Raw genomic sequence first — 72,089 nt, 5'->3', positions numbered from 1 at the left:
AGATTTGTTTGATTTTTGCTAGATTGTTCAAGCATAGGCTGTGCTACTGGGTCTTTTTTTTTATACATAGATTTTGTTACTGAAAGGTTTTGTGCCTTATATTTTGTCACCCATCAAAATGTTAGTCCAATGAAATGATAGAATATTTAGGGTGATTCTATATTTGCTTTTGATTAAACTCTCAGGATATTTTTGTGGAAATCAGTAAGTTTCTGTCATCGTACGATTGTTACTTTATGAATCTCTTGCTCTGTTTCAGATAGAAAAAGGCTTCAGTAATGCAGTAGCTTCAGTGTATTGATTTATTTAGCAAAAGCATTTCTTATCCAAGTCATTCAATCAAATTTGTTTATTAGATACCAGGTAATAGTCTTTAAGATAAGGTGAAAGACCTTTTTAGGAAATTTCATACTTAATTAGTAGCCGTAATTTATGCTGTGAACCTTTAGGTTTAAAAAGGATTTGATTATTATGAATATGATATGCTTAAAAGCCTCCTACAGTAAAGAATTTGGTCATTGCTGCAGTGTGGGTTTCTAGTGGTTTATTTATATTATTGTACAATTCAAAAGGTATTGTGACTTTAGTTTTACTTTTTTTAGCCCTTTTACCCCAATGGACGTACTGGTACGTTTCACAAAACTCATCCCTTTACCCCCAAGGATGTACCGGTACGTCCTTGCAAAAAACTGCTATTTACATTTTTTTTTACATATTTTTGATAACTTTATGAGAAACTTCTGGCATTTTCCAAAAGAATGAGACCAACCTGACCTCTCTATGGTGAAAATTAAGGCTGTTAGAGCAATTTAAAAGAAATATATTGCAAAATGTGCTTGAAAAAGAAAATGCCTTGAGGTTAAGGGTTGGAAAGTTCCAAATAGCTTAGGGGTAAAAGGGTTGATGAGAACTTTTATCTAAAGTCACTTAATTATGTTTTGATATCTGACATCTGTAATTTCTTTTGATATAAGACTGGTTTTCCACATTTAGTTTAGATTGAGAATTATTTGTTGTAGGGGAGTCAGCATTATGAAGCTTCATCTGTGGTGGAAATGTGGGAGGTTGGGCTGTGGCACCCTAGCAGTACCAGCTGAACTCGGTTGAGTCCCTGATTAGGCTGAAGGAACATAGAGAGTAGAGGTCCCCTTTTTGTTTTGTTTTATTGTTGGTGTCAGCTACCCCCCAAAATTGGGGGAAGTGCCTTGGTATATGGATGGATGGATATGTCTATGATGGGAAAGAATGAGAAGCAGTAACTAAAATATGAATAGATATGAAAATAGCAGGACTATATAGACTCAAAAGAATATATATTGAGAAAATGGATGAAGACAAATCTTTTCATGAGTAACTACTTAAAGGGGAAATCTGATATAACTTTTTTTTATTCTGTTTTGATATTCCCACAAGTTAGCCAGGAAAATAATATTTCTCAGTTTTGTATTAAATGAAGAAAGTTAATAGTAAAGTCTTAGGTAATTTTTTTTATATGTATTAAAGGGATTTTGACGAAGGAAAAATCTATTTCTGGGGAGAGGAGTGGTGGGTGTCGGTGGAGTAGTCCAACTGTATTCTCTAGGGCCTGTCACGGCCCTCCCCTTTGATGAAGGGATTATCTAAATGGAAGACAGCCTGTGAATAGTGGTTTACACACGCCCTTGTTAAATACACGACACCAACTAGATGTTCGCGCGAGGGTTGTAACCTCTGCATTCCATGCTTTTATCTTTCTCTAGTATATTTAGAAGGTTTATATTAGAAAAGTGTAAAGAAGGACCCTTTTCACCGGCTGTCACAGATCGACCCATACAAATGTGATAGTAATGATGAGTTAGGTGAAGATTATATAGGTAGCTGTACAATATGGCATTTATATTCTTAGTTCAGAGTAAACATGCCTGAAAATATTTCTGACAGTCAAGTTTTATAGCCATGAAGGGAATGTTAGTAAGATGAACGTAGGATGTAAGGTTCTGAATTATAATAATTTTAGGTATAGTGGGATATATGTAACAGATCACTTTTTAATAAGTTCATTTTGAGAATTAATCAAATGTCTTACCATTGGGTTGAGCACGATCCCAGTCTTATGTCAAAAGGAAATCCTTTATGTAACTGACTTTGCCCATTGTATCGAATCTAAAGTTAAAGTTATCTTCCAGATGTAGATATTGAATTGGAAAGAAAAAAATAAAGGCTTCGGCCCACACTTAAGGGGCTGAGCTTACGGAACTAGAACTTCATTGGTGCTACTGAAGACCTCCCTCCCTGCTTGCCAGAGGCCATGCAGTCGTCAAACGGTCCCAGAGTTACTCCCGTGGCAATGGTACGTGTTTTCTCTTGAAAAGGAAATAATTTATTTGACAACTCTTTGGTTACTGGGAGCATTCTTTCACTTTGTCATCTTCCAGTTGGTTTTTATTTGCTGAAATGGGTTATCTCGGTTGAAATTGATAAGAATGTAGAGAAAGTTATAGCTTGAGATTACGCTGCTGATTTTATCCTTTGTATAAAGTTTAACTTAGATGAATTATAGTTCTTAAAGGTGTTTTTTAAATGTCACAACAAAAGGTAATCTTGAACTTGGGAGGACTTGAGGAAAATTAGGTGTCACAATTGTAATTTGCACGACTCATGATTTTCAAGTTCCATTTCACTAATGTAAAGTAAAATTGCATTTTGAAATTATGACTGGTTCAATAAGTGGAAATAGATTTGTGTAACTATTCAGTGATGATAGACCATCTTTGGCAATGCTGTTTTGTATTCCTATCAAGGAAGTTAGATCATTCAAATTAATTGCCTACTTGCATTGTGATGAATGAAAAGAATACAGTAGATTGAAAGTATTTATAACCTATTTGGGTTACTTTATGATAGAATTGAAGGCTTCTTCCTTACCAGATGTCTGCTAAGGTGATTACAGTTTTGCTGTATAACCTGATTCCTATAGTGTATGTATAAAATAGATTGAAAGTCCAGCTTTATGAAAATAGTCTTCAGAAAGCAAAGGAATTAGCCGTAGGTCTTCTACATTACTTTTAGAGTGAAAATGCTTCTATAAGTTTTAAATATTCTGCTATTCAGATGCCAAATTGCCAAGATATAAATTTGTTTTAAATAGGACTTTATTTGTCAGGCAATTAGCCCTGTATGTATAAGTAAATGGTGGATTACAAGGGAATATTTTTCTACTTTTTGTGAGAAATGTCTTTGTTAATTAGATCTGAACATAACACTTGGTGTGTGCTCAATTACATGTAAGAATTTTGGAATGTAGCATTACTTTTAGGTGAAAACATAACAGTTAAATAATCTTTTTATACAATTACATCTGAAGAAATGAAAAGCAAAGAATGTGAATTTAAGAGTTATTAATTCTAGGACTTTTGTTATTTATAGGTGTAACGTTTCCCACGAAGGACATAGAAGAGTTTGGGTACATTTTCCTTTATATTTAGGTCTTTTAAAAACTTCCAAGAAAGGAGTCTGGTATCACCCTGTACATGTCTTATTCTCACCATGTGTGATCTTCCTTTATGGGTAATTGAGTGAGGGAAAGTGAACAAGCATCTTGGTCGTATCATTTCACCCTGAGATGATGCAACAACTTTTTCATTATATGAATTTTCATCTGGACATGTATTGGAATTTCCTGCAAACTGTATAAAAAGTTGAAGCATATTGGCATGTTAATTCTGAGTAGACTCATTGTTTTGAAGGTAATTGGTTTTTGTTCCTGGAAACAATGTAGACATTATCGTCTTGTGAAATACCACGAAAGCTTAAAATACCGACGTCAGTGTCATGTTTTGAGGTATTTTGATAGATGGGGGATGCTTTTGTATTGCTAATGTGTAGTGAGGGAATATTAAAAAGCTAAGCTGTAAACCCTTCAAGAAAATTTTCCCATTCCCTGTAAGTTTGATTTTAGCCAGTTTGCTTTAATCTCAAATCGGTGATTTATTTGCAAATCTACATGCAATGTGGAGAGAATATCATCTTCAATATTGCATTTCTTTGGTAGTCGTCATTGGAGATTTTGTCATGCCCAGTTTACTGAGATTGGCAAATGTGATAGTCGGATGCTTTGAGGGATTGAGTTATTGGATGTTTCTGCCTGTGGATAAAACATACTGTACTTTGGAATCCCGTAAGGCCATACTTTAAGCTGAGGTTATAAAATGGCAACTGTTGAAGCTGTTTATTTTGTTCTTATGCCGTTAGTTTTTATAACACAAGTTGATAATAAACAGAAATCCATTGAAAATAACCGTATTAGACATAAACTCACTCTTAAGATTTTTTGAAGTAGAGGAGTTGGTAAAGAATTTTTTTTTAATAAGATTGAGGTAGATACCAGATTGATAAGGTTATGATGGGGATTGGTTTTATTTGGTAATCATTAGTCAGATCCATTCTGTCACTTTATTGTGCAATTTACAGGGATCCAAATAGCTGAAAAGACAATTGTCTGTTTTATGATTTATAAAGTAGGTTATCAAGATATGTCATTGTACAGTGTTGCTATACTGCACTCATATATGACTTACACAGGGATTTCTCTTAAGAAAATTAGAATTGAATGAGGTAAAGTAAGCAATAAGACAGCTAAGTCAGAAGAGACTGAAGGGAACCAATGACAGGTACAATACAGAAGGATATATATAGTGTTGATTATATTATAGCTAGTATCGAGACAGAACTTTAGGCTATCTGCATATTGAACCATTTGGAAAATTGGTAAATAAGTCCTTCGGCTCCCTGTTCTGGGGCAGGAGTTCCTCCATAAGAGAAGGCCTTGCGGCTCTTTCTTGCCTGAGAGGACGTTGATCCTCTCCGGATGGAGTAATCAGGTTGAGAAGATTTGGACTTCATGAGAAGATTTGAGGCATAGTGGGATAGAAAACTTAGCATGGAAGCAGCAAGATAAAAACCTGTAGGAATGGTAGAGAATGTGAGAAAAAGTTTGTCTAGATAAGGCAAAAATTCAGAGCAAAATTACACTAGACAGGAGACAATAACTCATTCTGAGATGTTGATTGGCAATCAAAATTCAAAATAACCCAAATTATTTGTTAAAAGTTGTTATCTCATCCATTTTATTGAGGCTGTTAGTGTTAGTAACTTGCATACGCTGAAGAGAAAGGTGCCACAATACAAAAAGGAAGAGTACTAAATATTGCAGATTCATTGAGCTTTAGCATTTGTAAAGTGCAGAACTTGGGAAATTTTTCCATGAGGATGTGAAAGTAATTTACCATTTATTCAAGACTCATTTCATTTTATGACACTGTAATGGCTTTAACTTAATAGTAAAGGATTCCAAAGTACACCCATTGTTTTGGTTGAAATAAGTGACACTGAGAGCATGCAGGATTGTTAAGACGAAAGCAGGATTGCGTAAACTTTGCAATGTTCTGTGTATAGTATCTGTTGAGAGGTTTCGTGTGGCAATACTTAACTTACTCTTTTTAGGAGAAGTTCTTGTAGAATTCAATTTCTTGTTGTAGCTTTGGTTACCGCTAAGTATCAGAACTGAGATTACAGTGTATTTTTTTTGGAGACAGTAATAGGAAACGTATCTTCACATTAACCTTGGATACTGTATTTCTACTGTCAGTCTTTGTTCAGGAATTTGGTATTCACTTTTGGCATTCATGAGTTCTTTTGTGTTTTAGAATCCAAAGTTTATAAAGCTATGTGTCGTATCTTTATTTTCAAGAGTATTTTATGCATATCACAACTTATAAAAAACTCCAAGAATGACTAAAAGTTTTCTTGCTTGCATTGCATTCATAAATCTGTTCTCTGTTTCGAAGGATTCAATCTGCCTCTCGTAAATTCACCCAATATTTCTTTCTTACTAGAAGTGGTCATCAGGCTGCTATAGATGGATTTTTGCTTTCTTGGGGTGTTAAAATGCTGTATGGTCTCCAACAAAGATTTTCCTGTTTAAGGCTAGAACAGGGAATCCAATAAGACCTGAACCTTAATTTACTTTGTTTTTTTATTCCAGTTAGGAGATTGTCTTTGTGCTAAATCTATTCTAAACAACTTTCCCATCGATTTGAAAGATTAGTTTGGTTAATTTAATTTCCGCATTTTACCTGGACTTATTCCACTCTGGTCTGGGGGATTTGTTTTTGCTTCAATCATTAAAACTTTCTGTCTTATCTAAAAGTTCAATTTGTGGTAATGAAAGGTTCATATTTCACCATGGGTTTCTTTCTGTTTTCTGAAGGATTTATTTTGTGGTTAATCCTTGTAAATCTATGTTGGATTTGAATTTGTTTTATGTAAAATATCAGGATGCACCTTGCATTGATAAATCCCTGCTGAATTTCTTGCAGATCTAAGGAATTTACCTTAGGGATCCATTATGAAAATGGTCAAAGTTGACTTTAAGGTATTTTTATATACTCATTTATCTTTGCTTTTTCTATATTCCTCTCATGTATATCTGCTCTGATGTGAACCCTTTCTTTGTAAGATTTCTTTCCATTCATGTGTCAGAGCAATGCAGTTAAGATTGTCCCACAGGAATAACATTGCCCTACTCTTATGTGGAACATGGGTAGTTGCATTGTCAGTCAGTATGAAGAGTTACTGTACTTGAAGTTATCAAGAGGTTGCAAGAGCTCTTCATTGTGAATCAGGGATGAAAACGATGTCAAGCGCCATCAAGGGAATGCTTTTTTTCGTGTCCATTTTAAAGCTTCCATTCAAGAGTCTCTCATCTCATCAGTTCCTCCATTTGTCTTTTGAACGGAAGTCAAAACTTGACTCACTGCCCCTCGGTGTCATTTCTTTGGGCATTCCTCTCATTAACTCTAAACCTGTATGCTGGGCCACTTTGGAACCAGTTTTGTATCTTGATTTCTGGTCCCTGTCTACAATAAGGGATACCGATTTTTGTACAGACTTCTAATTTCTTCATCAGGAAGATCTTACTTCCTATGTCTTTAGTGTCCCCTCCGTATTTCTGGTAAGTTCCAGAGCATCTGTTTTATCCAAGAATTCTCTTGACTTTTTTGTACATATCACAAGGTGTTTTCCACTTGTGTTGAATCAAAGCAAAATAGCACTCAATTTTCCTTGTATTTGAAAGGTTTTGATTTGTAAATGACTTGGTATTTTTAGTATTTAATCTATGAAAGGCTGTACTTTGGTTAGTATTTGGAACTGATCGAGTATTGCTATTAGATGAATATTGTCTTTTGATAGCATTGAATTTTGAGCAGCTCATATGCTCTGACTTAGGCATTGCTGTTGGACTGGATGGGTAACTTGTATCTGGATTAGATAGGAGGATAGTTGGTGATGTTTGTAACTCCCTTGTACAGCTTTGAGTCCTAGCTGAAGTTAAATGATCTAAGGTGATTACCATTGATGTTAAATTCTCTATAACTCCATGAGACAGGTGACAACGGAAGATCTTTTTTTCTGGATAATTTGTTAAGAAGTGATGCATGTTCTATGACAGGAAGATAGGTTAATCCGACTTGGTATGGAGGCAGAAAGGAGATAAAACCAAGGTTCTTCCTCTGGTATTTTCAAGATACATTGCTCTTTTTCAGTTACTGGTCATCATTATTATGAGATTTACTGGCGGGCATTGTTCTTGTCATGAAGCTGTAGGATAGTGCACGATGCTATTACTGCTGTTGATTTTCAGTGATTTTTCTCCTGCACTTGCAGGTTTTTTTATGGATTTATTTCATCCTAGTTTTGCAGATTTAATTCATGGCAGGTTACCTTAGACTGAAATCTAAGTTTGTGTTTTTAGTGATGGTTTAAAGGTGAAGATTTTATGCCTCTGTATCTCTTGGGAAATATTGTAACTCTGTCATATTACACTTCCGTCTTTCATAAAGTAGACTTCTCAAATCAGTCTGCAAGAATAAGGTCAACTTTAATGGTATTCCTGTATGTCTGGGAATCCAATCTGCTTTGACTTTTCTGTAATTTTTGCTGTTTGTTTGTGCTCTGAATATGGTGTTTCTATTTTGCTATGAATATGCTATCCATTTTATATTCCCTGGATAACTTATTAATTTTTCTACCCTTAGTATGATATTAATTTTCTGTTCCCTGAAAATGCTATTTGTCGCATCCTGTCTTGGGTTTAGTTTGTGAGTTATTAAATTAAACTTGAGAGTTGTTATAGCTTTCTTCTCATTGATTAAAGATTGCTCTATTATATGGTGATTGCTACCAGATTTGTTTGGGTTAGAGGAATTGTCTGCAGTCACTGTTTCTCATAAATAAAAATGAGACTGCTAAAACAGGGCTCTGATCAGCTGACCTACTATTTCAGCAGGCATTGGTGAATAATGCACCAATGTTAACTTTGCTGCACATTATTTTTACTTAAGTATACTGCATCTTGTTTGTTGAAAGTGTAGTGTTGTTAATTGCTACGCAAAACTATTTTGATGGTCATATGAACTCTGCATATTGAATGAGGTTTTATAAGGGCAGAAATATTATTATACATCTTAATTTTTCCCTGCTGTTGAGTCTTTTGATGGTGCTATTGTCCCTCAAGTTGGTATGTAAAGGCATCAAGCTTTTTTTAGTAACGCATTCCCAAAATTTTTCTTTGATTTGCCAAGGGTTGGCTTCACAACCTTGCTACATTTCTAGCAAATCTGCTCTCATGCTTGTTGTTCAATACCTGTGCTCATTTGTGTTTGCTAGGTCTGCAGAACGCTACAGTAATCTTGCTTGTCAAGTAAAGTGATGCATTACAGAGCAATTGATCCTCGTGGTTTCTTTTCTCTCCATTTTATATTCCTTCATTTTGCCCCAGTGCTGTTTCACCTGAATTCATAAATCCAAATCTCATCTTTACTCCAAGATAGGAGTTAAGGATTTTTTAAGCTGGATTTTGTATTTTCATTGCTTTTATTTTGTTGGTATCAAATTGATTTGGATGGTCTTTGTGCTTTTATCTATTGGAGACAGGGACTTAAGCATTTCCCTACAAAAAGGAAAGACATGGAATACTACCTAGTGGTCAGAATGAATGGGAATCTTTTATTGGATCTTTAGATACATTACCATTTGATTACTGTAGTCTTTGCTCATTGGACTTAGTCTTTTTTTGCTTTGAATGCCTAGGTTAATCAGTTACCATTCTTTGACCTAAACCAGTCGCTGTTCTCTTTGTACTATTGGTAATATTTTGTCCATTTGTTTGTTGCTGTTTGATGAATATGGTAAAAATAATAGATAATTGGGTTCATTCATAGCAAGTTCATTTGCAACGATAGATGAATATGGTAAAAATAATAGATAATTGGGTTCATTCATAGCAAGTTCATTTGCAACGATAGAGGATTTTGTCTCCAATGATGTAGGCCATAGCTATTTGGAATTTGCTGTTGTTTTGGTCTATTGGGGTGAAGATAGGTGAAAGGTATTCAAATTTATACAGTATTAAGAACAACCAATGATTGAAAATGGGCATTTACAGCAAGATGCATAATTCAAAACACATTTAAAGAAATTTTGCCTTTTGGTGTACAGAAATTGCAGGAAATAACTTTATTATGTCCAGAGGTTTTCATATAATGTAAAGGTCAGGTAGCAATTGCCTGCCAAGGAAGGTATTTGACTGCTTGCCTTATGGTATCTAGGATTACCTTAGTGCCATAGGCTCGTCTCTCAAAGCCTTGCCTTGGTAGGTACGCTGCCTGTGCTAACTCGTTGGTGCAGGGGAATGCAACACTAGTTCGATCTGCCGTCTCGCCTGGGGTGAGGTTAGCGGGCGTCAGGGTAGTACCCTGCATTGATGTCATCCCCTTTTCCAAAGTCTTTTGCTCATTCAAGAGGCATCGCATGGAAGGTGTTTCTCGGACGTGTATTTGGTCTTACTGCTTTCTTGGAAGTTTTTAAAACCTGGTATAATGAACTGTGCTCGAAATAATGACTCATGCCTTCGTTCGTTGGTGACTTGTCACATTCAAGTAAATTACAAATGTCTGAACGTTAATGATGATTCATTCACATTCAAGTTGCTTTTCATTATTTCTACTGATGCAAGTGTATAAATAGAATGTTAACTTTTGTGTAATTCACATCAATGAATACTACATTACTTGATTCATACTTTTAACTGAGCACACACTCAGTTGTTCATATTCAGGACAAATTAGACAATTACATTTGCTTGAAAAGTAGTGAAATAATTTCATTTGTAATCAAACATCTGGTTGTACATGCTGGGAAAATGTTTGCTCTGACCTTGAAGTCACATTTAAAATATATTCTTAGTTTGGTAAATTTGTCTTTTATTTAGTTAGAATTTATCCTGCTTATCCAAGTAGTATTAATCTGAAAGGAACGTAAAACTTACGGCTAATGTTAATGCTTCTTGAACATGCTATATTCTGAAACTGGACTTATATTCTATGGTATGCATTGCAGTATGGAATTAGGGATATGCAACAAAAATGAAATTCCAACCCCCTAGTGTCTTTTAAAGAAGATAGCTTTCAATTATATGGTATCAATACCCTGACACTCATCTTATGCAACATACTTTCCATGTACGGTATTCCTTCAGATCATGATGTAAAGTAAGAGTTAGTTTGATGGTCTTCTTCAAAAGGAGTATGAAAATGGTTTTGACTAAGATGGTCTTAGGGAACTGAATAGGTAAAACAATCTAAATTCAATGTCCAGTCATGATTTTAAAATGCAAATTTACTTGTTAGTGAAGTAGAACTTTTGAAAATCAGGCCATTGGGCAAAATGCAAGTGTGACTTAAAGAATTTTCTCAAGTACTGGGTTCAAGATTACCTCTTCCACTGTAACATTTTGATCACCTTTAAGAATCTCATCTAAGTCAGAACTTTTATGTGAAGGATAAAAGATTGGCAGTATTGTCCCAAACTATAATCACATTCTTATCTACTTAAGATAACTCATTTCAGTTAATATTAACCAACATAGGAAGATGACTTAGTGACAGAATGCTTCCAGTTACCAAGCAGTTTTCAAATTAATTTTCCATTCAGGAGAAATACACACACCACAGTTGCCATGGTAGTTATACTCTGGAATTGTTTAGACTACTGTATGAGTTCTCTGGGTTGCAGGGCAACAAGGGAAGGTCTCTTAGCACCAGGAAATCATTCTGTAAGGTCAGCCCCTTTTTTGGGGGGGACACTAATGTATTGTATAAATTTTTTTTTTAAATAAAGTATTTTGTAATATAAGAAATTAAAGTTTTTTCTTGTCTTTGTACACATACACATCAATGAAATGAAACAAAAAAAATATGAGAAATAAAAGTTTTTTTCTTGTCAACTTATGAATTTTATTGGTCCTCTTAAACATACATTTTTATTACACACATTTTTATCTTGCATAGAATTTTTAGTTGGTCAAATTTCATTATATAAATAATTTTTACTCTATATGCAAAAAGCATGATACAATGGTAACAATGATGTCATGATAAAATGAGAAATGATATGATAAAATGAGAAATTAAATTCATAGAAATTGAATATGTAAAAAACTCTAAGTTCCTGGAGTGTCATGGAACTCCCAAATTAATTTTGAAACGTACTGTCCTCATTGTGGCTGAGTGTTAATCACTTTGAAGTGATTTGATTACTTGAAGCTGTGAGAAACGAACTAAAACCCTTGCACTGATTCTGTCAGAGGAACTGCAGTACCTTTTCTATTTATTCTCTCTAAATTATAATAACATATCAGATTTCTGTCCATCACAAGGTTAAGTTAAAAACATTTAAACAAAATATAACAAGTAAATGATAAATCTAAAAGAGTTGAAATAGATTGAAACTTTCTGCTGAAAACATAGTCGTCCTAAGTTTAAATTAGTTTGAAACTATTCTTTCTATTTTCAAGCAATCTGAGCTCGGTCTTGAATCTAGCTTTCCTCATGATACTAAAATCAGCATGACAAAGATTGTCAGAGCCAAGACAATTCTTTCTTAGACACGGAGGTGGCTCACCTAGCGGCAGGAGGATCCGAAAACTAGAACCTCTAGGTTTGAGGATCCACCAAGCACTAAGCAAGCCTTCCGTCCCCTATAAAACACTGTCGTGACTGATGACAATTTTATTCGTGCTTGTTTTAGCATTACAGGGAAAACCTGATTTATGACCAAGCTTCGATTACCATACTATACAATGAATAATTTAAAAACAAACTTATAGACAATTCTGTCCAGCAAAAAATCGTTTCAATCCACATTACCTTGCTTCTTTTAAACTTATCATTTACCTGTTATATTTTGTATACATATATTTTTTAACAACCTGACGATGGAAGATATCTAAACCATTATTATAGTTTAAAGATAATAAAGAGAAAATGTATAGCTTGATACTAGTGCTGCAGTTCCTCTCACAAAATCAGTTCAAGGATTCTTTTTTTGCATTTCTCAAACAACTTAAAGTAAATAAATTTCTTCAAAGTGATTAACAAACTCAGCCACAATGAGGACAGTACATCTCAAAGTGATTTGGGATTTCCTCAACACTCCAGGAACTTTTAAAACTTCATTTACAAAATACAGTTTCATGAAAATAACCATTATTCAAGAATTTGGTAATATATGCAGTTTCATATTAAATTATTGTTACATCATATTTTTGTGAAACCTAAAATAAATGCAAAATTCAAAATTCTATTGAAAAATACATACAAATTACATTTTTAGTGTTAAAGCTAACGAAAAATATATTTTTTTAACATGATTATTTGCACAATAAAAAAATTACTGCTAAAAAATAAGCATTTACCTGAATAAAAATATTTGATATTTAGAATAAAAAATCATATTACACTTTGAAAATCTGCTAAATTATTACGGATATATATTTACAACATTTATTTAACATAACTGACAAAGTTAAAAGTTTTCAACATGAGAAAAATTGAACTATAAGAAATCTGTATTTTTCTTAGCTATAAAAACCCTCAGAAAATTTTAAATATAAGAAATCTGTATTTTTCTTAGCTATAAAAACCCTCAGGAAAATTGAAATATAAGAAATCTGTATTTTTCTTAGCTATAAAAACGCTCACCATGTATATGGGTGTATTCTATTGCTATTTTGCTACAACCAAAATTTGATAAATCCAGAATGGCAGCATTGTATGGTTACCTAATGTTCCCATGTGTGCTGGATAAGCATGTCGGAACCTGAGGGTCAACCCCTACTTGTCTTGGTTAAAACTTGGGGGGTGGATGAGGCAGAAAATATAAATAGATAAGATTTGAAAAACTAGGAAATATACAAATTAAAAAATGTGTAGTTTGTTCCAATGAGAATACAAATCTGTCATTTATTTGGGAGTATTCCTTGTGTGGGAGGAAGTCTCCATGTGCCAATGATCAGGGGCTCTGTGTGACCCTTGACCCAAAAGGAAAAAATAATGTCAACTACGATGACCGGATCAGACGAGAGGCAAGGTCATGATGCAAGTCTCAAAGACTTGATGATAAGTGTTAGAGCCACAACCCAAGTTTGCAGTTTGTGTAAGAATATTTAATAATAAATAAATCAAGAGGTTTTGAACTATCTGCCAGGTAGCTACCCCGGGATCTAAGGAGAACGTGACCAAAGATCTATGGGTACAATCTTTCCAGTAATGGGCAGTGAAGGTGGTTCATCTTCTCCAGACCCCCAGCACTGAGAACCTGTGCCACCTAGTGGTTTTTTTGGGAATGCCAAGGTTGCGGCAACACCATGAATGCCGTTCTCCAAGTGGTTTTTTGGGGGAATGCTAAGGTTGCGGCAACACCATGAATGTCGTTCTACTAGTGGTTTTTGGGGGAATGCTAAGGTTGCGGCAACACCATGAATGTTGTTCTAGTGATTTTTTTGTGAATAAAAGGTTGCGGCAACACCATGAATGTCATGAGCCCTGGGAGAAGCCCCATTCAATGATTCTTTAAAGTTTTGTATGCTCTCATAATTCTCTCTCGGTGTTCTTGGTTACTCCCTTCTTGTTTTGACCTGTACTTGCAAACAAGTTAAGAATGTTTGGAAGGAAGGGTGAATTCCTCTTTATATAAAGGGCAGGCTAAGAGGAACATCATTTTCAGTCAGGTCTCTGATGATTTGTGGAGTCTCGTAGGGTGGTAATTTTAAGGACCTTGAAACCTTCAGCACACTAAAGGTTAGGGGGTTCGAATTCCCGAAGTGGGAAAAACTGCTGAAAGCTTCTGATATAAAGCAAAGGTCCCATGAGGAGAGGTGAATTCCCTTCGGTCTGAAGATATGGCTCAAGGTAAAGCGATAGCTTTTTAACACTGATTGAGACGAGCTTCTACTTCAGCAGAAAAAAACAAAAAGCTTGCTATCAGTTGTATAGTGGCCTTGAGGAAAATAACATTATGTTTACAGCACCAATTACAGAAAAGCGACGACCTTGTCTGATAGACCACTGTGGAGGACATGCAGAGGTATAATGAAATGTGCTTTTCAGTCTTGAAAAACCTTTCGGAGGAGACGCTGGATAACCTGCAGCCATGAAGAGATGAGCAGCAAGCTGCGGCATGAAACTTCTTCACAGGTTGACATAAAAGCTTTGGCCTATCTGAAAGTTTTCTTGGAACTTATATGAGATATAGAAGGTCAAGGTACCACTCCATGAACGGCATTCATTTCTGCCCAGTGATGTATCCCTACTGCCAACTGGCTGAGGTGATGAGATACCGAGCCCAGTGCTTGTTGACATATGTCACTACGGTCACGTTGTTGACCTTTGATAGTATCTGTAAAGTGGAGCAACACGAGATATGTTGCTTTTTGTTCTAAATAGTTTATGAGGAATAACTTGTCCTCCTCTGACCATAGTCCAGAGACTTTTTCCATCCTTAAATGGGTTCCCCATCCTTGGCGAGAAGCATCTGGCAAGAAGTCTGGAGTTGGAATTTGCAGAGGTGATCCTGCTAACAGGTTCTCATCCTTCAACCTTACAGGATCCGATAGCTACGACCATTGGTGTAAATGAAGATGTATCTTCTCAAAGGATACCAGTTTCTCTAGGGAGGTGAGGCGAGGTGAGGCAACCAGGAGTTTCTGCCACAGGTGGGCTGGAAGGTACTCGAGAAAAGGTGTAGTGATCTGTTACAATCACTACTCTGTATATGGAAATAACCTGGCTTGGACTAAATCTTTCCTATAACGTGCGCGTGTCGCACCTCATCTTTGTATGTTTGTGGATACGCAATAAAGATATCCACACGTCTCCTGATAGTTTGAATATGGTAGCAGCAGTGTTAACCTGATTTCAACCGCCTTCGCATTTGTGATGATGTTACTACTGTAAGAATTACACTGTCAAGGTGTTTGGCAAGATTGTGGATGACAAGCTTGCCTTGATACTGTAATTTTCGAATAAATAGTGCTACAGTTATTGACGCCTCACAGGACATTTGAACCAAGGAGTCTACAAAAGCCTGCTGTATCTACGACAATCATAACAGGAATATCAGCTTTCCCTGACAAGAAAATACTCATTTTTACAGTAGTGTAAAGACTTATTTCGCCAAAAAATGTTAAGCTTGAATAAGACTAACACAAGAATTTTGCTGGATGGTTTTGAGGGGAATTTTTTCACTCAAGTACAGCAGACGACACTGAGGGCCGAGTCTCACCTTCTCATAATTTAGCCAAATTCCAGAATCAGCTCTGGTGGATAAGCTGAGATCTTGAATCAGTCAGTAGAAGACAGTTGTCCAGGTAATACAGAGGCCTTATTCCCATGGCATTTGTCAATGGGAAGACTAAGTGAACAAGCAAGTAAACACCTATGAGGCTGTTGACAGGCCAAAGCACAACACCTTGAACTGGAAAGTTAAGTTCTTTCTCTGAAAATAAAATGCATAAACTTTCTTTCTTGATTTGAAACTGGCATCCTGACATCGAAGGTCATTGATGTCGATATCATTTATTATAAATAAAGATTAAAAGAATACTGTATTCAATTAAAACCAGACGTAAATATGTTATAAAAGTTAAATAGCATTAAGACCTGCTTCGGATATAAATCTAAAAATTCCACTAGAAGTTATGATATAAAAGTTGAATAGCATTAAGACGACCTGCTTCCGATATTAATTTAAAAATGCCACTGGCACTGTACGACACATATCCAAAGATCTTGGCAAGGATGAACCTGCCATCTTCACCACGAGCCTCAAACAGACATCTATTTCTTTAAGGGCTATAAGTGGGGCATTCAGTCAACAAATGCATTCTGTCAAGGGTATCAAACAGTTGTCGCAATATGGTTGGTGTTGGCCAGCCAGCAGAAATGCGTGTCATCCGGGTGTGACCAATAAGGAGACAACAAAGAGTTGAATCCCATTTTCGGGGCATCCCATTATACCTCCAAGAGAATATACCAATAGCAATTTCTCTCATCTTATTTTCGCTTAGACTAACCCAATGCTGTAGGATCAGGATATAAATTAACTTCACCATTGTCTGTAAATTCTGTGACCCTCATCTCTAGAGAGAGGCATAACTCCATTAATCAGAACACTAGCCATAGCGAATAGAAAATCATCGAGATAAAATTCGGAAAGACATTGTTTGATCAACAATTTTTGAAGTTAGTTATAAAACACTATCCGATAACCGGGAGACCAGCCTCGGCAGGACTGCTGGCCTCAACCTGGCACAAACTTTCGGAATCGTGGCAAAGAGGATAGGGTCAAAAGCTATGTAAATGGTTCCAGGTAAGGCAGACTTGCATGACGCAATCGTGGAGGATGCTAAATCTGTCGCATGTAATTCAATCAGAAAGCCTAAACAAAAATCCATAGAATTAGAAGGAGGATTTTTATCTTCTACATATCGAACCCAATTCTTCCATGAAGTTTCATACTGATTCAAAGTAGTGGAAGCTCCATAATTTTCCACAAATGCCAATTTGTCCCGTTAAATTTGAAATCTTAATAACCGAATGTCCATCTCATGATTTTTTCGCACTAAGATGAAGCGAAGACAGTTTTCCTCTGTACTTCTTGAGACAGGCCCGGGCTGGGTAGAGGTACCAGCCTGGAGGTCATCATGTCAACATAGGATACCAGTTGCTCATCGGCCAAACAGGAGCAACCAGGGCTGCTGTCCAACTGAACGAACAGAACTTGTCTAACACCTTCAAGAGAAGGAAGATTGAAGGGTAGGCTTACGTTAATTTTCTCCCAACGATTCGAATTCATGAATAACGCATCCATGCCTGTCACCTTTTGATCTGCATATGGTGCCACATATTTGCTAAATGTCTTGTTGAGACTCGTTGCAAATAGGTCCACTTGAAGACCTGGGACTACTTCCTGCATGAAAGGGAATGATTCATCTAGAGACCCTTCTGTCTCTAGTGGATGTGTTCGAGATACAGTCTGCCACCCCATTCCAGATTCTGTGAGGTGAGATGCTTCACCTCCTCTATGCCAATGAAAAATGGCACTCAGTACATGGTTTAATTGTGGAGATCTTGACCCTGGCCTGTCGATGCAATGAAAAATTACTCTGCTGTCTAATACAAGACGGAAATGAATGTTGTTTTGTAAATATAGACTTTGCAGGGATAATAACACTGCCATGGTCCCCAGAATATATAAGTGGAATTGCCTGAAACTCTGGGACCAACGACCTGGCACTTTCTTGAGAGGAGCATGACCCTCCTATCCGTCCAATGAGGCGTCCGTAGGTAGAATCACTGTAGGAGGAAAGTGCAACGGAACTGTCTTGATATACTCCTGGCATGTGACCACTGATTGATTGATTTGAAGTTCTCTGGCATCTTGACATCGAAAGTCATTGACGCCGATATTGTTTATTATAAATAAAGATTAAAAGATTATTCAATTAAAACCAGAGACAACTATGTTATAAAAGTTAATTAGCATTAAGACGACCTGGTTCAGATAAAAATCTAAAAATTCCACTAGAAGTTAATATGGTATAAAAGTTAAATAGTATTAAGAAGACCTGCTTCTGCTATGAATTTAAAAATGCTACTGGCACTATACGACACATGTCCAAGGATCTTGGCAAGGATGAACCTGCCATCTTCACCACGAGCCTCAAACAGATATCTATTTCTTTAAGAGCTATAAGTGGGGCATTCAGTCAACAAATGCATCCTGTCAAGGGTATCAAACAGTTGTCGCACTATGGTTGGTGTTGGCCAGCCAGCAGAAACTTGTGTGTCATCTGGGTGTGACCAATGCGGAGACGACAAATAGTCGTCTCCCATTTTCGGGGCATCCCATTATACCTCCAAGGGGATATACCAATGGCCATTTCTCTCATCTTATTTTCACTTTAACTATCCCAATGCTGTTGCCAATTGTTGTAAATAGAATTCCGAATTGCTGGTAAAAAATCATCACAAAGAATGGGAAACCACCTTGGTAGCAACTAGGCTGCAGCAGTCTTTGCCAGTGAATCTGCCTCTTCATTTCCAGACACACCTACGTGTACCGGAACCCAGCACAATCGAACAATAATTAAAAGCCACTCTAAAATTTTTAAAACTAAAGGGTTACTAGAATTAAAACCTTCTAAACCTTGAAGAACACTTCTTGAATCACTATCAATGGAAAATTGCCCTCCCCTTTTAGCGCTAAATAGCGGTTATTATGCCATATAATTATTATTATAATTATTACTAGCCAAGCTACAACCCTAGTTGGAAAAGCAAGATGCTATAAGCCCAAGGGCTCCAATAGGGAAAAATAGCTCAGTGAGTTAAGGAGATAAGCAAATAAATAAATGATGAGAATAAATTAACAATAAATCATTCCAAAAACAGTAACGTCAAAACAGATACGTCCTATATAAACTATTAACAACGACAAAAACAGATGTCATATATAAACTATAAAAAAACTCAATGTCAGCCTTGTCAACATGAAAACATTTGCTCCTACTTTGAACTTTTGAAGTTTTACTGATTCAACTATCCGATTAGGAAGATCACTCAACAACTTGGTAACAGCTGGAATAAAACTCCTAGAATACTGTGTAGTATTGAGCCTCATGATGGACAAGGCCTGGCTACTAGAATTAACTGCCTGCCTAGTATTACGAACAGGATAGAATTATCCAGGGAGATCTGAATGTAAAGCATGGTCAAAGTTATGAAACATCTCATGCAACATGCATAAGGAACCAATTGAACGACGGTGCCAAAGATTAATATCTAGATCAGGAATAAGAAATTTAATAGACCGTAAGTTTCTGTCCAACAAATTAAGATGAGAATCAGCAGCTGAACACCAGACAGAAGAACAATACTCAAAACAAGGTAGAATGAAAGAATTAAAACACTTCTTCAGAATAGGTTGATCACCGAAAATCTTTTAAGACTTTCTCAATAAGCCAATTTTTTGTGCAATTGAAGAAAACACAGACCTAATGTGTTTCTCAAAAGTAAATTTGCTGTTGAGAATCACACCTAAAATCTAAGTCATACAAATTTAGAAAAACATTATCAATACCGAGATCTGGATGTTGAGGAGCCACCTGACCTTACAATCATACTTTGAGTTTTGTTAGGATTCAACTTCATACCCCATAATTTGCACCATGCACTAATTTTAGCTAAATCTCTATTAAGGGATTCACCAACCCCAGATCTACATTCAGGGGATGGAATTGATGCAAAGAGAGTAGCACCATCTGCATATGCAACAAGCTTGTTTCCAAGCCCAAACCACATGTCGTGTATATAGTATGAAAAGTAATGGGCCTAAAAACCTACCCTGTGGAACACCGGATATCACATTCCTATACTCACCATGGTGCCCATCAACAACTCTCTGAGATCTATTACTTAAAAAATCAGTAATAATGCTAAGAAACGACCCACCAACTCCCAACTGTTTCAGTTTGAAAACAAGGGCCTCATGATTAACACCGTCAATGGCAGCACTAAAATCAAGGCCAATCATACGAATTTCCTGACCACAATCAAGGGATTTCTGTACAGCATTGGAGATTGTAAGAAGGGCATCACATGCTCCAAGGCCTTTACGAAAACCAAATTGCAAACTAGGGAATAGATGATTCCCTATTACGACGTTTTGCCAGAAGACAAAATATTTTAGATAATATGGGTATTATGGAAATTGGGCGGTAATCAGTGGGACTTGAGCTACCACAAACACATTCACATTGAGGAGTAACATTACCAATTCTCCAAAAAGTGCTAAAAGCTGCTCTTCTAGCTAACTTGTGCAAAATAACTACTTTGAAGCTAAGAAATATGCTGTCTTTATAAAAACAAAAGAAAACTATCATTTGGGTCTACACCTCCATAAACATCAAGGTCCATCAACAGGGCTTTAATCTCACGAGATCGAAAAGCTAAACTAGTAAGTTTAGCCTCAGGAAAACAAGAATGAGGGAGTTAAAGTTTTTCACTGCTCTGTTTACTGTCAAAAACATCAGCCAAAAGGGTTGCCTTTTCCTTTGGGCAGCGAGTGACTGAGCCATCTGGTTTAAGTAAAGTAGGAACTGTTTCATCTACACCAGTCTGTGCAGATTTAAGGGTAGACCACTATTTATGTTCCTGAGCTGTACCAGAAAGGGATTCTTTTATGGTTAATTTTTTTTTTTTTTCAGTTGAGGCATAAACTCTCTGAGCAAAAACTTGAAACTGAGTATAGTTGTTCCAGGTCAAATCTGATCGGTTACCATTCCACAGATGATAGGCCTTCTGCTTCTCCAAATAAGCAGGTCTACAATCATCACTGAACCATGGTTTCCTTCACTCCGTACCTTAGCACACAAGAAGGGATACACCTATCAATTACGTTGACTTGATTATCATTCAAAGGGACAACAGGATCTACACTACTATATAATTGTGACCAATTCAAGAACAAAAGATCATGCAAAACCCCATTCCAGTCTGCTTGGGATTTCATATAAATTTTACTAGAGTATGATATATCAGGGACAGGCTGCTCAGTCTTCACTACTAATGAAATCAAGGCATGATAAGATGTCCCGACTGGAGAACCAACCCTACTAGTTATAACGCCAAGGGAGTCGGTGTACACGAGGTCCAAGCAATTCAGCAGTAAATATGGAAGATTTGAAGGAAGTACCCCTCCACAGTTAAAAGAACTACTATATACTCCAAATCCAACGCCAGCATCGGATTTGGAGGCATCGGTATATATAAAAGTTGATTCCCTATGTTCTTCAACATGTTCCATAAAAAGAGACCTAGCTTCTAATTCAGTCCTGTTTATTTTTAACACCAATAAAATATTTACAAAAAGATATCTCTGGTATTTTCCACGGAGGGGTTGATGGTATCTTAAATGGAAATACCTGATTAATAATCGTTTTACTCAAAAGCCATAAGGTTGAGGAGATTTTGGGTATGACTCAAAGTATGTTGAGTTCCTTACAAGGCTTGCACTCTGAAAAGCTAGAGTTGGGGAGTCTTTGTAACCTAAATCAATACCGAATAATGGAAGACATGCGGTAATGGTCTAGAGGTAACTCTCCAGCATCACCAAGGAGACTTGGGATAGGTGAGGTTCTAAATGTTCCTGTGGACAATCTTATACCAGCATGATGTATTGAATTTATATCTTTAATCGACTTGGGGTGGCCGAGGAGTATACTTCACAGCCACAACTAATTTTGGAAAAAATTAAGGCCTTGTATAATTTTAAAACAGTTTTGTGTGGTCTGCCCCATGATGTATTATTATTACTTGCTAAGCTACAACCCTAGTTGGAAAAGCAGGATGCTATAAGCCCTGGGGCCCCAACAGGGAAAATAGCTCAGTGAGGAAAGGAAAAAAGGGAAAATAAAATATTTTAAGAATAGCAACATTAAAATATTTTCTATATAAACTATAAAAACTTCAACAAAACAAGAAAGAGAAATTAGATAGAATAGCGTGCCCGAGTGTACCCTCAAGCAAGAGAACTCTAACCCAAGACAGTGGAAGACCATGGTACAGAGGCTATGGCACTACCCAAGACTAGAGAACACTGGTTTGATTTTGGAGTGTCCTTCTCCTAGAAGAGCTGCTTACCATAGATAAAGTCTCTCTTCTACCCTTACCAAGAGGAAAGTAGCCACTGAACAATTACAGTGCATAGTTAACCCCTTGGGCGAAGAAAAATTGACAAGACAACACTTTTAAAAGATTCAGAGCCTCAAGACATTTAGCTTTTAACGCTTTTACGTGAGAAACCCATGTAAGCCTACAATCAAATATCAGACTAAAAAATTAGCTTCACTTACACATGGGATCCGTTAACCTTTAATGTATATATCCGGGTCTGGATGTAATCCCCGGATACGACAGATATGGACAATTGTAGTTTTACTTGTCGAGAACTTAAATCCATTCATATCGGCTCACTAGATAATTTTGCCAGTTGAGAGTTGAACTTTTCTCTCAACCATTGCCATTCTAGCTCCAACAAATGACATGGAGAGAACATCCACAAATAATGTTGAGAGAACGTCCCAGGGAATGACAGAGGATATCCCATTAATTGCTAGTGCAAAGAGGTTATACTCAGCACACTACCCTGAAGAACTCCTCCTTCCTGACATTTACTCTGATAGAGCTTCCCCTACTCTCACTTGGAAAATTCTGTGAAAGAAATGATTGAATAAATAGTGGTAGCTCTCCTCTTATTCCCAATTCATAAATGGCTTTAAGTATACTGTATCTCCATGTGGTATCATATGCTTTTTCAAGGTAAAAAAAAAAAAAAAAAAGACTGTCACATGGTGCTGTTTGGAAGCAAAGGCTTCACAAATAGAGCAATCAAGTCGTATCAACACATCAGTTGAGTGCATTTTTCTGAATCCACATTGAATCGGTGATAAAATACCCTTCTTTTCAAGGTACCACAGTCTTACATTGACCATCTTCTACATGATTTTACATAAACAAGATGTCATTGCAATAAGTCGATAGTCGCTGCTAAAAAATGTTGTCCGTACCAAGTTTTAAAAAGGCTAAAATAATGGCTAGTTCCCAAACACTTGGATAACTATGATCATGCCATATTCTATTAAAGTGTATTAAAATGTACATGTTTAATCATTGCATATGGAATTCCATCAGGTCTAGGGGCTGTATCGTTACAATTATTAAGAGCGGAATCAAATTCTCTTTCAGTAAAAGGAGAATTATATGACACTTCCCTTCCTGTTAGAAAATTCAAAATTTTCTTTTCTTCGTTGCTCCTATACTGGTAACCAGGAGCCCCTTCATACTTGCATGATACATTTGAAAAATGGTCAGCCAGGGTATTGCTGACATCATTTGCTTGTCACATACTGACCATTCAATTCAACACTAGTGGTGGGTTTGGGGTGAATTTGCCTGCAATTTTTTTTACTTTCCTCCATACAGAAGATGGTGGTGTTCTACTATTAATGGAGGAAACAAAAGCCACCCAAGATTGGCGTCTAGCCTTCTTCATGGCACGGCGGAACTGTGCTCTACACTTTTTGTACGTTATCAAATTTTCCTCCGTACGGCGTCTATGCAATCTAGTCAGATTTTCTGGTGGCTCTGTGCAAGGCTGTTAATTCTGAAGACCATCACGGGACTGGTCGTCTTTTGAATATTCCTGTGGTTTTGGGAATCGAATTGATTCCTGCTGTATGGAGAGTTCCATTCAGTAAGTCAATGGCATCATCAATACTTTCAAACTGATCTGCACTCCCTTCGATTTCCCTTAGCTCACAAAATCTAACCCAGTACGCCTTATCCAGATTCCATCGTGGAGGTCTTTGTAAATGTGGACCATTGTTGGTGTTTATAATGATTGGTGCATGATCACTTGTATGTCAATCATCCATTGTCCTCCAATAGAAATCAAGGAGGCAGTTAGAGCTTGCAATTGAAAAGTCAATGCATGACAAGGTACCTGTCTGAACATGGAAGTGTGTGCGCTCTCCTGAATAGGAGTCCTAGTAGCATCCTCGTTTTCCCACAATTGATGATATAATATTGCCCCTGGTGTTTGCTAAATCACCACACAAAGGATGTCTACCATTCAAATCTCCAAGTAAAAGAAAAGGTTGAGGGAGCTGTTGAATCACCTCTACTCAATCATCATACGATATGTTATCATTTGGAGGCAAGTACAGCGAACATATTGTATATTTTCTCCGTATATCAATCTGTACAACCACTGCCTGCAGAGGTGTACGGACAGATAAAGGTATTTGGGGAACATCTCGACAAACTTACGTGAGACTCCTGCCATGGCTCCCTACTCCGTCATCATAAGGTGTCCTATAACTAATATATTCACGAGGACAAGGGGTATTAGCATCAAGCTTGCTCTCCTATAGACATACAATTATGGGGAAATGCTCGTGAATTAAGAGCTCAAGTTCTTCATATTTGGCCCTTAAACCCTGACAATTCCATTGCAAAATGGAGGAAAAAACTATGGTTTATTTTTTGGAAGAACTTTTAGATGAAGTCTTTCCATTAGAAATTTTTGATCTAACGCTATTTCCCGATGGTTTTATTAGAGGGTCTTGATAAATATGGTTTTGTGTTTGAGCTTTTCTTGTTGTCCTTTTGATCCAATTGTTGAAGGGGATGGTGGACCTCAACTTGAATTTCTGATTTACTTAAAATGTCTTCTGGTTGATCAGAAACATCAACAGACAAAAACATATTTATTTGATGTCATAACTCTAATATTTCCGATAGAAGGGGGTGAGAGAGATAGGGGTCTCTCTCTTTTCCGATTTATAGGTGGCGAGGGCCTACCAGGTTTTTGCACCCTCCCCACCACAGGTGCACCTGGTATCTTGGTTCTGGGTGGAACCTCCATCAAATCAGGCAAGAACATGGCCTGAGAGAGGTTAGTACTATGGCTGGTAATGGGGGATGGAGTTTGTATAGAAGTGGGCTGTGTCGCAGTTTTAATACACTGGCAAAGCCTTGGAAGGCAATATGCTTACTGGGCAATATGCTTACCTTGTCAAGCAAAACTTTACTATCATTAGATGATGTATTTCTTTTCTTGAAATTACTGGCAGCAATACATGGGTTTGATGTCTCCTGTGGTATATTTTCTCTTGATTTCAATGCCTTTGATGTCTCCTGTGGTATATTTTCTCTTGATTTCAATGCCTTTGCATAGCTGTTTGGTTTTTTCAGTAGTCTTTTGGCATGCCTCACACTCGTGTGTTCTACACTGGATTTGTCGAGGGCTGCTTCTTCAAACTAATAAATCTTGCAGCTCCTGTCAGTGGATTTATGGTTTGAATTGCAGTTCAAACAGCTGGCCTCAAGTGTAGTCTCCATGATAGGGTCTGGAACAGATGCTACACATTTTTACAAACTTCAGAAGAATGTCCAAATTTGAAACACTTGAAACATTGTAAGGGCTTTTGTTTGAAAGGTCAAACTTTAATTCTTTCATTTTCAATATCGATGTGGAAAAGCACATCAGCATCCTGGAAAGTAAAGAATAATCATCGACGTCCCAGGAATCTTATGCACTTTCCACGCTGTTAATGGGCACATGGCTAGTATTTCCTCTTCTGTAAATTCATACGGATCTTTATTGAAGACTACTCCCCTTCCTTAACTAAAATTAGGTGGGGTTTGACATCTAACATATCCTCATCACTACTTGTCTTAAGGTTAGACAGTATTACTGATTGCGTGAATGATTTTGCATGGATTAGGAAGCTATTTTTCCCAAAGCGAGATATATCACCTGGTGCAATGGTTCCTACCTTTTTCCGAATTAGTTTGCTAATTTTAAAATAATTCCCATTACTCCCTTTAGGCTCAGCAACAAGTGGCTTGTTGGTTTTGGCTTTCTTTGGGGGAGCATAGTAAAATTGATATCTTTCTCAAACCAGTCAGCAGGTCTATATATATCCAATTAGTTTGGTATCTTATCACATAGGGACCCATGACATTTTAAAGTTATTAATTTTGATATTATTGATGTTACATATTGCATTGAATGCTTCATGATTATTATAAGTTATCCATGAATGCCATTTTTCATTTCTAAGTTTCATTCTAATTTCTTTTATCACTCCATAGCATCTGAATGCTTTATATAGCATATCATAATCAGTATTTATTGGAATTTGGGTAACATGAAGGATTCGAAGTTTCCCTTTATTATCCGACTTAATTGGTTTTAATACATTAGTAGAGGGGTCCTTTTTTGTTCCTAGGTCGTCAACAGAATTTTCCTTAATTGAATTAGCAAGAGGACGTCAACAGTGCTGGGGGGAAAGTCAGCATATCCAGGGGATGGGGGTTCGTTACTTAAAGAATCCATTAGACGAGAGAGAGAAAAGGGTTAGTTTGTTGTACCTGCTCGAGAATATTAGGCCAACACACGTCAGAAAGGAAATTTGCACTCTCCACTATCAGCACAATGTGTACTTCCCAAATGGTCCACTCCATACCCCACCCGAAGGATAGCATCAAAACAGATATAGAGACACATGTGTAAGCTGAACCCACCTGTTAGGACTGGGACCATTTAACTATGGAATCATCCTCCCCATATCTGCAATGACGGGCTTCCGCCCAAAAGCCGAGAGTCCTACGCCAAGCGTTGGATCCCCCTGGATTCTGAAGACCCAACACTTGAGAATAGTTCCGCCAAAAAGGTCCAAACCATCTTCGGGATGGCTGAGATCATCCAATACTCTCACATATAGCTTTGAATGCAAATACCTCCCAACCACTACACCTTCTCCAATTCATCAAAGCAGGGCAGCAATAGCAAATATATAACCATCCGTGCCAGCAGTTATAATGGATGTAGAAACATCCAAGCCAAAGGAAAAAGAAAAATTAATAAATACATATATATATATAATAGGGGAAACCTTTCTCGTGGAGTTGGTAAAGCAACACGAAAAAAAGTTTATAAAATCAGGACAAGGTCGAATTAATATTGAAAGAAAAAGATGATTGATTGATTGATTTAAGGTTTTCAGGCATCCTGACATCTAAGGTCATTGACGCCGAAGAAAAAGATAAGAGAAATTTAGATTCGAACTGGGGGAGCAATTTCCCCAAGTTCAAGAGCCCTCTTGCCCATCAAGTGTGCCGTGCTGAAGCTCAATGACTTTATCAAGGCATTCTCTCATTAAGAGGGCTCCTGGTTTTAGAATAAATAGCACGGCTGAAGCTCAATGACTTCATCAAGGCATTCTCTCATTAAGAGGGCTCCTGGTTTTAGAATAAATAGCACGGCTGAAGCTCAATGACTTCATCAAGGCATTCTCTCATTGAGAGGGCTCCTGGTTTTAGAATAAATAGCAAATGAATTCCAGTAAGTTTCAATAAAATAATGGCACATATAAATCAAGAGATTTTTAGACAAAAACTGGATTTTCTTACAAATAAAATGGTAACAGAATAAATTTTGACAATTAGTATCCCTTTCCAGTAATAAGGGTGAAGACACCCAAGGGTTTGTGAACAGACCAATTATAAATACTCCACATTTAGACACATTATTGATTTGAAACAATCTTTTGTAATGAGTATGAAGTTATACTGTATTTTGTTTTAAAAAAAATACAGTAAAACTTCATACTTGCTGGTCTTAAGACCACACTAAACTTTAAATTGATTGAAGGCAACGAGTTTACATAGAAATTAAAAACAACTGAACACAAAATGCGGTGCTTAAGAAAAAAAAAAAATTATCAAGCCAATGTCTTATTTCAAATTTCTCATTCAGTGATGAGAAAATTTATACCATACATGCTTTTTGGGTAAAAAAAAAGCTTAAATTCTTCTTGATGCTAATGACGTAAGGGTAATCTTGAGATTATGAAATTCACTTCTAATCTTGATAGTCAGATCAACTCGAATTTTTCCTGATGCAAATTTTTTAAACAATCTTGATACTTTGAAATTCATTTTCATTCTTGATTGATTGATAGTCAGATCAACTCGAATAAGACGTACTGCATTGCAGACCGTGAAGAATTACCTGTAGAAATAAATTAAGTATTAAAAACATTGACTTTTTTGTTCATTCAACATCAAATTCACTTATTACTAAGCTAAGCAAAAACCAGATCACAATGAACAAGCTAGCAAAGCAAAGCAAGTTATTTTACTACAACATTTAAATATATGAGAATAAATACTAAAAAAATCCTAGCTATATCTACAAATGAATGAATAATTACATACATACATACACTAAGGCACTTCCCCAAATTTTGGGGGGTTGCCGACATCAAACAAATTCAACAAAAAAGGGGACGTCTCCTCTCTCTGTTCCTCCCAGCCTGACAAGGGACTCAATCGAGTTCGGCTGGTACTGCTAGGGTGGCACAGCCCACCCCACCCTCCCACATTATGAATAATTAGTAATTAAAAATTGAAAAACAATGGTGGTTACAATTTCATTAAACTGAAAGACAAAAAGGCCAAAATGGAAAAAAAAAAACCACATTCAATACTTGACGACTTCCAACAAAACACCTCGACAGGATTTCAATTGGATATAGAGAATCTAGCCCATATGAAGTACAAAGAGGCAAGACAGCAGGGTGGGAGAAAGAAAGCTGGTATAATAAAGTAGAAACACCTAAAAATAATAAAGTAGAAGCGCCTAGAGTCCGACGGCAAAAAAGACAAACTAAATTAGGGCACAGGAGCTTTCAAAAGCAAGTAAAATGAAGGGACTCGATAGTTGATGCTGAAATTTATTAATAAAACTACAGTTTAGGAAATCATTTCTCCAATTCTATTATCTGTCACTATATACTGTGGCCGCGGGGGCATATAAAAATTAGAATAGCGCCAACGTTATCCCTGCGTGTCGTAAGAGGCGACTAAAAGGGACGGGATGAGGGGGCAGGGAACCCCCTCTCCTGTATCTACATCCTGTGAGACAGCAACAAAGAGATGAAGCTGGGGGGGAGAGTGACTGCTCCCCGCACTCTAGTTTTGGGTAGTTTCATTTGTTGATGTCGGCTACCCCCCAAAATTGGGGGAAGTGCCTCGGTATATGTATGTATGTATGTATATACTGGCTGCTGGAAGATGCCCAGTACAGTATCATAAAATACTCTTCACTAAACAATAAAATTGCTTGTTGAATTATCTCATGTTCTTATCTAGCCATCTACGTATTGTGCGCAGCAGTAACAAATGGATGCCTCAAGTAGTCACTTCAAAACAATGCTGTCAAATCTTGCAGTACTTCAGTACTGTTTGTTACCTATGCACTGCAGTAAAGGTTACAGTACTATACAGAGAGTCTGAGTACCTTTAGCCACACTTTGCATTGTTCAAACCTGATGAAAATTAACATGTTCAGCAATTGGCCTTTAGTAAATTCATTAATAACCAACATGAAAACACAAAATGACAGACTAGGTTAGGTTATGAGGAAATGGGTTTGTGTGCACTGAAGGCAGAAATTTCAGAACACGACTGAATTATAACTACGTTTTCACCTCCAAGAACCGCTCGGTTTAACTTCCTTTCTTACAATTACGTTTTACACCATCAATTGCTGTAATTGTGTCATTTGTACCTCTTCCGGTATATCTAGGGTGCCACAATTTTGCCAATTGGCCCCCTGAAAAGCAATAGTCTGACATAAACATTGCCAGACTCAAAACTGTGCCCTTCCCATCACAGGATCGAATGAACTGCGGCTGCATATATTCCCGCACGACTACTGTACGTTAAGCATGTTTTCAGTAATTCTGTCAATTACTTTAACCCTTTTACCCCAAAAGGCCGTACTGGTACATTTCACAATAGCCATCCCTTTACCCCCATGGACGTACCGTACGTCCTTGCAAAAAAATGTTACAAAAATTTATTTTTTCATATTTTTTATATTTATTTGAGAAAATTCAGGCATTTTCCAAGAGAATGAGACCAAGCTGGCCTCTCTATGACAAAAATTAAGGCTGTTAGAGCAATCTAAAAAAAATATACTGCAAAATGTGCTGGGAAAAAAATAACACCCTGGGGGTTAAGGGTTGGAAATTTCCAAATAGCCTGGGGGTAAAAGGGTTAAAGTAGATTTATGCACATCATAATAATCTAATGAAAATTGTACTTTTTTTTTATCTTTCCACAGCAGTCTATTCTAAATTGGTTTGCTACAGTCATTGGGTCCCCTGGTTACATAGTGCTACTCATCCAGTAGTTACTATGACGATACCAACCCTCATTCACAAATATACCAGTCCCCTGGTTACATAGTGCTACTCATCCAGTAGTTACTATGACGATACCAACCCTCATTCACAAATATACCAGTCCCCTGGTTACATAGTGCTACTCATCCAGTAGTTACGATGACAATGCCAACCCTCATTCACAAATACACCAGTCCCCTGGTTACATAGTGCTACTCATCCAGTAGTTACGATGACAATGCCAACCCTCATTCACAAATACACCAGTCCCCTGGTTACATAGTGCTACTCATCCAGTAGTTACGATGACAATGCCAGCCCTCATTCACAAATACACCAGTCCCCTGGTTACATAGTGCTACTCATCCAGTAGTTACGATGACAATACCAGCCCTCATTCACAAATACACCAGTCCCCTGGTTACATAGTGCTACTCATCCAGTAGTTACGATGACAATACCAGCCCTCATTCACAAATATACCAGTCCCCTGGTTACATAGCGCTACTCATCCAGTAGTTACGATGACAATACCAACCCTCATTCACAAATATACCAGTCCCCTGGTTACATAGCGCTACTCATCCAGTAGTTACTATGATAATACCAACCATCATTCACAAATATACCAATCAATTCAAATGGTTTTATATGATAGTACATATTACACTATCACCAGGCTTCAAAATCCTACCTTACAATTTGTAATATACCTAATTAAATGCTTTCAAGTACCTGACAACTCAATTCCTTGAACCACAATGACTAAGAATTATATTCTAATTTTCCTTACCATAAGCAGATATTACAGCTATAAAGGTCAACAGTGGTACCAATTTATGTGAGGAATTTGATGACATAAGCATGTGAATTATAGTACAGTTGGATGTATAAATTTTGGTACGCATCATGACAGGCTAGACATATCCAGTAACATGACAAATTCATAATACAAACCTTTAGTTATTTATATATGAAAGGGATTTTGACGAAGGAAAAATCTATTTCTGGACGAGGAACCTGTGTCGCCCAGTGAAACGCTCCTTATAGCACCATTTCGAAGTCATAAATACTGCTAAATATACCAGAGAAAAAAGATGCATGGAATGCCACGAATAAACCCAGCTCGCTCACTCTAATTGAGCGTCGATACAGTAACTGGGTCTTGTTAGAACCACGACCAAAGGTCCCTCACCAGTTAGTCCTCTCCTTCATCAATATCCCTCGATACACGAGGTGCCGTTCTACATCCGACTACTGCCCGCTACTACGACTACCCTCACCCCATCCCGTACCTTTCCCAAATATATCTTTCGGCAAAGCTGGAAGGAAACCAATTAGACTTTTCAGTGGGAGGTGGCAACCCTAGCCATTACTTGGGTAGGGGGCTACCGGTGATACCAGCCACCTGTACATAACTCACGGAGTGATGAGCTAGTCACTTTTTCTTCTTGGTTTGTAGAGAGCGGACGTCTCCTCTCTCTCCTTCTCAAGGCTCCCACAGACACTGATGAAAATTGTTGTTTTACACTCATTTTACACTAACTTTCTCTTTCTCAAGTGTGATTGTGCTTAGTTGATGATGTGTACATGCCCTGGTTCCGGAGATAGTACTTGCGGGACCTTCACATCGTCGGTAGACACCGACCCACATTCTTTGTGAGTAACCTTGAAATATAGCAATGTAATGCTAAAAAAAATGGTTCTAATTCCCAAACTATAGGTATATACTAATTTCCATTCCACCTGATTATAAATATCTAATGTAACTCCAGAAGGCAAGAGAGGAGTTGGAAGATCCTGGCCTACATGACTGAGGACTGTGAAGCATGAGGTAGAAGATGATGAATGGAGATGTGTCGATTTAAATCCTGAAGATAGAGATGACTGGCAAAATCTAACCAAGGCACTTTGCGTCAATAGGCGTAGTAGGAGATAGTGATAATGATGATTGTATGCTATCTTTTAATAAATATTCCGATACCAAATCATAAAAGATCTTTAGTCAGCGAGATATTGCTTCCTACATTGTTGCAGTGCCCGATATACACCAAGGGGCTCCAACAGGGAAAATAACCCAGTGAGGAACAGAAATTAGTTAATAAATAAACTATATATGAAGTAACAAATACTAAATTAAATAAAATACCTTAAAATTAGTAATAGCTTTAAAATAGATCTTTCATATATGAACTATAGAATTTTGTGAAGTCAAAGAAAGGTCTTTGTTCATTCGCTGTTTATACAAAAGTTGACAAGTGATCGCACACGTCTTAACAATAATTCGCCTTTGGATTAGATTGAACACAGCCCCCTCCAAACAATAAAAAACCATTCCTTCAAAGGGTTACACATTATTATTAAAAATACTATAACCTAGGTCTTGTTTAGTTAAGGGGATTGCTCTAGTTTTAGGTGTGCACTATAAAGAAAAGTTAATGAAAGCAAATCGTGTTACGGACATGTTGATGATCTAGAGCACACTGCAATCCTTTTTTAAACGTCTCTCAAGTTACTTACGAGATGATTTTCCAATGTTCTTCACTTATTCTATGTAATATGAAGGGGATTAACAATGTGATAATGATGACAACCCTGCTTATTTGACACCATTTTGGTAGTCATATAGGTTCTCTCGTTCTTTTTGTATACGAAATCACTACTGTACCGTAATAGCCAGCGGACATGAAGGTGCCGCAATGGCGCCCTTCACGGTCTGGACAAAGTGGCATGGTTGGACCTTGTGGGTAGGAACACCTGAAAGAGAAACAGAGAAAAGAAATTAATTCCAGCTAGCTAAGGTTAACTGGAGAGTGAGACACGTCTACACTATACTGAGCCAAAATAAAAAGTGACGGGTGGGAGCAGTGGGTGAACACAACACCCCCCCAACTAGCAGGTTAGTTAACCCTTTTACCCCCAGGCTCTTTGGAAATTTCCAGACCTTAACCCCCAAGGGGTTATTTTTTCCCCAGCACATTTTGCAGTATATTTTTTTTTAAATTGCTCTAACAGCCTTAATTTTTGTCATACAGAGGTCAGGTTGGTCTCATTCTCTTGGAAAATGCCTGAATTTTCTCAAAAGATTATCAAAAATATGAAAAAAAAAATTTATAGCATTTTTTTGCAAGGACGTACCGGTACGTCCATTGGGGTAAAGGAAGGAGTTTTGTGAAACGTACCAGTACGTCCTTTGGGGGTAAAAGGGTTAAACCCTGGTTAACTTTAGTTTTGACTAGTTTTCAGCTCCGCCAAAATAATGTTAGGTTAAAGAGCGGAAAGTTTGTATCTTGCGTCGGGACAACTCCTGCTAGAAAAAAATCTATAGCTAAAAACAAAACAAATCACTGAAAAGGACAAATTCATTGATAATTTGTATTTTTCCCTAACTAATACAGACCTAGAGTTATTTATGTGGATGATCTTTCAGCATAGCTGGAAGGTAGCCATTAGATTTAAACTGCGAGGTGGCAAGCCTGCCTACCACTTGAGCGGTAGGGTGGGGGTAGCTGGGGGGGAACTATAGCAGCTCCAGTCAAGATAGATGATAACCTCTGGGGTAAAGGAACATGTTCCTTTAGACTTGAAGAAAGGTCCGGACTAATAGGTACATTAGCGAACCTATTAGGAGAGCAGAAGAGGACTCATCGCTTGAGTGCGCATGCACACCAAGACGCAATACCTCCTGAAGCTTCTCCTTTGACGGGGAACACGTCAACCACAAGGAGGGCCACAGTAGACGAACAGCATCGTCTGAGAGGTACTCCCCTGTGGATGGCTCCCTCACTGCCTCTCTAGGGGAGACAATGGGAGGAGACCCCAAACGAGGTTGTCCCAGCATTACCAGGGTGCCACTCGTACTTGACTTCTTCCACTTCGAGTATTACCCCAAACGGAGAGAATCCATTCTAAACTTCTTTTTCTGCCCACCAAACCTCACCCACTGGGAGGGAGAACACTCCCAGCACACTACAAGGAGATTCCTTCTAATACAATTAACCTCGGCACGAAGGACAGACACTGTGTTGATCTGGCTCCTCCGAGGACACGAGAGTGCTGTACCGGCGCCCTTCACGGCCTGGAAAAAGTGGCATGGTTGGACCTCACGGGTAGGAACACCTGAAAGAGAAAAAGAGAAAAGAAATGAATTCCAGCTAGCTAAGGTTAACTGGAGAGTGAGACACGTCTACATTATACTGAGCCGAAATAAAAAGTGACTGATAGTCACCAGTGGGTGTGGAGCAGTGGGTGAACACACCCCCGTCAACTAGCAGGTTAGTTAAACCCTGGTTAACTTTGACTAGTTTTCAGCTCAGCCGAAATAATGTTAGGTCAAAGAGCGGAAGGTTTGTATCTTGCGTCGGGACAACTAATGTTCATATAAAACCCCTGCTAGAAAAAATCTATAGCTAAAAACAAAACAAGTCACTGAAAAGGACAAATTCATTGATAATTTGTATTTTTCCCTAACTAATACAGACCTAGAGTTATTTATGTGGATTATCTTTCAGCATAGCTGGAAGGTAGCCATTAGATTTCAACTGCGAGGTGGTAAGCCTGCCTACCACTTGAGCGGTAGGGTGGGGGTAGCTGGGGGGGAACTATAGCAGCTCCAGTCAAGATAGATGATAACCTCTGGGGTAAAGGAACATGTTCCTTTAGACGTGAAGAAAGGTCCGGACTAATAGGTACATTAGCGAACCTATTAGGAGAGCAGAAGAGGACTCATCGCTTGAGTGCGCATGCACACCAAGACGCAAGACCACCTGTAGCTTCTCCTTTGATGGGGAACACGTCAACCACAAGGAGGGCCACAGTAGACGAACAGCATCGTCTGAGAGGTACTCCCCTGTGGATGGCTCCCTCACTGCCTCTCTAGGGGAGACAATGGGAGGAGACCCCAAACGAGGTTGTCCCAGCATTACCAGGGTGCCACTCGTACTCGACTTCTTCCACTTCGAGTATTACCCCAAACGGAGAGAATCCATTTTAAACTTCTTTTTCTGCCCACCAAACCTCACCCACTGGGAGGGCGAACACTCCCAGCACACTGCAAGGAGATTCCTTCTAATACGATTAACCTCAGCACGAAGGACAGACACTGTGTTGATCTGGCTCCTCCGAGGACACGCAAGCACTGTACCGGCGCCCTTCATGGCCTGGAAAAAGTGGCATGGTTGGACCTCACGGGTAGGAACACCTGAAAGAGAAAAAGAGAAAAGAAATTAATTCCAGCTAGCTAAGGTTAACTGGAGAGTGACACACGTCTACACTATACTGAGCCGAAATAAAAAGTGACGTTTAGAAAAAAAGTGACGTTTAGAAAAAAATCTACTGCTAACAACCAAACAAGTTACTGAAAATGACAAATTCTGAGATAATTTGCATTTTTCCCTAATAAAAACCTGGAGTTATTTATGTGGATTATCTTTCAGCGTAACTGAAATCTAGCACCTCTGGGGTAGAGGAACACGTTCCTTCGGACGTGAAGGAAGGTCTGGACTAATAGGTACATTAGCGAACCTATTAGGAGAGAGAGCAGAAGAGGACTCAGCGCTTCAGTGCGTACGCACGCTCAAACGCAAGACCTCCTATAGCTTCTCCTTTGATGGGGAACCCGTCAACCCCAAGGAGGGCCACAGCAAACGAACAGCGTCGTATGAGGGGGACTCCCCCGTGGAGGGCTCCCTCACTGCCTCTCTAGGGGAGACAATGGGAGGAGACTCCAACCTAGGTTATCCGTGCGTTACCAGGGCGCCACTCATACTAGACTTCCTCAACTTCGAGGCTGACCCCGAAGGGGAAGAATCCTTTTAAACTACTTCTTCCGCATACCAAACCTCACACACTGGGAAGGGCATCCACTCCCGACACACACTAAACTTCAAACACGAGTGACTTCGGTACAAAGGACAGAGAGTGAAAGGATCATTCTCCTCCGAGGACATGAAGGTGCCGCAACGGCACCCGTCACGGCCTGGACAAAGTGGCGTGGTTGGACCTCACAGGCAGGCTCACCTGAAACAGAGAAAGAGAAAAGAAATTTGTTCCAGTCAGTTTAGGTTAACAAGCAATGATGTAGGGATCACCATGTACCATAGATCGTACTCTGAAATGAGAAAAAATAAACATTTCTTTAAAATAACTTAAATAAATTAAAAAAACAAAATGGTGGTAGCTAGAACACAATTATTAAGATTAAACTTTTCTGGATTAAGTTCTGAAAAAAAAAATGTAAAAAAAAATTATTAGGTTTCCTGAAAAAGATATAAATTCTACATGCAAAAATTACATATAAAGACGACTCTGATGATAACGACGAAGACTTAGACGAACTCAATGACGAACACTTAGACGAACTCAATGACGATGACTTAGACGAACTTAATGACGATGACTTAAGACGAACTCAATGACGATGACTTTGACTAAGACTTCAATATGAAGATAACATCAACTCCGATAACTTCAACGACGACCTTGTTTGTAGCATGCATTTTGAAATGCATCCACCTAAAAGAGAAACTTGATGCACCTTTAGTCGAACCACATGGTCCTACAAAATGGGAGGAATAAATGTGGTTGAGGAATGAAGCTGGTGTTTGTAAAACACTAGCATTCCACGAAGGCAAACCTCTTCCTTCCCACTAGGTCATGTTGAAATATCCCACCCGGAGATATTTTTCTCCTTTTGTTCCTACTCTAACTCTCCACTAGAGTAGGAGACACATCTTCTGGCATGAACAGATAATGGAGTTCTTGTGCTAAAACCACACATCTTCTGGCAAGTCACATTATAGTGGCAATTGTGTGCTTAAATCAGACATCTTCTAACAGTTCACATTATATTTTGGATTTTTCTAGTCAGACTGGGGGATTCCAGGACCCCCTATGAATGCAGTGCATTGAAGTATATCATATCGGAACAAATTGTCATTTATAAAATATCACTTCTATCATTTTGTAGATCATACTCTGAAAGACAAAAAAAATAAATTAACTATACAGTAACACAATAATGAAGAACATTTTCTTCCAAATAAAGTTCTCCAACGAATCATACTAAAAAATACCAGCATTATAGAACAGGCTAATATATAAATCAGCCTTCAACACAATGTTTGGGTTAAAACACCCTATTCTTTATTTTATAGATAGCCCTTTTCTTAAAGCCTTTCAAGAGCTTTGGAACACTAATTGCAAGATTCTGCAATGTCTTCTGGGAGAGTTTATCGCAGGTACTCCTAATACCTCACGGTAGGTCTGCAACTGGTTAATCACTTGCAGGATGACATTAGGTCACACCCCAGGGTTCCATAACGTTCGTTTCTCAAGTTCCTCAGGAGTCTTGTCCTTCCTGGCGAGGATTCCCGACCTAAATCCCAGGGTAAACAGAGTGGGAACGGGGAGTAGCTTACAAGCGTTTCCCGATGTTCCGAATGGAATAAGTTGAGTGATGGTGAAAACCTTCATAAAATATCCTTTCCAACATGCGATGATGCTGGGATCACCATGTACAGTAGATCGTACTCTGAAATGAGAAGTAACACATTTCTTATATAAAGTTTAATAAATTAAAAAAACAAGTGGTGGTAGCTAAAACCCAATTCAATTTTTCCGGATTAAGTTCTGAAAAAAAAAAAAAAAATGTATAAAATAAACTTATATTTCCTGAAAAAGATATAAATTCTACAAGCAAAAATAACATATGAAGACGATGACTGATAATAACGACGAAGTGTCTGATGAATTCGATGACAACTAAGAAATATGGTAACATCAACGACGACCTTGTTTGTAGCATGCATTTAGAAATGCATCCACCCAGAAGAGAAACTTGATGCACCTTTAGTCGAACCACATGGTCCAATAAAATGGGAGGAATAAATGTGGTTGAGGAATGAAGTTGGTGTTTGTAAAACACTAGCTTTCCACGAAGGCAAACCTCTTCCTTCCCACTAGGTCATATTGAAATATCCCACCCGCAGATATTTTTCTCCTTTTGTTCCTACTCTAACCCTCCACTAGAGTAGGACACTCATCTTCTGGCAAGCACAGATAGTGGAGTTTGTGTGCTAAAACCACACATCTTCTGGCAAGTCACATTATAGTGGCAATTGTGTGCTTAAATCAGACATCTAACAGTTCACATGATATTTTGGATTTTTCTAGTCATGACTGGGGGATTCCAGGACCCCCTATGAATGCAGTGCATTGAAGTATATCATATCGGAACAAATTGTCATTTATAAAATATCACTTCTATCATTTTGTAGATCATACTCTGAAAGACAAAAAAAATAAATTAACTATACAGTAACACAATAATGAAGAACATTTTCTTCCAAATAAAGTTCTCCAACGAATCATACTAAAAAATACCAGCATTATAGAACAGGCTAATATATAAATCAGCCTTCAACACAATGTTTGGGTTAAAACACCCTATTCTTTATTTTATAGATAGCCCTTTTCTTAAAGCCTTTCAAGAGCTTTGGAACACTAATATCAAGATTCTGCAATGTCTTCTGGGAGAGTTTATCGCAGGTACTCCTAATACCTCACGGTAGGTCTGCAACTGGTTAATCACTTGCAGGATGACATTAGGTCACACCCCAGGGTTCCATAACGTTCGTTTCTCAAGTTCCTCAGGAGTCTTGTCCTTCCTGGCGAGGATTCCCGACCTAAATCCCAGGGTAAACAGAGTGGGAACGGGGAGTAGCTTACAGGCGTTTCCCGATGTTCCGAATGGAATAAGTTCAGTGATGGCGAAAACCTTCATAAAATATCCTTTCCAACAAGCGATGATGCTGGGATCACCATGTACAGTAGATCGTACTCTGAAATGAGAAGTAACACATATTTCTTATATAAAGTTTAATAAATTAAAAAAACAAGTGGTGGTAGCTAAAACCCAATTCAATTTTTCCGGATTAAGTTCTGAAAAAAAAAAAAATGTATAAAATACTTATATTTCCTGAAAAAGATATAAATTCTACAAGCAAAAATAACATATGAAGACGACGACTGATAATAACGACGAAGTCTCTGATGAATTCGATGACAACTAAGAAGTATGGTAACATCAACGACGACCTTGTTTGTAGCATGCATTTAGAAATGCATCCACCCAGAAGAGAAACTTGATGCACCTTTAGTCGAACCACATGGTCCAATAACATGGGAGGATTAAATGTGGTTGAGGAATGAAGTTGGTGTTTGTAAAACACTAGCTTTCCACGAAGGCAAACCTCTTCCTTCCCACTAGGTCATATTGAAATATCCCACACGGAGATATTTTTCTCCTTTTGTTCCTACTCTAACCCTCCACTAGAGTAGGACACTCATCTTCTGGCAAGCACAGATAGTGGAGTTTGTGTGCTAAAACCACACATCTTCTGGCAAGTCACATTATAGTGGCAATTGTGCGCTTAAATCAGACATCTAACAGTTCACATGATATTTTGGATTTTTCTAGTCATGACTGGGGGATTCCAGGACCCCCTATGAATGCAGTGCATTGAAGTATATCATATCGGAACAAATTGTCATTTATAAAATATCACTTCTATCATTTTGTAGATCATACTCTGAAAGACAAAAAAAATAAATTAACTATACAGTAACACAATAATGAAGAACATTTTCTTCCAAATAAAGTTCTCCAACGAATCATACTAAAAAATACCAGCATTATAGAACAGGCTAATATATAAATCAGCCTTCAACACAATGTTTGGGTTAAAACACCCTATTCTTTATTTTATAGATAGCCCTTTTCTTAAAGCCTTTCAAGAGCTTTGGAACACTAATTGCAAGATTCTGCAATGTCTTCTGGGAGAGTTTATCGCAGGTACTCCTAATACCTCACGGTAGGTCTGCAACTGGTTAATCACTTGCAGGATGACATTAGGTCACACCCCAGGGTTCCATAACGTTCGTTTCTCAAGTTCCTCAGGAGTCTTGTCCTTCCTGGCGAGGATTCCCGACCTAAATCCCAGGGTAAACAGAGTGGGAACGGGGAGTAGCTTACAGGCGTTTCCCGATGTTCCGAATGGAATAAGTTGAGTGATGGCGAAAACCTTCATAAAATATCCTTTCCAACATGCGATGATGCTGGGATCACCATGTACAGTAGATCGTACTCTGAAATGAGAAGTAACACATATTTCTTATATAAAGTTTAATAAATTAAAAAAACAAGTGGTGGTAGCTAAAACCCAATTCAATTTTTCCGGATTAAGTTCTGAAAAAAAAAAAAATGTATAAAATAAACTTATATTTCCTGAAAAAGATATAAATTCTACAAGCAAAAATAACATATGAAGACGACGACTGATAACGACGAAGTCTCTGATGAATTCGATGACAACTAAGAAATATGGTAACATCAACGACGACCTTGTTTGTAGCATGCATTTAGAAATGCATCCACCCAGAAGAGAAACTTGATGCACCTTTAGTCGAACCACATGGTCCAATAAAATGGGAGGAATAAATGTGGTTGAGGAATGAAGTTGGTGTTTGTAAAACACTAGCTTTCCACGAAGGCAAACCTCTTCCTTCCCACTAGGTCATATTGAAATATCCCTGCCAAGAGATATTTTTCTCCTTTTGTTCCTACTCTAACCCTCCACTAGAGTAGGAGACACATCTTCTGGCAAGCACAGATAGTGGAGTTTGTGTGCTAAAACCACACATCTTCACATCATATTGGCAATTGCCTGCTTAAATCAGACATCTTCTAACAGATCACATAGTTTACATTTTTCTAGTCATGACTGGGGGATTCCAGGACCTCCTAAGTATGCAGTGCATTAAAGTATACCATATCGGAACAAATGGTCATTTTTGAAATAATGATAACACTTATCATTTTATAGATCATACTCTGAAAGACAAAAAAAAAATAGTAAATTAACTATAACAATTATGAAGAACATTTTCTTCCGAATAAAGTCCTCCAAAGAAAGACTAAAAAATACCAGCATTATAGAACAGGCTAATATATAAATCAGCCTTCAACACAATGTTTGGGTTAAAACGCCCTATTCTTTATTTTATAGATAGCCCTTTTCTTAAAGCCTTTCAAGAGCTTTGGAACACTAATTGCAAGATTCTGCAATGTCTTCTGGGAGAGTTTATCGCAGGTACTCCTAATACCTCACGGTAGGTCTGCAACTGGTTAATCACTTGCAGGATGACATTAGGTCACACCCCAGGGTTCCATAACGTTCGTTTCTCAAGTTCCTCAGGAGTCTTGTCCTTCCTGGCGAGGATTCCCGACCTAAATCCCAGGGTAAACAGAGTGGGAACGGGGAGTAGCTTACAGGCGTTTCCCGATGTTCCGAATGGAATAAGTTGAGTGATGGCGAAAACCTTCATAAAATATCCTTTCCAACATGCGATGATGCTGGGATCACCATGTACAGTAGATCGTACTCTGAAATGAGAAGTAACACATATTTCTTATATAAAGTTTAATAAATTAAAAAAACAAGTGGTGGTAGCTAAAACCCAATTCAATTTTTCCGGATTAAATTCTGAAAAAAAAAAAAAAAAAATGTATAAAATAAACTTATATTTCCTGAAAAAGATATAAATTCTACAAGCAAAAATAACATATGAAGACGACGACTGATAATAACGACGAAGTCTCTGATGAATTCGATGACAACTAAGAAATATGGTAACATCAACGACGACCTTGTTTGTAGCATGCATTTAGAAATGCATCCACCCAGAAGAGAAACTTGATGCACCTTTAGTCGAACCACATGGTCCAATAAAATGGGAGGAATAAATGTGGTTGAGGAATGAAGTTGGTGTTTGTAAAACACTAGCTTTCCACGAAGGCAAACCTCTTCCTTCCCACTAGGTCATATCGAAATATCCCTGCCAGAGATATTTTTCTCCTTTTGTTCCTACTCTAACCCTCCACTAGAGTAGGAGACACATCTTCTGGCATGAACAGATAATGGAGTTCTTGTGCTAAAACCACACATCTTCTGGCAAGTCACATTATAGTGGCAATTGTGTGCTTAAATCAGACATCTAACAGTTCACATGATAGTCTGGATTTTTCTAGTCATGACTGGGGGATTCCAGGACCCCCTATGAATGCAGTGCATTGAAGTATATCATATCGGAACAAATTGTCATTTATAAAATATCACTTCTATCATTTTGTAGATCATACTCTGAAAGACAAAAAAAATAAATTAACTATACAGTAACACAATAATGAACATTTTCTTCCAAATAAAGTTCTCCAACGAATCATACTAAAAAATACCAGCATTATAGAACAGGCTAATATATAAATCAGCCTTCAACACAATGTTTGGGTTAAAACACCCTATTCTTTATTTTATAGATAGCCCTTTTCTTAAAGCCTTTCAAGAGCTTTGGAACACTAATTGCAAGATTCTGCAATGTCTTCTGGGACATTTTATCGCAGGTACTCCTAATACCTCACGGTAGGTCTGCAACTGGTTAATCACTTGCAGGATGACATTAGGTCACACCCCAGGGTTCCATAACGTTCGTTTCTCAAGTTCCTCAGGAGTCTTGTCCTTCCTAAATCCCAGGGTAAACAGAGTGGGAACGGGGAGTAGCTTACAGGCGTTTCCCGATGTTCCGAATGGAATAAGTTGAGTGATGGCGAAAACCTTCATAAAATATCCTTTCCAACATGCGATGATGCTGGGATCACCATGTACAGTAGATCGTACTCTGAAATGAGAAGTAACACATATTTCTTATATAAAGTTTAATAAATTAAAAAAACAAGTGGTGGTAGCTAAAACCCAATTCAATTTTTCCGGATTAAGTTCTGAAAAAAAAAAAAAATGTATAAAATAAACTTATATTTCCTGAAAAAGATATAAATTCTACAAGCAAAAATAACATATGAAGACGACGACTGATAATAACGACGAAGTCTCTGATGAATTCGATGACAACTAAGAAATATGGTAACATCAACAACGACCTTGTTTGTAGCATGCATTTAGAAATGCATCCACCCAGAAGAGAAACTTGATGCACCTTTAGTCGAACCACATGGTCCAATAAAATGGGAGGAATAAATGTGGTTGAGGAATGAAGTTGGTGTTTGTAAAACACTAGCTTTCCACGAAGGCAAACCTCTTCCTTCCCACTAGGTCATGTCGAAATATCCCTGCCAGAGATATTTTTCTCCTTTTGTTCCTACTCTAACCCTCCACTAGAGTAGGACACTCATCTTCTGGCAAGCACAGATAGTGGAGTTTGTGTGCTAAAACCACACATCTTCTGGCAAGTCACATTATAGTGGCAATTGTGTGCTTAAATCAGACATCTAACAGTTCACATGATATTTTGGATTTTTCTAGTCATGACTGGGGGATTCCAGGACCCCCTATGAATGCAGTGCATTGAAGTATATCATATCGGAACAAATTGTCATTTATAAAATATCACTTCTATCATTTTGTAGATCATACTCTGAAAGACAAAAAAAATAAATTAACTATACAGTAACACAATAATGAAGAACATTTTCTTCCAAATAAAGTTCTCCAACGAATCATACTAAAAAATACCAGCATTATAGAACAGGCTAATATATAAATCAGCCTTCAACACAATGTTTGGGTTAAAACACCCTATTCTTTATTTTATAGATAGCCCTTTTCTTAAAGCCTTTCAAGAGCTTTGGAACACTAATTGCAAGATTCTGCAATGTCTTCTGGGAGAGTTTATCGCAGGTACTCCTAATACCTCACGGTAGGTCTGCAACTGGTTAATCACTTGCAGGATGACATTAGGTCACACCCCAGGGTTCCATAACGTTCGTTTCTCAAGTTCCTCAGGAGTCTTGTCCTTCCTGGCGAGGATTCCCGACCTAAATCCCAGGGTAAACAGAGTGGGAACGGGGAGTAGCTTACAGGCGTTTCCCGATGTTCCGAATGGAATAAGTTGAGTGATGGCGAAAACCTTCATAAAATATCCTTTCCAACATGCGATGATGCTGGGATCACCATGTACAGTAGATCGTACTCTGAAATGAGAAGTAACACATATTTCTTATATAAAGTTTAATAAATTAAAAAAACAAGTGGTGGTAGCTAAAACCCAATTCAATTTTTCCGGATTAAGTTCTGAAAAAAAAAAAATGTATAAAATAAACTTATATTTCCTGAAAAAGATATAAATTCTACAAGCAAAAATAACATATGAAGACGACGACTGATAATAACGACGAAGTCTCTGATGAATTCGATGACAACTAAGAAATATGGTAACATCAACGACGACCTTGTTTGTAGCATGCATTTAGAAATGCATCCACCCAGAAGAGAAACTTGATGCACCTTTAGTCGAACCACATGGTCCAATAAAATGGGAGGAATAAATGTGGTTGAGGAATGAAGTTGGTGTTTGTAAAACACTAGCTTTCCACGAAGGCAAACCTCTTCCTTCCCACTAGGTCATATCGAAATATCCCTGCCAGAGATATTTTTCTCCTTTTGTTCCTACTCTAACCCTCCACTAGAGTAGGAGACACATCTTCTGGCAAGCACAGATAGTGGAGTTTGTGTGCTAAAACCACACATCTTCACATCATATTGGCAATTGCCTGCTTAAATCAGGCATCTTCTAACAGATCACATAGTTTACATTTTTCTAGTCATGACTGGGGGATTCCAGGACCTCCTAAGTATGCAGTGCATTAAAGTATACCATATCGGAACAAATGGTCATTTTTGAAATAATGATAACACTTATCATTTTATAGATCATACTCTGAAAGACAAAAAAAATAGTAAATTAACTATAACAATTATGAAGAACATTTTCTTCCGAATAAAGTCCTCCAAAGAAAGACTAAAAAATACCAGCATTATAGAACAGGCTAATATATAAATCTGCCTTCAACAAAATATTGATTATTAGGGCAAACCACCCGTTCATGAGTTTTTGGACCCCATTATATAAAGACATTTATGGGCGGCCCCAGTACGATACTGGGGTTTTAAGGGCGGGGGAATGTCGCAAACGAGAGATTGACAGCAATAATAATGGTCAGAAATGCAAAATAAAACCAAGATAACCAGTTGGAAAAATATATGGATCATGTAAGTGGCTGAACATGGGCCAACTATGATTATTTAACACATTTGAGATTTGTAAAAGGGTACAGAACCTAACAAACCCCCCTAACCTAACTTAGCAGTTCCCAGGTCGCAACCCCTAGCCGGGCCAAGCCCCGGCCCCCCTTCCAAGGTCACAACTCCCAGCCAGGAGCAAGCCCCCAAACCCCCTTACCAGGTCACAAACTAAAGCAAAATCACAATTCACAAATAGATCCTTACCTTAAGTTTGGGAGGTCGAAGCCTGTGGGTCTTCAGTTGACAAAGGAAGAACTGTCACTGACCCTGTCGTAAACGTAGATGGGTAGGGGTACAGTTTGGTGGCTTGAAGCAGGGAATTAGACCTCTTGTGCTGCTGGAAAAATAAGCACACTTTAGTTTGCTAATCATTGAAAAAACCAAACTGAACATTAAAATAAGTATCAATAAATTTTACCTGGCAGATAAAGACATAAAGAGATAAATATTGAATAAAATGAATCACTGTGGATTACGCTACCCGTCTTAATATAATGTTGTATGAAGGGCACAAGGGTCTCTGCATTTCTTGGTTGGTCCACCAAAGGGACCAAAAACTTTGCTCTCCCGCTCCATGCTACCAGACAAAAGCCTACCTCTGTTATATTTCGACCTCCCACACTTGAATTCATCCACTTCGACGACACTGCCAGGCCCACCAATACCCGGCAAGTTCTGGCAGTAATTTTCCGCGACTTCCGAACAATAAGACATCCAGTTAACCGAAGTTTGTAATGTCCAGCCAAGGTTATAGGTGACATCGTCGTGCGAAAAGGCCCTTTCAAGGAAATGATTCACGAACAGCAGTATTTCCCATGATTCAACGTGAGCCTTTTCCAAGAAAGTACCCTTAAATGAGGTTACAGAAAAACCGCATGCACGACGCTTTTCCTTCTAAGCAACCTTGACTGATCGATAACAAGCCCACTGATTAACTTGAGATCTAAAGACACACGGCTGCTGGCAGGAAGGGCATTGAATGTCTGAAGGGATGACTCCATGGTTCTGTAGGAACTCATATACCCCTTCAATTTCTCTGAAAAAGAGGGAATGTATCTCCCACTCCCTCAGACAACAACCTTGGCATATGGAAAAACAGTGGGGATAGGTGTTGTAAAAGAACATAACGGAACTTATGAAGAACTACTTATAAGCTGCTAATTGGTTTGAAAAAAAAAAAACACCTGACAGATATGTCATTATAAATGCACAGGTGGCTCCGCAATAAATGGAAAAAAAAAAACGCATGCAGAATAAGTCCCCTTCAGTCTCTCAAAGGTAAACAATGGACCTGGGGTAAAAAACATACCTTACATTTAAATCGACCGATACGGAAGTTATTATGACCCAGCCCACATTAAACATATAGAGAAAGACAACAAGCTAGCCAGCACTCGTCCATTTCTTATAAGCGAATTTAATTTTCGCTAGCAATTAAACTATATATGAACCTTGCTTTTTTTAGGATTGTGATATCCTATTTGGTAACGTTGCTGACTGGGGTTCGAGTCCCGCTCGAACTCGCTAGTTCCTTTGGTAGCTGCAACCTCACCATCCTTGCGACCTAAGGTTGGGGGATTTGGTGGTGCCTATGGGTCCACCAGTAAATATAAGATACTTTAATTTCAAGTCAAATACATGATCCATATATTTTTCCTACTCGTTATCTTGTGTTTTATGCATTTCTTACTTTGATTGTTGGGGCAAACCACCCAATTCATGAGTTTTTGGACCCCATTATATAGACAACTATGGGCGGCCCCAGTACGATACCAGGGTTTTAAGGGTGGGGGAAGGTCAGAAACGAGAGATTTACAGCAATAATAATGGTCAGAAATGCAAAATAAAAACAAGATAACCAGTTGGAAAAATATATGGATCATGCAAGTGGCTGAACATAGGCCAACTATGATTATTTAACACATTTGAGATTTGTAAAAGGGTACAGAACCTAACAAACCCACCTAACCTAACTTAGTAGTTCCCAGGTCGCAACCCCTAGCCGGGGGCAAGACCCCGGACCCCCTTCCCAGGTCACAAAGTAGAGCGAAATCATAATTCATAAATAAATCCTTACCTTAAGTTTAGGAGGTCGAAGGCTGTGGGTCTTTCATTGACAAAGGAAGAACTGTCACTGACCCTGTCGTAAACGTAGATGGGTGGGGGTACAGTTTGGCGACTTGAAGCAGGGAATTAGACCTCTTGTGCTGCTGGAAAAATAAGCACACTTTAGTTTGCTAATTATTGAAAAAACCAAACTGAACATTAAAATACGTATATTAATTTTTACCTGGCAGATAAAGACATAACGAGATAAATATTGAATAAAATTTTCTTTTTGAATTCCGCCATGGAGAACGCAACTCTTGATATCCCGCCACAGTCTCTTAAATGAAAACAATGGACAGAGTAAAAAACATACCTCACATTTAAATCGACCGATACGTAAGGTATCCCTTTTACCCCCAAAGGACGTACTGGTACGTTTCACAAAAGCCATCCCTTTACCCCCATGGACGTACCGGTACGTCCTAGCAAATAAATGCTATAAAAATTTTTTTTTTCATATTTTTGTTAATTTTTTGAGATACTTCAGGCATTTTCCAAGAGAAAGAGACCAACCTGACCTCTCTATGATGAAAATTAAGGCTGTTAGAGCAATTTAAAAAAAAATATACTGCAAAATGTGCTTAAAAAAAATAACCCCTGGGGGTTAAAGGTTGGAAAGTTCCAAATAGCCTGGGGGTAAAAGGGTTATTATGACCCAGCCCACATTAAATATACAGAGAAAGACAACAAGCTAGCCAGCACTCATCCATTTCTTATAGCGAATTTCATTTTCGCTAGCAATCAAACTATATATGAACCTTGCTTTTTTTAGGATTGTGTTAGCCTTATTTGGTAACGTTGCTGACTGGGGTTCGAGTCCCGCTCAAACTCGTTAGTTCCTTTAGTAGCTGCAACCTCACCATCCTTGCGAACTAAGGTTGGGGGATTTGGGGGTGCCTATAGGTCAACCTACTGAGGCATCAGCATCCATTACCAGGCCCTCCCTGATCCTATGTATTTATAGTCAGTCTCTAGGGCATTGCCCGGCTTGCTAGGGCAATTCCACCCTCCCCTGCCTCTGCCATTCATGAGTAACTCAACACCTGGCTCGCCTCTGTACTGACAAGAGATGAGCATCATGCTCTGCGTGTAAGCCGAGAAGCCAAGTATTTTAGCAGACAAACCTCCGATTACTCAACCACCTCTACACTACCCGATTACAGTTCATAATTCTATCTTTCAACATTTCCTGACACTCCTATAATTAATTCCACTTATTTACAGAAAATGGACATCTGTGCATTGCATCTTAAAAACTATTATATGAAGGAACATGTTGTCAAACTACCCCCAAAACAGCATTAAAGATATGGTAAAGGATAGGTTAGGATATGTTAGGTCTGATACCCGAGACTATCGATCTTTTTGGCTGGTGAATCTCTTTGCAATAACAAACGATCATTCATTTAAATTAAACCACAAAAAAAATTACCTTGGCAAAGAAAACGGTATAAACCCATTTTCTACTCGTTAGCACTGAACTGTACTATAACAATTTCTATGTTCAACAAATTTCATTAGAGTTGTATTGTATTACAGGGTGTGATTTCAAACAGAAAATATGTATTCCTATAGTAAATAACGTGATTTAACCGAATTTGACCTTTATGTCAACCGCAAACAAACAGATCAACCAATTCGACTAACTTTAAGTTGCGAATTGGTTGCTGTTAAGGATGAAATGAAAGTGAAAACCGGTTAAATCACGTTATTTTCTAACTTTAAGTTGCGAATTGGTTGCTGTTAAGGATGAAATGAAAGTGAAAACCGGTTAAATCACGTTATTGTCTAACTTTAAGTTGTGAATTGGTTGCTGTTAAGGATGAAATGAAAGTGAAAACCAGTTAAATCATGTTATTGTCTAACTTTAAGTTGCGAATTGGTTGCTGTTAAGGATGAAATGAAAGTGAAAACCGGTTAAATCACGTTATTGTCTAACTTTAAGTTGCGAATTGGTTGCTGTTAAGGATGAAATGAAAGTGAAAACCGGTTAAATCACGTTATTGTCTAACTTTAAGTTGCGAATTGGTTGCTGTTAAGGATGAAATGAAAGTGAAAACCGGTTAAATCACGTTATTGTCTAACTTTAAGTTGCGAATTGGTTGCTGTTAAGGATGAAATGAAAGTGAAAACCAGTTAAATCATGTTATTGTCTAACTTTAAGTTGCGAATTGGTTGCTGTTAAGGATGAAATGAAAGTGAAAACCGGTTAAATCACGTTATTGTCTAACTTTAAGTTGCGAATTGGTTGCTGTTAAGGATGAAATGAAAGTGAAAACCGGTTAAATCACGTTATTTTCTAACTTTAAGTTGCGAATTGGTTGCTGTTAAGGATGAAATGAAAGTGAAAACCAGTTAAATCATGTTATTGTCTAACTTTAAGTTGCGAATTGGTTGCTGTTAAGGATGAAATGAAAGTGAAAACCGGTTAAATCACGTTATTGTCTAACTTTAAGTTGTGAATTGGTTGCTGTTAAGGATGAAATGAAAGTGAAAACCAGTTAAATCATGTTATTGTCTAACTTTAAGTTGCGAATTGGTTGCTGTTAAGGATGAAATGAAAGTGAAAACCGGTTAAATCACGTTATTGTCTAACTTTAAGTTGCGAATTGGTTGCTGTTAAGGATGAAATGAAAGTGAAAACCGGTTAAATCACGTTATTGTCTAACTTTAAGTTGCGAATTGGTTGCTGTTAAGGATGAAATGAAAGTGAAAACCGGTTAAATCACGTTATTTTCTAACTTTAAGTTGCGAATTGGTTGCTGTTAAGGATGAAATGAAAGTGAAAACCAGTTAAATCATGTTATTGTCTAACTTTAAGTTGCGAATTGGTTGCTGTTAAGGATGAAATGAAAGTGAAAACCGGTTAAATCACGTTATTTTCTAACTTTAAGTTGCGAATTGGTTGCTGTTAAGGATGAAATGAAAGTGAAAACCGGTTAAATCACGTTATTTTCTAACTTTAAGTTGCGAATTGGTTGCTGTTAAGGATGAAATGAAAGTGAAAACCAGTTAAATCATGTTATTGTCTAACTTTAAGTTGCGAATTGGTTGCTGTTAAGGATGAAATGAAAGTGAAAACCGGTTAAATCACGTTATTGTCTAACTTTAAGTTGTGAATTGGTTGCTGTTAAGGATGAAATGAAAGTGAAAACCAGTTAAATCATGTTATTGTCTAACTTTAAGTTGCGAATTGGTTGCTGTTAAGGATGAAATGAAAGTGAAAACCGGTTAAATCACGTTATTGTCTAACTTTAAGTTGCGAATTGGTTGCTGTTAAGGATGAAATGAAAGTGAAAACCGGTTAAATCACGTTATTGTCTAACTTTAAGTTGCGAATTGGTTGCTGTTAAGGATGAAATGAAAGTGAAAACCGGTTAAATCACGTTATTGTCTAACTTTAAGTTGCGAATTGGTTGCTGTTAAGGATGAAATGAAAGTGAAAACCAGTTAAATCATGTTATTGTCTAACTTTAAGTTGCGAATTGGTTGCTGTTAAGGATGAAATGAAAGTGAAAACCGGTTAAATCACGTTATTGTCTAACTTTAAGTTGCGAATTGGTTGCTGTTAAGGATGAAATGAAAGTGAAAACCGGTTAAATCACGTTATTGTCTAACTTTAAGTTGCGAATTGGTTGCTGTTAAGGATGAAATGAAAGTGAAAACCAGTTAAATCATGTTATTGTCTAACTTTAAGTTGCGAATTGGTTGCTGTTAAGGATGAAATGAAAGTGAAAACCAGTTAAATCATGTTATTGTCTAACTTTAAGTTGCGAATTGGTTGCTGTTAAGGATGAAATGAAAGTGAAAACCGGTTAAATCACGTTATTGTCTAACTTTAAGTTGCGAATTGGTTGCTGTTAAGGATGAAATGAAAGTGAAAACCGGTTAAATCACGTTATTGTCTAACTTTAAGTTGCGAATTGGTTGCTGTTAAGGATGAAATGAAAGTGAAAACCAGTTAAATCATGTTATTGTCTAACTTTAAGTTGCGAATTGGTTGCTGTTAAGGATGAAATGAAAGTGAAAACCGGTTAAATCACGTTATTGTCTAACTTTAAGTTGCGAATTGGTTGCTGTTAAGGATGAAATGAAAGTGAAAACCAGTTAAATCATGTTATTGTCTAACTTTAAGTTGCGAATTGGTTGCTGTTAAGGATGAAATGAAAGTGAAAACCGGTTAAATCACGTTATTGTCTAACTTTAAGTTGCGAATTGGTTGCTGTTAAGGATGAAATGAAAGTGAAAACCGGTTAAATCACGTTATTTTCTAACTTTAAGTTGCGAATTGGTTGCTGTTAAGGATGAAATGAAAGTGAAAACCAGTTAAATCATGTTATTGTCTAACTTTAAGTTGCGAATTGGTTGCTGTTAAGGATGAAATGAAAGTGAAAACCGGTTAAATCACGTTATTGTCTAACTTTAAGTTGCGAATTGGTTGCTGTTAAGGATGAAATGAAAGTGAAAACCAGTTAAATCATGTTATTGTCTAACTTTAAGTTGCGAATTGGTTGCTGTTAAGGATGAAATGAAAGTGAAAACCAGTTAAATCATGTTATTGTCTAACTTTAAGTTGCGAATTGGTTGCTGTTAAGGATGAAATGAAAGTGAAAACCAGTTAAATCACGTTATTGTCTAACTTTAAGTTGCGAATTGGTTGCTGTTAAGGATGAAATGAAAGTGAAAACCAGTTAAATCACGTTATTTTCTAACTTTAAGTTGCGAATTGGTTGCTGTTAAGGATGAAATGAAAGTGAAAACCGGTTAAATCACGTTATTTTCTAACTTCAAGTTGCGAATTGGTTGCTGTTAAGGATGAAATGAAAGTGAAAACCAGTTAAATCATGTTATTGTCTAACTTTAAGTTGCGAATTGGTTGCTGTTAAGGATGAAATGAAAGTGAAAACCAGTTAAATCACGTTATTTTCTAACTTTAAGTTGCGAATTGGTTGCTGTTAAGGATGAAATGAAAGTGAAAACCAGTTAAATCACGTTATTGTCTAACTTTAAGTTGCGAATTGGTTGCTGTTAAGGATGAAATGAAAGTGAAAACCAGTTAAATCACGTTATTGTCTAACTTTAAGTTGCGAATTGGTTGCTGTTAAGGATGAAATGAAAGTGAAAACCAGTTAAATCACGTTATTTTCTAACTTTAAGTTGCGAATTGGTTGCTGTTAAGGATGAAATGAAAGTGAAAACCGGTTAAATCACGTTATTTTCTAACTTCAAGTTGCGAATTGGTTGCTGTTAAGGATGAAATGAAAGTGAAAACCAGTTAAATCACGTTATTTTCTAACTTTAAGTTGCGAATTGGTTGCTGTTAAGGATGAAATGAAAGTGAAAACCAGTTAAATCACGTTATTGTCTAACTTTAAGTTGCGAATTGGTTGCTGTTAAGGATGAAATGAAAGTGAAAACCAGTTAAATCACGTTATTGTCTAACTTTAAGTTGCGAATTGGTTGCTGTTAAGGATGAAATGAAAGTGAAAACCAGTTAAATCACGTTATTGTCTAACTTTAAGTTGCGAATTGGTTGCTGTTAAGGATGAAATGAAAGTGAAAACCAGTTAAATCACGTTATTTTCTAACTTTAAGTTGCGAATTGGTTGCTGTTAAGGATGAAATGAAAGTGAAAACCAGTTAAATCATGTTATTGTCTAACTTTAAGTTGCGAATTGGTTGCTGTTAAGGATGAAATGAAAGTGAAAACCAGTTAAATCACGTTATTTTCTAACTTTAAGTTGCGAATTGGTTGCTGTTAAGGATGAAATGAAAGTGAAAACCAGTTAAATCATGTTATTGTCTAACTTTAAGTTGCGAATTGGTTGCTGTTAAGGATGAAATGAAAGTGAAAACCAGTTAAATCACGTTATTTTCTAACTTTAAGTTGCGAATTGGTTGCTGTTAAGGATGAAATGAAAGTGAAAACCAGTTAAATCACGTTATTGTCTAACTTTAAGTTGCGAATTGGTTGCTGTTAAGGATGAAATGAAAGTGAAAACCAGTTAAATCACGTTATTGTCTAACTTTAAGTTGCGAATTGGTTGCTGTTAAGGATGAAATGAAAGTGAAAACCAGTTAAATCACGTTATTGTCTAACTTTAAGTTGCGAATTGGTTGCTGTTAAGGATGAAATGAAAGTGAAAACCAGTTAAATCACGTTATTTTCTAACTTTAAGTTGCGAATTGGTTGCTGTTAAGGATGAAATGAAAGTGAAAACCGGTTAAATCATGTTATTGTCTAACTTTAAGTTGCGAATTGGTTGCTGTTAAGGATGAAATGAAAGTGAAAACCAGTTAAATCACGTTATTTTCTAACTTTAAGTTGCGAATTGGTTGCTGTTAAGGATGAAATGAAAGTGAAAACCAGTTAAATCATGTTATTGTCTAACTTTAAGTTGCGAATTGGTTGCTGTTAAGGATGAAATGAAAGTGAAAACCAGTTAAATCACGTTATTTTCTAACTTTAAGTTGCGAATTGGTTGCTGTTAAGGATGAAATGAAAGTGAAAACCGGTTAAATCATGTTATTGTCTAACTTTAAGTTGCGAATTGGTTGCTGTTAAGGATGAAATGAAAGTGAAAACCAGTTAAATCACGTTATTTTCTAACTTTAAGTTGCGAATTGGTTGCTGTTAAGGATGAAATGAAAGTGAAAACCAGTTAAATCATGTTATTGTCTAACTTTAAGTTGCGAATTGGTTGCTGTTAAGGATGAAATGAAAGTGAAAACCAGTTAAATCACGTTATTTTCTAACTTTAAGTTGCGAATTGGTTGCTGTTAAGGATGAAATGAAAGTGAAAACCAGTTAAATCACGTTATTGTCTAACTTTAAGTTGCGAATTGGTTGCTGTTAAGGATGAAATGAAAGTGAAAACCGGTTAAATCACGTTATTGTCTAACTTTAAGTTGTGAATTGGTTGCTGTTAAGGATGAAATGAAAGTGAAAACCAGTTAAATCACGTTATTGTCTAACTTTAAGTTGCGAATTGGTTGCTGTTAAGGATGAAATGAAAGTGAAAACCAGTTAAATCACGTTATTGTCTAACTTTAAGTTGCGAATTGGTTGCTGTTAAGGATGAAATGAAAGTGAAAACCAGTTAAATCACGTTATTGTCTAACTTTAAGTTGCGAATTGGTTGCTGTTAAGGATGAAATGAAAGTGAAAACCAGTTAAATCACGTTATTGTCTAACTTTAAGTTGCGAATTGGTTGCTGTTAAGGATGAAATGAAAGTGAAAACCAGTTAAATCACGTTATTGTCTAACTTTAAGTTGCGAATTGGTTGCTGTTAAGGATGAAATGAAAGTGAAAACCGGTTAAATCACGTTATTGTCTAACTTTAAGTTGTGAATTGGTTGCTGTTAAGGATGAAATGAAAGTGAAAACCAGTTAAATCACGTTATTGTCTAACTTTAAGTTGCGAATTGGTTGCTGTTAAGGATGAAATGAAAGTGAAAACCAGTTAAATCACGTTATTGTCTAACTTTAAGTTGCGAATTGGTTGCTGTTAAGGATGAAATGAAAGTGAAAACCAGTTAAATCACGTTATTTTCTAACTTTAAGTTGCGAATTGGTTGCTGTTAAGGATGAAATGAAAGTGAAAACCAGTTAAATCACGTTATTGTCTAACTTTAAGTTGCGAATTGGTTGCTGTTAAGGATGAAATGAAAGTGAAAACCGGTTAAATCACGTTATTGTCTAACTTTAAGTTGTGAATTGGTTGCTGTTAAGGATGAAATGAAAGTGAAAACCAGTTAAATCACGTTATTGTCTAACTTTAAGTTGCGAATTGGTTGCTGTTAAGGATGAAATGAAAGTGAAAACCAGTTAAATCACGTTATTGTCTAACTTTAAGTTGCGAATTGGTTGCTGTTAAGGATGAAATGAAAGTGAAAACCAGTTAAATCACGTTATTGTCTAACTTTAAGTTGCGAATTGGTTGCTGTTAAGGATGAAATGAAAGTGAAAACCAGTTAAATCACGTTATTGTCTAACTTTAAGTTGCGAATTGGTTGCTGTTAAGGATGAAATGAAAGTGAAAACCAGTTAAATCACGTTATTGTCTAACTTTAAGTTGCGAATTGGTTGCTGTTAAGGATGAAATGAAAGTGAAAACCGGTTAAATCACGTTATTGTCTAACTTTAAGTTGTGAATTGGTTGCTGTTAAGGATGAAATGAAAGTGAAAACCAGTTAAATCACGTTATTGTCTAACTTTAAGTTGCGAATTGGTTGCTGTTAAGGATGAAATGAAAGTGAAAACCAGTTAAATCACGTTATTGTCTAACTTTAAGTTGCGAATTGGTTGCTGTTAAGGATGAAATGAAAGTGAAAACCAGTTAAATCACGTTATTTTCTAACTTTAAGTTGCGAATTGGTTGCTGTTAAGGATGAAATGAAAGTGAAAACCGGTTAAATCATGTTATTGTCTAACTTTAAGTTGCGAATTGGTTGCTGTTAAGGATGAAATGAAAGTGAAAACCAGTTAAATCACGTTATTTTCTAACTTTAAGTTGCGAATTGGTTGCTGTTAAGGATGAAATGAAAGTGAAAACCAGTTAAATCATGTTATTGTCTAACTTTAAGTTGCGAATTGGTTGCTGTTAAGGATGAAATGAAAGTGAAAACCAGTTAAATCACGTTATTTTCTAACTTTAAGTTGCGAATTGGTTGCTGTTAAGGATGAAATGAAAGTGAAAACCGGTTAAATCATGTTATTGTCTAACTTTAAGTTGCGAATTGGTTGCTGTTAAGGATGAAATGAAAGTGAAAACCAGTTAAATCACGTTATTTTCTAACTTTAAGTTGCGAATTGGTTGCTGTTAAGGATGAAATGAAAGTGAAAACCAGTTAAATCATGTTATTGTCTAACTTTAAGTTGCGAATTGGTTGCTGTTAAGGATGAAATGAAAGTGAAAACCAGTTAAATCACGTTATTTTCTAACTTTAAGTTGCGAATTGGTTGCTGTTAAGGATGAAATGAAAGTGAAAACCAGTTAAATCACGTTATTGTCTAACTTTAAGTTGCGAATTGGTTGCTGTTAAGGATGAAATGAAAGTGAAAACCGGTTAAATCACGTTATTGTCTAACTTTAAGTTGTGAATTGGTTGCTGTTAAGGATGAAATGAAAGTGAAAACCAGTTAAATCACGTTATTGTCTAACTTTAAGTTGCGAATTGGTTGCTGTTAAGGATGAAATGAAAGTGAAAACCAGTTAAATCACGTTATTGTCTAACTTTAAGTTGCGAATTGGTTGCTGTTAAGGATGAAATGAAAGTGAAAACCAGTTAAATCACGTTATTGTCTAACTTTAAGTTGCGAATTGGTTGCTGTTAAGGATGAAATGAAAGTGAAAACCAGTTAAATCACGTTATTGTCTAACTTTAAGTTGCGAATTGGTTGCTGTTAAGGATGAAATGAAAGTGAAAACCAGTTAAATCACGTTATTGTCTAACTTTAAGTTGCGAATTGGTTGCTGTTAAGGATGAAATGAAAGTGAAAACCAGTTAAATCACGTTATTGTCTAACTTTAAGTTGCGAATTGGTTGCTGTTAAGGATGAAATGAAAGTGAAAACCAGTTAAATCACGTTATTTTCTAACTTTAAGTTGCGAATTGGTTGCTGTTAAGGATGAAATGAAAGTGAAAACCAGTTAAATCACGTTATTTTCTAACTTTAAGTTGCGAATTGGTTGCTGTTAAGGATGAAATGAAAGTGAAAACCGGTTAAATCACGTTATTTTCTAACTTTAAGTTGCGAATTGGTTGCTGTTAAGGATGAAATGAAAGTGAAAACCGGTTAAATCACGTTATTTTCTACAGGAACACCAACACACCAGACAACAGCCTACCTGTTATATTTCGACCTCCCAAACTTGGATTCATCCACTTCGACGACAATGCCAGGCCCTCCAATAGCCGGCAAGTTCTGGCAGTAATTTTCCGCGACTTCCGAACAATAAGACCTCCAGTTAACCGAAGTTTGTAATGTCCAGCCAAGGTTATAGGTGACATCGCCTTGCGAAAAGGCCCTTTCAAGGAAATGATTTACGAACAGCAGTATTTCCCATGCTCGGACGTGAGCCTTTTCCAAGAAATTGCCCTTAAATGCGGTTACGGAAAAACCCCATGCACGACGCTTTCCCTTTATAGCAACCTTGACTGATTGATTACAAGCCAACTGATTAACTTGAGATCTAAAGACACATGGCTGCTGGCAGGAAGGGCATTGAATGTCTGAAGGGACAACTCCATGGTTCTGTAGGAATTCATATACCCCTTCATTTTCTCTGAAAAAGAGGGAATGTATCTCCCACTCCCTCAGATAACAACCTTGGCATATGGAAGCCATGATGAAACACAAGAGAAAAGCAGGTGGGGATAGGTGTTGTAAAAGAACATAAAGGAACTTATGAAGAACTACTTATAAGCTGCTAATTGGTTTTAAAAAAAAAACACCTGACAGATATGTCATTATAAATGCACAGAAGGCTCCGCAATACATGGAAAAAAAAAACGCATGCACAAGAAGTCCCCTTCAGTCTTTCAAAGGTAAACAATCGACCTGGAGTAAAAAACATACCTTACATTTAAATCGACCAATACGTAAGTTCTTATGACCCAGCCCACATTAAACATAAATATATAGAGAAGGACAACAAGCTAGCCAGCACTCGTCCATTTCTTATAGCTAATTTCATTTTTGCTAGCAATAAACTAACATATATCAACCTTGCTTTTTTTAGGATTGTGGTAGCCAATTTGCTAACGTTGCTGACTGGGGTTCGAGTCCCGCTCAAACTCGTTAGTTCCTTTGGTAGCTGCAACCTCACCATCCTTGCGAACTAAAGTTGGGGGATTTGGTGGCGCCTATGGGTCCACCAGTAAATACTTTAATTTCTAGTCAAATACATGATCCATATATTTTTCCTACTAGTTATCTTGTGTTTTATGCATTTCATACTTTGATTGTTGGGGCAAACCACCCATTCATGAGTTTTTGGACCCCATTACATAGACAATTATGGGCGGCCCCAGTACGATACTGGGGTTTTAAGGGTAGGGGAATGTCATAAGAGCTATTTACAGCAATAATAATGGTCAGAAATGCAAAATAAGAACAACATAACCAGTTGGAAAAATATATGGATCATGTAAGTGGCTGAACATATGCAAACTATGATTATTTAACACATTTGAGATTTGTAAAAGGGTACAGAACCTAACAAACCCCCCTAACCTAACTTAGTAGTTCCCAGGTCGCAACCCCTAGCAGGGGCAAGCCCCGGACCCCTTCCCAGGTCACAACCCCTAGCCGGGGGCAAGCCCCCAAACCCCCTTACCAGGTCACAAACTCAAGCGAAATCACAAATAAATCCTTACCTTAAGTTTGGGAGGTCAAAGGCTGTGGGTCTTCCGTTGACAAAGGAAGAACTGTCACTGACCCTGTCGTAAACGTAGATGGGTGGGGGGACAGTTTGGCGGCTTGAAGCAGGGAATTAGACCTCTTGTGCTGCTGGAAAAATAAGCACACTTTAGTTTGATGATTATTGAAAAAAAGAAACTGAACATTAAAATACGTATAATAATTTTTACCTGGCAGATAAAGACATGAGATAAATATTGAATATTTTCTTTTTGAATTCCGCCTTGGAGAACGTAACTCTTGATATCCCGCCAGTCTCTCAAATGTAAACAATGGACTTAAGAGTAAAAAACATACTTCACATTTAAATCGACCGATACGTAAGTTATTATGACCCAGCCCACATTAAATATACAGAGAAAGACAACAAGCTAGTCAGCACTCGTCCATTTCTTATAGCGAATTTCATTTTCGCAAGCAATTAAACTATTTATCAACCTTGCTTTTTTTGGGATTGTGTTAGCCTTATTTGGTAACGTTGCTGACTGGGGTTCGAGTCCCGCTCAAACCCGTAAGTTCCGTTAGTAGCTGCAACCTCACCATCCTTGCGAACTAAGGTTGGGGGATTTGGGGGTGCCTATAGGTCCACCTACTGAGGCATCAGCATCCCTTACCTGCCCCTCCCTGGTCCTATGTACTGATCATATGTATTTATAGTCAGTCTCTAGGGCATTGCCCGGCTTGCTAGGGCAATGCCACCATCCCCTGCCTCTGCCATTCATGAGTAACTCAACACCTGGCTCGCCTCTGTACTGACAAGAGATGAGCATCATGCTCTGCGTGTAAGCCGAGCAGCCAAGTATTTTAGCTGACAAACCTCCGATTACTCAACCACCTCTACACTACCCGATTACAGTTCATAATTCTCTCTTTTCAACATTTCATGACACTCCTATCATTAATTCCACTTATTTACAGAAAATGGACATCTGTGCATTGCATCTTAAAAACTATTATATGAAGAAACATGTCGTCAAACTACCCCCAAAACAGCATTAAAGATATGGTAAAGGATAGGTTAGGATATGTTAGGTCTGATACCCGAGACTATCGATCTTTTTGGCTGGTGAATCTCTTTGCAATAACAATAACGATCATTCATTTAAGGTGAACCAAAAAAAAAAAAAAAAAAAAAATTGCCTTGGCAAGGAAAACGGTATAAACCCATTTTTTACTCGTTAGCACTGAACTGTACTATAACAATTTCTATGTTCGACAAATTTCGGTATAGTTGTATTGTATTACAGGGTGTGATTTCAAACAGAAAATACGTATTCCTATAGTAAATAACGTGATTTAACCGAATTTGACCTTTATGTCAACCGCAAACAAACAGATCAACCAATTCGACTAACTTTAAGTTGTGAATTGGTTGCTGTTAAGGAACTTTAAGTTGTGAATTGGTTGCTGTTAAGGATGAAATGAAAGTGAAAACCGGTTAAATCACGTTATTTTCTACAGGAAAACATATATTTTCTGTTAAAATGGCTAAATATAATCACTGTTGTCATATATGTGTTAGAATATTTAAACATAAGCACTTGTTCAACGGTGTCACTTCACTCACGAATGTACTGCGAACGATAACATTAGCAACGTTACCAATGATACACAGTGTTACCAATGATGTCTGGGATTGTTACGATAATATTACCGGTTACACAATATATAAAAAGTACAAAAAGGGTACAGAACCTAACAAACCAACCTAACCTAGTAGTTGACAGGTCACAAACCTCAGGTATTTACTGAGAACGGTAAAATTAGCCACGATACGAATGATACACAGCGTTACCAACGGTGCGGTGACATTACTAGAGATAGTAATGCTAAATATTTCCATACGTATTTTAAATATTTTTTCCATATAAGTTTTACACAATACATAAAAAGTTCAAAAAGGGTACAGAACCTAACAAACCCACCTAACCTAACCTAGGAGTTCCCAGGTCACAAACCTCACGTATGTACTAGGAATGTTAAAATAAGCAACGTTACCAATGATACACAGTGTTAACGTTACAAAGGCATTGCTAACGGTAGCAATGCTACGGTAATATTGTCATGTGTACTTTAATGAATTGTTCCAAATACTTTACAAAATATATAAAAAGGTACAAAAAGGGTACAGAACCTAACAAACCCATCTAACCTAACCTAGAAGTTAACAGGTCACAAAACACATATGACGACTTTAGTTGAATGACTTACGGTTATGAAGGGGACGTCGAAACTTGCGGGACACGGGAGGGTGAGACTGACGGCTTAACTTTAAATATTATCTACCATGGGGGTAGGTGACTTTTTCCCAAAAATGTACCTTTATAAGTAACAGTATAACCACAGCGACGTTTATTTTTGGTTTTAGGTATCTTGGTTTCGGTATTACAATAAAACACATGAAAGTCTTTCTTGTAAGATAGGAGGGAACGGCAATAAAACACGTGAATGTCTTTCTTGTAAGATAGGAGGGAACGGCAATAAAACACGTGAATGTCTTTCTTGTAAGATAGGAGGGAACGGCAATAAAACACGTGAATGTCTTTCTTGTAAGATAGGAGGGAACGGCAATAAAACACGTGAATGTCTTTCTTGTAAGATAGGAGGGAACGGCAATAAAACACGTGAATGTCTTTCTTGTAAGATAGGAGGGAACGGCAATAAAACACGTGAATGTCTTTCTTGTAAGATAGGAGGGAACGGCAATAAAACACGTGAATGTCTTTCTTGTAAGATAGGAGGGAACGGCACTTGGGGCACTGTAAACGTTGAGGAATTACATCGTATGCTTTAAGGAAATTATCAACAGTGGATGAAGAATCATAGAAATCACCATGGAATTTAGCAAATGCCTTTAGGTATGGAATACTGCAGCCATTACAAGTTTCTATAACTTCCTCCATCGCAAAATACGAAAAAATAAATCTCACTTGAAATGAAGGACACCTTACTAGGACAAAGGTTTCCAGGGAATAGGATTCGGCGGAAGGGGTATGAATAGACCACTTAAAGAGCTAGAGGAAGGGGGTAGGGAAATATCAACTGACAACCCCCTTTGTGAAAACTTTGAATACGTACAGGTTCGTGATTGGTTAACGGGAAAACAACGGAGTCTAGAGGGTAAACATGAATGAATTGGATAGAGAAACTTGTATAGAGCAAGTATTTATGTGAAATCGGGGTGTGACAGAAATAACAAAAGGAATAAAACCAATATAGGAAGATAAGATGCGATGTATGATAAATAATATTGAATGGGAATTAAAATGATTGATTTTATAAGGTATAGGATCATAAAGAGTAATTCTGGGGTCAAAAGTAATATGTATACGGGGGTATTACATAAGAAATCACTTAATAGACTTGAAGAGCTGGTAGAGACGAAGTTACATTTCACAGTTAAGGAAGAAGAAATCCTATTGGTGGGGGAAGTTTCTGCGCAGGGAGGCGGGGTTTTTGCGCAGAAGATCGAAAACTGGTATGTACGAACGTAAGTGCGTGAGCGTGCTAATGTTAGCATGGAATGCGAACATTTAATCTACATCAGACATTGGCAGTACTGGTTACTGTATTTTTTCATGAGGCATAGCCTTTGCAACGGCGCCTCCAAAGTTTATCCAGTTATACTGTTTTGTCTTTTCCTCCAATTATTATAAATCCAAGAAGGTAATGTATAGAGAAGAAAGTATTTGTTTTACGATTATACATAGTTTCCCCAGTATGTTTTTCCAACCCAAAACCCAGAGCTCCCACTGGGGGTGGGTCCTCCATTACCGTAGGATAGATATATATATTTCTGAAACTATTAATTTGCGACGGGAACGTGTCATTTTCCAAGAGAGCGTAATTTTCTCTATAAGAAAAAAGTAGTTTTTTTTACTAGGTTATATTGCCCTGTAATACACTACACTAATACCGGACTTTAAACAAGTCATCATATTTAAAAATTTTAACAAAATATATATAAAAGACATTTAAACATTTCAACAGAAAATATGTTTTCCTGTAGAAAATAATGTGATTAAACCGGTTTCCACCTTCATTTCATCCGTATTAACAGCAACCAGTTCGGATACTTAAAGTTAGTAGAATTGGTTGTTGTTGGTTTGCGGTTGAAATTCGGTCAAATCCCGTTATATACTACAGGACGACATATTTTCTGATCGAAATGAGAATCTGTAATACAGTAAATCTTTACCGATAAATAAAGCCAGGTTAAGTCTGATACCCGAGACTATCGATTTTTTTGGCTGGTGAATCTTTACAAAAACCTTAATGATCAGTTGGGGTGAATGTAGTTCGTTGGGACAGGTAAGATAAGAGTACAGCAGTCTAAGGTTACGGCTCCTAGGTCAGGTTAGGTGGAGAACCTTAGGTTAAGTAAGGTAAGGTAAGGTTAGGTGATGTTCTTGTCTGTAAAATGTGGTTTTTCACTGTTCCAACAAACTACAAAGGCTCCGAAAATAATACAAACCCGATTTAAACTGATTAGCGCAATTACTTATCTGTCTACTCAAATTCCGAAGTATTAAAAGGGTATAAAAGCCACTCATAGGGCACGTGACCCCATACTGCACATGGTACCAGAAGACATTTCTGTACCAAATAAAATGACGAAACTTGACAGTACAAGACACTTCCAACTTATACAAATATACAAGACTGAAATTTACAGAGGCCTATGCATACCTTAGGCATAATTTCCAAATCCAAAAAAATGCCGGTTAAATAGTCCGGTCAACAGTACTGGTGTCAATAAATGGTATAACAGGTTCGACCCGTTTAACAGTTGCACACGAATTTATAAAACACGTAACACTCCATACAAAATGTGATAATGAATCCTGCAATGGGCTGTTAAAATTTCGAGTTGACTCTTGGCTCGCCTGCCGGCTTACTTCGACACGTGGCAGCCATATTGAATTGGTGACAACTTCGGAGTTAATTATGTTTAATTGCAATGAATTACCACAATTACGTGAGAAATTTAATTACCTGTAATTAGCCGATCCTATCACGGTTACACTGACGGGGAAAGCTATATACAATGGCAGCTAAAGACACTGTAGAAAGGAGGACTTTTGAGTTTTGACACAGCTAGACAGGAGGAGGTGGGCGTCAGTCACAAATGGCGTAAAGAAGAAGTTCCAGTAATTCTCCAGGGGGGAGTTTAAGCTTAAATCTTTTAATTATTTAATATTTACAACAATAAATACCGATTTTATAGCTTCTATAGAGAGAGAGAGAGAGAGAGAGAGAGAGAGAGAGAGAGAGAGAGAGAGAGAGAGAGAGAGAGAGAGAGGTGTTAATATACTTTTTAGAAGAGTTAAAATGTATGTTTGTATGTGTGGGGTTGTGTGTGTGTGTGTTTGTGTGTTTACTATTAAGGTTAAAATAAAAATCATAATAAGTGACAATTACCATTTTCCCAAGAGCTATTTTACGCAATGCATGTTCAATGTAAATATAGCAATATAAAATATGTATTATTATATATATTTTCTTTTAAATATGGTCCAAATATTTGCTTTTTTTCCCAATAACTATGAGGAAATATTCAAATATGTGAAAATTCCTGACAACTTCTATTTTTAGCATAGTATTCATAAAAATATTATTATTATTATTATTATTACTACTAGCCAAGCTACAACCCTAGTTGGAAAAGAAAGATGCTATAAGCCCAAGGGCTCCAACAGGGAAAAATAGCTCAGTGAGGAAAGAAAACAAGGAAAAATAAGATAATAAAAACAGTAACATTAAAATAAATATCTCCTATATAAACAATATAAACTTTAACAAAACAAGAGGAAGAGAAATAAGATAGAATAGTGTGCCCGAGTGTACCCTCAAGCAAGAGAACTCTAACCCAAGACAGTGGAAGACCATGGTGCAGAGGCTATGGCACGACCCAAGACTAGAGAACAATGGGTTGATTTTGGAGTGTCCTTCTCCTAGAATAGCTGCTTACCATAGATAAAGGAGAGAGGAGAATATGTAAAGAATATGCCAGACTATTCAGTGTATGTGTAGGCAAAGGAAATGAACCGTAACCAGAGAGAAGGATCTAAGTAGTACTGTCTGGCAGGTCAAAAGACGCCATAAATCTCAAGTGGTAGTATCTCAACGGGTGGCTGGTGCCCTGGCCAACCTACTACCTACGATTAGGAAGATCATTCCACATCTTGGTCACAGCTGGAATAAAACTTCTAGAATACTGTGTAGTATTGAGCCTCATGATGGAGAAGGCCTGGCTATTAGAATGAACTGCCTGCCTAGTATTACGAACAGGATAGAATTGTCCAGGGAGATCTGAATGTAAAGGATGGTCAGAGTTATGAAAAATATTATGCAATATGCATAAGGGATACCACTGAAGAAATATTAATTATGCAACATCTTTGCTTAAGTGAAAATATCATGTCTATATATATTTGCATCTTCTAAACCTACAATATTTCAAGTTTTTTTTTTTTGGATTTTGGATTTGAATTCGAAATTTTACATAGGAAACAAAACTAAAATGGCCATTAATTTTGATATTTGTGTAAAAAGTGAAACGAATAATTTCACATCTACTGTATGATATAATATGCAAGAGGTTGCAGTGATTAAAAGACAGGTCTTAATGGCTTGGGTGCTAGGTAGAGACTGCCCTTTATTCATAGCTACATGGGACTACATGATACCACATCCCCCTTATCACATACAAAGAATTGATTACACATAATAACTAATCTGGCATATAAGTACAAAGAAATAAACGATGAAAGTTCCATATTCAAACGTATTCCATTGTTTTCATCCCTTCATAATAAACATGCATAGTACAATTTGTGATTGTGGATAATAATATAAACATAACAGCTATTATCTTTGCAGACTGGTCAGAATAGTGTTGGTTACAGCAGGGTAGTCATAAATATGAAAATAAATGGCAAATTATAATTTTTTTTTTTTTTTTTTTTTTTGATGCAAAGAACAACAACACCCAAAATATATTAAAACAAAATGGAAACCTGATACACATGTAACGAGTGTTCGAAATGGAGCCTGTTCTCCAGTCCGAGACTCGTAAATTTTCAAATAAAATTCATTATTCTGAATCACTTATCAGTCCTGAGACTGATAACTTTTCTTGAGTTTCAAACTCTGGTAACGACCTCTCAGAATTTTCGGTCATGAAACGAGGGGGGGGAGTTGTATATTATTATTTAACTTAACACTTTATGTGAATTTACGGTATGTGACCGCGTTACTTTCAATATATCTGGATGGGGTTTTCACCAGCCGGCCTGACTTGGTATACACCGCTGTCGGGTCTGTAGTGTTATCACTAGTTGCGGGTCTTTGGTGGGTTATTTCGGTCTCACTAGGTGGCGGCAGCGAAATATCGGCGGGTCGTGGTGGAGGCTGTGCTGATGGTGTTGGAGCCTGCTGCCGGGCGTTGGGCGGTTCTGTGTTTGTCGCGAGCGGTGTCGGACGGATGTGGGACCGGTTCCTCCTGAGGCACGCTCCGTTTTGGGCTTCCACAATGTATGATTGGGGTTCTTCTGACTTACGTACCACTCTGCCTGGCACCCATGTGTGGCAGGCCTTGTCGAATATTCGGACTGGTTGTTCGGGTTGGAGGTCTGTGAAGTGCCGTTGTGTCCGATTTGGTCCTAGGCGGTCCTGGAGGTGGTTGCGGGTCGTGATGTGTGCGAGATGTGGTTCGTATCTGCCTGGTAGGTCAGTGGTCACATTGCGACCAAACATGAGCTCTGCGGGGCTGGTTGTCTTATTATCGATCGGGGTGGCCCGTAAGTGGAGTAATGCAGTATGCATATCACCGCCTGTCTCCAGGCATTTTTTGATAATCGCCTTGCATGTTCCAACTGCGCGCTCCGCGAGGCCATTGGACTGAGGGTAATGTGGGCTTGATGTGATGTGCTCAATACCCCAGGCTTTTGTGAAGTCCCTCATGGCTGCTCCCGTGTATTGAGGTCCGTTGTCTGAGACCAGGGTTTTGGGGCATCCGAACAGCGAACACAGGAATTTGAGGTGGTTGGCCACACTTTCAGATGACAGGTTTTTTAGTTCGGTGACTATCGGGAATTTTGTGAAATAATCAGTTGTGATCAGATATGTCTTGTGGCTAATTTGGAAGATGTCCGAAGCGACTTTGAACCAGGGCATTGGGGGAATGTCATGATGCGTGGTTTCACTAGGACTTTGCTGGGGCTGATACTTCTGGCATATGTCACATGCCCTGACCTTGTCCTCTATATCCTTTGCAATGTTGGGCCAGAATACACACTCCCGTGCCAGGGCTTGTGTTTTTGTGATCCCTTGGTGGGACCGGTGGAGCTGGTCCAATATCCGGCCTCTGACCTCTTTGGGGATGATAACTTGTCGCCCTTTGAATATGACTCCGTCTTCCACGGCAAGGCATTCTCTGTATGAGAAAAACTGGCGGATATCGGGGTGACAGCCTTTTACTGAGGTAGGCCAACCCTCGATGATAGTATGCTTGAGAGTGCGCAGCACTGGGTCGGTGTCAGACCTATGGCGGACCTCTTCCAAAATCTGGGGACCAAATTTTATGAGTGCAACTGATATCACGTCGATGTCATCTAGTTCCAGACCGTCCACTCGTGTATCCAAAGGGATTTCCTTGTCATTTTGTGGGTTAGGAAGGCGTGATAGGGCGTCGGAGAGTACAAGGGTTCGTCCTTCCTTGTACTTGACCCTCATGTCATACCCCTGCAGTTTCAAGAAGAGACGTTGTAGTCTAGGTGGGGCACTGATAAGTGGCTTCTCCCAGATAATAACGAGGGGTTTGTGGTCAGTGACAGCTTCGAAGTCTCTTCCGTATAGGTAGGTATGAAATCGTTGCACACCGTGTACTAGTCCAAGGGCCTCTCGCTCGATATTGCTGTAATTTGCCTGCGTTGGTGTCAGGGCTTTGCTGGCGAAGGCTATTACCTTCCCGTCTTGGATGAGGGCCGCCCCGAGGCCTTTTTGCGATGCATCGACTTCAAGAGTCACGGGTCGAGTTGGGTCATAGTAAGACAGCGTGCTTGATGGTGCTATTTGGCGTTTCAGGTGTTGATAGGTGGATTCATGGTCTTCTTCCCATTGGAAGGGCACATCTTCCTTGATCAGATCTCGAAGTCTTTGTGACTGAGCTGAGTAATGTGGTACATAGGGGCTGAGGTAAGTCATTACTCCCAGAAATCTCTGTAGTTCCTCTTTATTGGAGGGTGACGGCATGCTATGCAGGTCGTGTACCTTTGACGGGTCTGGCATCATGCCCTTGCTGGTATAGCGTGTTCCGAAAAACTCGATTTCTGGTTTTGAAATGGAGCATTTCTTCGAGTTTAGGCTGAGTCCGTGTTGGGCTGCACGCTGCATGAACCCCATCAGGTTTTTGTCGTGTTCCGACTGGTCTTTCCCACATATTGCCACGTCATCAGCGATGCCAACAACACCTGGGAGATTCTCGATGATGGAGTCCATCCTGGCTTGAAATATGTCCTGGCTTACATTCAGCCCGAATGGTAGCCTTGTCCAACAATACCGGCCGTGTGGTGTTCGGAACGTTGTCAGTAGTTGTGAGTCCTCGTGTAGCGGTATACTCCAGTAGCCTGCTTTGGCGTCTAGCTTGGAGAACACTTTCGCTTTGGAGAATACCGGGTTGATCTCTTCTAGAGTGGGAATCTTGTGGGGACATCTTTTGAGGTTTTGGTTGAGCCGCTTGGGGTCCAGGCAGATCCGTAGGCTTCCATCGGGTTTTGTGACATACACAAGGCTGCTACACCAGTCTGTGTGTGCCGTTACGCGTCTGATAACCCCCTCTTTCTCCATAGTGTCAAGCTCGGACTTGATGCGGGGCTTCAGGTGGATACTCACCTTACGGGGCGGATCACAGAAAGGTATCGCGTCATCCTTGAGGTGGAGCATCGCGGGCTCTTTTAGTTTGCCGATACAGTCAAACTGTGCTGGGAATTGTGCTTTTAGTTGTTCGACTGACCTAATAGGGCCTTGTTGGCTTGGTTGCTCAGGTATTCCAGTAACGTCGTTGACATTGATATCCACAATACCGAGTTTTTGGCATGAGGGAAGGCCAAGTATGGCTGGACCAGACACATCAACCACGAAGAACTTTTCTTGCGAGAATGCTGGGTTGCTGAGTTTGCGGACGCTGAGCACTAGTGACCCTAGGCAGGGAATATTGTCGCCACTGTATGATGTTAGTCTTACTGACGGTTCTGGGGATAGTACGAGGCTGGTGGGTGCATCACCAAACATTTGCTTGTATGTCCGCAAGGGCAGCGTATTGCCACCGGAACCTGTGTCGATTTTGAGTTTCAGGGGCCCATAGGCTGGGGGGTTTTCATGCTTGACCATGAGCTTTGAGAATGCTTCTCGTTTCAGTGCCACTCCTATGTCGGATATCGTTATCATGTCGAAGTTTGGCATATAATCTGTTTCTTCATCAAGATTAGGATTTCCATTAACCATGACTTCGTGTTGCCTGTGGTTAGGAGCCCGATTCGGCCGTCGGTAGGAGCGCCCTCTTGTCTTGCTCTGACGTTGTGTCTGCTGCATGTTGTCTCCTGGCATTGTTCTGCCTCCATCAGTTTTGCGGCACATCTTTTTCCAGTGCCCCTTGATGCCACAACCACTGCATCTGTCATTGTAAGCGGGGCATGACCTTATGGGATGGCTAAGCCCACAGTTCCAGCAGGGGTTGTCCGTGGTTTGTAGTTTGTTCCGTGGCTCGTTGCTTTCCCTTCGAATTGCATCCACGTTGGTATGGCTTGTACTTGTGTTCTCAGAGCTCATCTGTATGGAGCGTAATGATGCCGTGGAGGCCGCAATGGCCTCGTATTCCCGACCTCTCTCTAGAACGTTGCTCACAGCATAGCCCTTCGGTTTAGTTAGGAGTTCTTTCCGAAATTCTTCGAATTGTGTTCGTAGTATGGTCATTTCGATAAGTCGTTCGTTGAGTTCTCTGTCTTCAAACTCGCACTTTGTCGCTTTTTCACGGAGTCTGGCCAGGAATTGACTGATTGTTTCAGCAGGTTTCTGTTTGGTATTTGCAAATTCGAGGCGGTGAACTCGGAAATTTATTTTGACCGTTGCATCAACCTCACTTTCAATAAGCCTCCATATGTTCTGCGGCACACGTTGCTCCTGTTCAGTGAGGCCGCTCGCCAAGATACGCCTCATGCCCTCATCGCCGAGGGCAATTTTAATTTTAGTTGCTTGCTTGCCCGGGTCTGTGACTTCCTGGTCTTCGAGGTATAAGTTCATGCGCGCCTTGAATGCACGAAATGACTCGGCCAGGGGCTGGTGAGCCCAGTCCATACTTGGGCATTTAGGCTGGGCCATGATTGGATTTGGTTTCGAGTGTTACACAATAGATAGATAGTGATTGGATTAATAACACAGTTTACGGTTCACAAAAAGAGACATATAATATGAGTATGGAAATCACTACAAAAATTTGTCACTGATAGTCGGCACGGTTTTCAGTTTTGTTTACACTGCTGAATGTACGTCGTTGTTTGGCTCATTTTGTGAAGTAGTGCGCGGATAACAATGGCCAAAATACTTGTAAGTAATCTATTCACAACTTTCTTCACTATTCTCACTGTAATCACGGTGCACTAATGTCCATTCTATGCCATATTCTGACGATATAAGTTATGTACGGTTGTTATCTGGGCCGGTATGACAGTCTTTGTTCAGTTGCCGTTGGGTGAAAATGGCGTCATCTGCGGCCGCTGGTAATAAACTTGGGCTGATTATGAGTCCTCTTCTCAGTTATTACGGACAGGAGAGGTATGTAAAGTGTCTCTATGGTCCGGGTTTGTTGATGGAATGGCGTGGGTTGCGTTACCACGCTGCCACCATGATATAATATGCAAGAGGTTGCAGTGATTAAAAGACAGGTCTTAATGGCTTGGGTGCTAGGTAGAGACTGCCCTTTATTCATAGCTACATGGGACTACATGATACCACACTGTAGGTATATATAAGTTAAATTTCTATAATTAAAACAGAGAAATTAATCAAAATAAATCAAATTGCTATTAACTCATTCATGCTTAGCTAATAGCTATTGTGTAAATGTTGAAAATAAGCATATCAAATTAATTTCGATTAATGAAATCACTTAAACTCTCTCTCTCTCTCTCTCTCTCTCTCTCTCTCTCTCTCTCTCTCTCTCTCTCTCTCTCTCTCTCTTCCAGAGTTTTATCTCCTTATTCCAGTCTCTCTCTCTCTCTCTCTCTCTCTCTCTCTCTCTCTCTCTCTCTCTTCCAGTTTTATCTCCTCATTCCAGTCTCTCTCTCTCTCTCTCTCTCTCTCTCTCTCTCTCTCTCTCTCTCTCTCTCTCTCTCTCTCTCTCTTAGAGTTTAATCTCCTCATTTTTATAGTTAGTAGGTTGGCCAGGGCACCAGCCACCCGTTGAGATACTACCACTAGAGAGTTATGGGGTCTTTTGACTGGCCAGATAGTACTACATTGGATCCTTCTCTCTGGTCACGGTTCATTTTCCCTTTGCCTATACACTCACACACCGAATAGTCTGGCCTATTCTTTACATATTCTCCTCTGTCCTCATACACCTGGCAACACTGAGATTACCAAACAATTCTTCTTACTGCACTGTAATTGTTCAGTGGCCACTTTCCTCTTTGTAAGGGTAGAAGAGACTCTAGCTATGGTAAGCAGCTCTTCTAGGAGAAGGACACTCCAAAATCAAACCATTGTTCTCTAGTCTTGGGTAGTGTCATAGCCTCTGTACCATGGTCTTCCACTGTCTTGGGTTAGAGTTCTCTTGCTTGAGGGTATACTCGGGCACAATGTTCTATCTTATATCTTATTTCTCTTCCTCTTGTTTTGTTTAAGCTTTTATAGTTTGTAAAGTGATATTTATTTTAATGTTGTTGCTCTTCTTAGAATATTTTATTTTTCCTTATTTCCTTTTCTCACTGAGCTATTTTCCCTGTTGGAGCCCCTGGGCTTATAGCATCCTGCTTTGCCAACTAGGGTTGTAGCTTAGTAAGTAAGTAATAATAATAATAATAATAATAATAATAATAATAATAATAATAATAATAGGCCTAATAACAAAGTTAACTAAAACTGGGAACGAAGAAAGCAAATTGTAGGTTTTCTATAGTTATAATCTCATTACCTTACTATTA

At 38.1% G+C, this 72,089-nt stretch overlaps 1 long non-coding RNA gene across 4 annotated transcripts; it reads right to left on the bottom strand.

Moving 5' to 3' along the window:
- Positions 1-27,104: 27,104 nt before the first annotated feature.
- Positions 27,105-64,062, bottom strand: LOC137635806 (uncharacterized). Of its 4 annotated transcripts, none has more exons than XR_011042794.1 (5): positions 63,883-64,062; positions 58,845-58,977; positions 47,429-47,561; positions 45,556-45,685; positions 27,105-28,017 (listed from the first exon to the last, which is right to left on the bottom strand). It is a non-coding gene; the product is annotated as an uncharacterized lncRNA (long non-coding RNA). The 4 variants fall into 4 exon arrangements; XR_011042792.1 differs by having other exon boundaries at positions 45,556-45,688; positions 47,429-47,558; XR_011042791.1 differs by having other exon boundaries at positions 47,429-47,558.
- Positions 64,063-72,089: the final 8,027 nt, after the last annotated feature.

The sequence above is a fragment of the Palaemon carinicauda genome, unplaced genomic scaffold (genome assembly GCF_036898095.1).
Source record: "Palaemon carinicauda isolate YSFRI2023 unplaced genomic scaffold, ASM3689809v2 scaffold178, whole genome shotgun sequence".
Taxonomy (NCBI): domain Eukaryota; kingdom Metazoa; phylum Arthropoda; class Malacostraca; order Decapoda; family Palaemonidae; genus Palaemon; species Palaemon carinicauda.
Note: the sequence above shows the minus strand (reverse complement) of the source record. Positions and strands in the feature narration are given on the sequence as shown.